The sequence below is a fragment of the Psammomys obesus genome, unplaced genomic scaffold, assembly GCF_907164565.1.
Source record: "Psammomys obesus unplaced genomic scaffold, mPsaObe1.curated_primary_1811, whole genome shotgun sequence".
NCBI classification, from domain to species: domain Eukaryota; kingdom Metazoa; phylum Chordata; class Mammalia; order Rodentia; family Muridae; genus Psammomys; species Psammomys obesus.
Window position 1 is genome coordinate 567579 of NW_026592710.1, and position 63113 is coordinate 630691.

The window sequence follows — 63113 nt, forward strand, 5'->3', positions numbered from 1 at the left end:
TCCTGAGTGTTGGGATTAAATGTGTAAACCACCACTGCCCAACAACAGATTATCATGTTGATATTCAAGAAATGATGACGATCAGAAAAAGGTTTTTTTGTTTGTTTGTTTTTTTAAAACGGTCTCAATAAGTAGCCCAAACTGGCCTTAAAATCACTATTTAGCCTAATGCCTCCAATGTACTAAGATTATAGGTAATTACCATCATGCTTCAATTTAAAAACAAACGAAAGGAGCTGGTGAGATGGCTCAGCTGTTAAGAGCACTGGCTGCTCTTCCAAAGGACCCAAATTCAATTCCCAGAACCCACATGGCAGCTTACAGCTGTCTAAAACTCCAGTAGCAGGGGATCCAACGCCTTCAAACAGACAGACATGCAGGCAAAACACCAATGCATATAAAATATGAATAAATTATTAAAAGCATAAAAAGACTTTTAGTAGTAGAAAATTTGAGGGTTTTACTGTCTCCCCTTCATCCTTCTATCCCACGTGTGCTGCCAGGGATCAGCTCAAGGGTCTCACAATGCATGGCAGTGATGAACCACAAAGGTATACTCCAAACCATGGAAGTCTTAAAATGTATTTATTTTTAAATTGTGTGTGTGTGTGTGTGCGCACATACATGGGCCCTGTTTGTGTACACCCAGAGAAGCCAGAGGCATCCAAATCTGTAAAGCTGTAGTTACATGCAGCTGTGAGACACCCTACATGAGTTCTAGGAACTGAACTTGGGTCCTTAGTGAGAGAACTAGTTCTTAACCACTAAGCCATCTCTAGAGCCCTTAGAAGTATTTTAGGTATAGTGAATTAGCAGGCAGCTGGCTCAGAAGGTCCATCCAGCGTTGTTTACAACAGCCCAGAGGATGACATGGGCTCAGGAGGAATTATCTCAGACAAGTAACAACACCTGGTGCCAGAGGTTCCACATGTACATTAGTAACCATCCACGAAGAACACTGTATTCTGTAAAAGTACTAACAAAGTTAATGTAAAAAATACTGTGATGGGATGGTCCTAACAAATGGCCAAGCAGGGCCATTCCAGGCCTGTCCTGGAAATGCTGGAGGAAGCAGCTGGGTGTGGCAATGATACAGAAGGAATGTAAAGCTGGCCAGGATCCTGGTGCTGGCCTGAGTTCAGACTGCAAGCCCTTCCCTCCTCTGATGAGGGCAAGTCTCAAAAGCAGCTTTACAGCAAAGTGTTTTAAGAAAATCTTTGTTTTCCTTTCTAATCCATAACCTTAGGAAATCAAAATGGGCTGTGAGGCTGGTGAAGTGGGGAATTGTGTCATCACAGTGGGCCATTTCCTAATTACACAGGCGATACAGGCAGAAATTCCCACTAAAAGTAAGCAGCCAGGCATCTGAGGCTCTGAGCACACGTAGACAAGTTCTGGGGGAAGGCCAGAGATCTTCCTACAGCACCCAAGCATGCGCTCCTCTGTCTGTGTCAGCAGCTCCACAGCCAGAGTGTGAGTAGACAGGCCTAGTGCACAGACTAATCCAGCAGCCACTATCTGCCCTCCACTGGATCTTTATTTTGGGGAGAGCAAAGAGGAAGGAACAAGAAAGCTGGGCAAAGTCAAATACAATGTCTTCGTAGTGGGGTGAGCTCACATACACAGTGAGGACGAACCTAGCCTGTGCCCAGCACTCAGCTCATCTTGTTTTAAAAGGCGGCCTGCAGACTAGAAGGCCTCATTTTGATCCATCATGGCAGATGACTTTTTCAAGTAAATAAAACTTACACATAATTATTGCTTTTTCACTTCAATCTATCTCTTCAAAGGGCTATTTTTGTGTTTCCCAGATAAGAAGAGAACCTGGAAACTAGCAAAGCACCAGGGCACTGAAGAAGTGCAGCGAGTAGAAGTGGGGCTTGGGACAGGAAGTGCTGGGGGCTACCATTCACAGGTCTCAGAGTTTGGCTTAATGGTGAGTCTTAAGAACCGGCTGGCCACAGGTTGCACCCCATACACAACTCACAAAATGATGACTAATGTAGAACCTCAGCATTTCATGCCCAAGGCTCCACTGTCATCTTCCCTCTGCCTTGAGCTGGCACTAGTGACCCTGGTGAGAAGGTACAGGCTCTGGGCACCTGGTGGCTCAGGACATGCCTCATATGATCCCGAGGAAGAGCCAGTTGTGTGTGTAAACTTCGATGCACCTTACCCGCAGGCACTCCAGGACCCTTGGCAGGTGCCTGCTTTGTTAAAAAGCAGTGTTACTTTAACTGCAGCAGAACCTTGTAAGCTCCAATGCTCTGCCAAACTTCCAGTTCGTCCATCCTGAAGGGAGCCTTTGCAGGGTAGTCAGCCCTGACATTCACAACAGCTTCACATTTATCATACCCAAGATGGAGAAGAACTCCAGGGCAGCTGTTCAAATCAGACATTTCTCCGACCTTCCCAGAGTGGGGCAACCATCACATGGGCAGCAGAAACGTGGGCCAGCAGCCCTGGAGCAGGGTAGCCCAGTGCAGCACAGGCCAAGAAGAGGAGACTTTCCCTTCACATAAACCCTGTCCCTCTGTGGCAGAAGACACTGGTCTCTGCTGTCTGCCACTCTGGTTTCTCAGGGTTTTGTGGCTCCATGCTGGAGTCATGGAACTGGCATCTGGAACTTCTGTTTCAGAGACTGTCAGGACCAGGAGGCTTCCATGCCTGCGATGGAGGTGGGCATATAAAAGTTGAGGTCTCCTGAATGGCATTAAGCAGAGAGCGACTCACGCTGGTACTGGGGCCTGTGCTTGTCTCACAGCTGGCCCCACTGAGGTACTGTCCCAGCTGCAGCCTGGGTAGTATGGCAGGATTGCTGCAGGTCGTTTGATTCCTCTGTCAGGCAGAGGCCAATTCTCAAGTTACCCATCTGATGTCCAGCGAGGAGCAAGATTGCTGCCCTGCTCAGTTTGCCTTTCTATCCCAGCATGCAGTGCCAGAGGATAGCCTAGGCTGGGATCCAGGGAACGCAGCCTCAGGAGCTCAGTGGTGCTGTCTAGAGTCCTGGGGAGCCAGCGGCTCTGTGTCATCCTCAGGGCCTCGGCTGGTGGCTGTGACCAGACTCCGCATGGTCTCCTGCTGATACTGCCTGGCCTTGTTGTAGAGGAAGACACCCACTATGACAAGGATGGTGCCAACGGCAGACAGGCTGGTGATCTTGTTGCCAAAAACGATGATGCTGAGCCAGATAGACAAGGCGTGTTTCACAGTGCTGGCAACGCTACGGCAACAGAGCAGAGGGAATGGTCAGGTTCTGGGCTCACACCCAAACTGGGCTGCTGCTGGCAGTGACTGCCAGATGTTACACGATGCATGACTGCTGTGCTGTCCAGCCAGGGTCTCGGCCCCAAGTGGGGCGTGGACGAGGTGTCCACCACAGAGGGGATGGGAACAATAGGGGGTTGCTTGCAACTTTGTTCTTTTACTTCTCATGTTTAGTTTTTTTAATGAAAAAATCTCAAAATAAGGGTGGAAGAAATGTCTCAGTGGGTAAGAGCAGTGGCTGCTCTTCCAGAGGACCTGATTTTGGTTCCCAGCATCCAGATGGTAGCTCAAAATCGTCTCTAACTCTGGTCCCAGGGAATCCGATGCCCTCTTCCGGCCTCCATGGGCACCAAGCACACACATGATGCTCACATATACATGGCAGACGACACCTGTAAAATGGCTGCCTCTTTTAGAACAATAACCAGTTCTTTTAAGTCTCTGCCAGGCCTCCTCCCAGCTTCCAGGCCAGCCCCTTCAAACTTTCCTCCCAATCGCTCCTCCCTCAGTTCCCCAACTGTGAGCTTAAGCCATCCCTTCTCCCAGTTTCCCCAGTCCTACCAGCTCCAAACTGTAACAACTGTTCTGCTCAGCTCAGCTTCCCCTGGCTCAACCGTCTAATGGTATCTTCTCCACCAACTGCCTTCTCTTCTCACTCTGCTAACTGCCCCCTTTCTCAGCCTCGGCTGACTTTTTATATCCTCTCCTGTTCCTAGAAATCCAAGAGGCAAACAACACTTAAGGTCATAGTGTCAAGCAGTTCTGACAGCTAAATTCTTAGAGGGCAGTTGGCCAGCAACTGGGGACCCTTCAAAGGGCCAGGCACACAAAATAAATCACCGCAACACCCATACAAATTAAATAAAGAGACTTAAAAGAGGAAAACTTCAATCAGAAAAGAAAAGGAACACTGTGACATAGCCTCACCACCAGGACTTGATGAACGGCATTTTGTCATATTTGCTTCAGCTTTTGTTCTTTTTTTCCTCCTTCCTTCCTTTGGAGCTCAAGCAAACATCCATTTCTCTAAATTGATGGGGCTTTGAATCCCATTCTGATTCCTAAATACTGTGATTATAAGTGCGCGTCTTCACACCCAGTTTGGCCTTAGCTTCTTTGTCTTTTTTTATTTTGTTTTTCAAGATAGAGTTTCTCTTTGTAGCACTGGTCTCATTAGACTGTTGCTGAGTAGGGATTTCAAGCTCACTGGGGCAAGTTTGATCTTCATCATCAGCGAGCAACCATCAATCCAGCAACCAGCAACAAACAAGAGCAGGGGGCAGAGGTGGCAGCAGGGGGAGCAGCAGCTGCCACAGTCCCTCTCTGGGCTCTAGCATTTATCAAGAGTCCCCAGCAGGCAAAACGATGCCCCTGCTGGAGCATGAGACAAATTATAGTCAGCTGCTGTGGACAATCTGAAGAAGCCCCATATTCTACACCTGAGATTGAAACAAAAAACGTATTTCCAACATAACTGGGTTTTTTAAGAAACCAAAATTCTCACTATTATTTCACTGTGTGTGTGAGTTTCCCTGCATGTCTGTATGTGTACCACATGCATGCTTGGTATTCACAGAAGTCAGAGGAGGGCATCAGGCATCCTGGGAATGGAGTCATGGATTGTTGTGAATCATCACTTGGGTGCTAGGAATCAGCCCAGGTCGTCTTCAAGAGCGACAAGTGCCCTTCACCTCTAAGCGAGCTCTCCAGTTCCTAGACTTAGTTTTTTGAGACATGGTCTTGCTTTCTACCCTAAGCTGGCTCTGAGCTTGCAGGGGTCCTCTTGCATTAGCCTTCTGAAGGCTGGAATTAAATAAGTGGCTTCAACACCAGTCTCATTATTTATTTGGAAAAAAAAAATGTTTATTTGATTCTGTGTGCGTGTGTATGTACCTGACTGTGTGTATATGCATGAGTATGCAGGGGCCCACGTAGGCCAGAGGGGGGTGTTAGATCCCTGGAACTGGAGTTACAGGTGGTTATTAGTTACCACTGGGTGCTGAGAATCGAACCTAGGTCCTCTGGAAGAGCAGCTAGTGTTCTTAACCACTAAGTCATCTCTTTCACACTTCTTTTTGAAAAATCAAGAACATTGAAAATGACATTTTAAGCTGGGCATGGTGGTGTATACCTTTATACCCAGCACTTGGGAGGCAGAGGCAGGTGGATTGCTTTGAGTTCGAGGCCAACTTGGTCTACAGAGTGAGTTCCAGGACAGCCAGTTACATAGAGAAATACACACACACTCACACAGACACACACGGAAAAAAGAAAAGGAAGGAAGGAAGGAAGGAAGGAAGGAAGGAAGGAAGGAAGGAAGGAAGGAAGGAAGGAAGGAAAGAAAAGAGGACGGTAACACTTCGGAACATCTCAGCCTGGTGGACATGGGAGAAGTTTCCCCCCCGTGTGCCCGTCCTGGTTAGCTTTAACCTGATTCAGCGCAGACTCATCTGAAAAACAAGCCTCAGGGGAGGGATCCCCAGATCAGGCCGGTCTGTGGGCATGTCTGTGCGAGATTGTTTTGTGTGTTAACTCATGCAAAAGGACCCGGCCCACTATGGACTATAGCATTACTTCAGCAAGCAGTCCCCAGCTGTGTGAGAAAGCCAGCCAGCATGAGGCAGTGAGCAAGCCAGCAGTGTCCCTCCATGGTTTTCGCTGTACTTCCTGAGTGAGTGCCCTGGCCAGAGGCACTGCTGTGTGAAATGGCAAGTAGCCGTCTTCTGCTTCCTAAAATAACTTCCCTTAATGATTGACCGTGGCCTGGAAGTGTAAGCCAAATAAACCCTCTGCTGTCCGTGCTACTTTTAGTCATAGTGTTTTATCACTGCAACAAAAAGGAAACTAAAAGAGCATTCCCTCAACTTCGCACCAAGCAGCAACAGATCTAAGTGGGCATGTGAGAATTCACTGCACCAACCTGGACTTAGTGGCGGCACAATCAGAGTATGTGCTCATCTGTCTTCCAACTAGGCACAGACCTGCGTCCCTAGTGCAGACCCAAGTTAGAGGAAAAGTTCTGCTGGCCTTTCAACAGTACAATATGGTCAGAGCTACCTGCAGCCGTGCTAGGGACAACAACAGTGGACCCCTTTTGGTTTGCTGCTAAAGTGTGTCCACCTCTAAGTTGCCCATTTGTCAAATCTGTCCAGGCATGAACTTGAAAAAAACGTGGACAGATTCTTTAGTTCCCCAAGTTTCCAGCAATGGAAACTGGCCACATATGTCTATCAAAAATGATAGCCAGAAGCCAAGTTTGGTGGCATATGCCTGTAATCCCAGCACATAGGGAGGCAGAGGAAGGTGGATTTCTGTGAGTTCGAAGGCAGCCTGGTCTACAAAGTGAGTCCAGGACAGCCAAGGCTATACAGAGAAACCCTGTCTCAAAAAACAAATGCACATGTATATATGTATACATTATATATACATATTTAATCAATATAAGTATATATTGATTAACATCAAATAAGGAAGTAACTCTCTGGTCACTGTACATCCACATGAAGTACTCAGGAACAACACGTGGCCACCAGCTCCTGTCTGGGACAATACAAACAAATAGAACATCCCATTATCCTGACAACTCTGCCAGCTCTGTTCTAGACAGAAAAGTACCCAGAGTCTCAGAAAAATTCCTGCAACCTGGGTGCCTAGAAAGAAGTTCCCTGCAAATCTATTTCATGCAGTGATGGCACAAAATACCCAATGAATCACATTGGCCACCAGGAGGAAACCTGGGTCTCATCACTGTGGAGGAGACCCGCAACTATCTTCCATGGCTCCTGGAAAATGGGTTCCACTCACCTGAAAGTCACAGGGGAGATCTTTCCCATGAGGGCATATGCAGTGACACTCTGAAGGTGAAACAAGGCTCCGTCCGTCAACAGCAGCAGCACAATGTCCTGGCTGTAGCTGAAGCTCTTCCCGCTCCTACCGATCACAGGGACATCCTATGGCCAAAACAAAAGGACACTGTTCTGGCCTGAGTCTCCCTGTCACCACCACTGCTGAGAAGACACGATCTCACTGGTGCCCAGAGCTGGAAAGCACTAACACGGAGCACTCTGAATGTCCTCGCGAGCAATTTGTCAAGACCATCAGAACAAGGGCCACAACATAAAATGTTTCAAGCAGCCATTCCAGTTCCAATATACTATATTCCAAAGACACACTATTTGAATAGGATGTAGATGTGAGGAGTTCCTTTACCATCTGTGGAACTGTGGGGGCAAAATAAAGCTCTGTTCCACAGCAGGATCTCTATAGAGTTCTCAGTACAACATTTTAAGGAAAAAGGTTTACACAGGCACACATTTCCACAAACTGACAGATGCCAGGAAATATGTCATGAGTATCTTTGTACCCACAAGCTCACTAGATGAAAATTTAGGGAAGGGGTTAAGGGTGGGGTATTCCTCCCAGTTTGGTTGACTTAGGTAGATTCAGGGACACATTCATTTAACACTAGCACTCAAGATCCTGAGGCATCTGTAAGTTTGAGGCCAACCTGGCCTACACAGCAAGTTTCAGGCCACCCAGAACTACATAATGAGACCCTGTCCTGTCTCAAAACAGCAACAAAAGCCTCTATTGACTATTTTTTCTTAATTTTTTGGTCTTTCGAGGCAGGGTTTTCCTGTGCAGCCTTGGTGGCCAACAAACTCACTCTGTAGTCCCTGCTGGCCTCAGACTACATTGAGATCATTGAGATCCACCTGCCTTTGCCTCTCAAGTGCTGGGATTAAAGGTGAGCACCACCACTGCCCAGCTCTACTGACTACTCAGCAGTGGGTAAATACCATTTCTATAACAGAAGATAAATTGGGCAAGCCTAAGAACCCTAACAAAACTGAGTATTAGCCACTCAGCCTTCTTCTCCTCAACTGTCGGAAGGAAGCAGCGGCCCCAGGGTGGTGGGTGCCAGGCTGGAAACCCACCATGAAGAAGGTCCATGCTGGAATCAGCAAGGCCACAGCAGCAGCGCTGGTGTAGAACTGCAGCTCCGGGGCCCTGAAGCGACAGAAGACACTTGGTCTTTCCCATGCTTGGGTCGAGGCTCCTACTATTTTCAGCAAAGACAACTCTAAAGAATCAACAATCTAGAAATGCGTCTCCCACAATGACAAGGACAGCCTTGGCTCTCTAGAAAGGGAAAGGGTCACCATAAACTGAACTAGCTGTTTGGTGGTCTGAGAAGGAAGCTGGGAAATAGGTGGTTTTCTTTCAGTTTTTCACAAAGAACTGTCAAAGCTACACAAACCAGGTGAGTTCAGGCTCCTGGGGTCAGCATTCAGAGCTGTGCAAAGATCGGAAGTCCTATAGGGCCTTATGAAGCTAGAGTCAATGCTGCCATAGTAGTGCATGGCTTTGATCCCAGCATTTGGGAGGCAGAGGTGGGAGGACCTTTGAGAATTAAAGGCCAACCTGGTCTGTCTGGTGAGTTCTAGGACAGCCAGGGCTACACAGAGGCACTGTCTTCCCCTCCACACCCCAACACTAGGGCTACCACCTCCGCCTCCAAAAATAAAACTAGAAGCCCTCTTCCTGGAAATACTTACGAGAACCTGTATTTGTCCCCACTGAGAAGCTTTTTTGAAAAAACATTCTGCAAACTAGAACAGAGAAAGGATGTTAAACATTTAAGTCAGTTAGTGAATAAGGAGATGATGACAACAGCTGCAAAGCTGAACAGCCACTGGCACTTACTTGCCTGAGGCCAGTCCAGTACCAGGTGTGTCCAGGCATCCTCTCACTGGGAAGCACAACTGTGCCTATTGTCCCTACAGACAGGTGAGTAGAACATGCAAGCCTGAGTGACCTGCCATCTCAGACATCACAGGACCACATGGGCTTGCTCTGTACACTTTGAAAAACCCAACAAGGGAAGTAGAGGCAAAAGGATTAGGAGGTCAAGGTCATCTTCAGATTCATAATGAGTTCAAAGCCAGCCTAGGCTACATAGGACCCTGTCACAGAAGCCCAAAAGAAGGGCTGGAGAGAAGGTGCAGTGATGAAGAGCACTTGTTATTCTTACAAAAGGCCACAGGCTTGGTTCCTAGAACTGACATGGTGGCTCACAACCTTCTATAGCTCAAGTTCCAGAGGATCCGGCATCCTCTTCTGGGCTCCATGGACCTCTGAGGGTATCAGGTACACATGTGATACACGCATATGCATGCAGGCAAAACACTCATACATATACAATAAAAATAAATCTAAGCCAGAAATGGTGGCACACTGGAACACAGCCTTGATCCCAGCACTCAGGAAGCAGAGGGTTCAAAGACAGGTCTAGTGAGTTTCAGCCAGCCAGGACTAAGTAGAGAGACCCTGTCTCCAACAAATGAACAAACAAACAAACAAACAAACAAACTGAAACCAACCATAATAAGCAAAGTAAGCATGCAAACAAACAAAACCAAAATAACTCACTTGGAATGATGTTCCCATAAATCAGTAACTTTAGAGCCCAGGCAAACAAGGACCCTAATTGAATAAAACTATTCATGCATACAAAACTCCAGTGGAAAAAAAAAATCACAGATTTTTAAGCCAGAACAGACACACCACAGGGAAAACTCGCAAATAGCCAATGGGAACATAAAACAATTCTGGCTTCAAAGATGACCTCAGAGTCATGAGATGGGGCACGGCTTCAATCCCAGCCCTCAGGAGGCAGAGGCAGGCAGATCTCTGAGTTCTAAGCCAGCCTGGTCTACAGAGTGAATCCAGGACAGCCAGGGCTATACAGAGAAACCCTGTCTCAAAAAACAAAAAACAAATAAAACAACAACAAAAATGACCTCAGAGACCAAAACTTGACACAGTGGGACACTGCTGTCCAGCCTCTCACTAGAGAGGGGTCTTAGTGTAGGAAAAGGTGACACCAATCCTCATGGACAGAGTAGTTTCCAAGGAGGCTGCCTCAAACAACAGAACAGCACAGATCAAGAGCATCTGCAGATGTTTAGGACTCATCTGCTAATTTTGCCTTTTAGAAGCTCAAGTAAGCTTAAGTAAGAAAATAGGCAAAGATTCATGTTCCCTGCAGATTGGCTACTGAATAGAATGTTTTGTATGTGTGTTCAATCGAGAGGAAATCACAAATACCAGGCTGCGGAAAATGTCTAGTGATGAACCCCTTCTCAAACAAGGGTTTCTGTGTGGTGTAACTCTATAGGTACCTAACAACCACAAACACGGCGCAGAACAGCCTGGAGGAAATGCCTCACTGAATAAAGGACCGGTTAAGAATGGTTTTTATTTTTATTCACGTGCATAATTGCAAGGTCAGCTGTTTTCTTCAGCAGTATCGCTGATAACAAACTTATATATACTTATGGTAGCTGTTTTTTTTCTCTTAAAAATAGAAAAGTTAGACATGCCTTTAATTCCAGCACCCAAGAGACAGAGGCAGGTGGAGTGAGTTCAAGCCCAGCCTGGTCTACATCATGAGTTTCAGGACAGTCAGAGCTAAAGAGAGAAACCCTCTTTCAAAAACAAAAAATGGGGGACATGTTAAACCGATTAGCAGTTTTGAAAGAACAGTTCTGGGGTGAACTTCAGTGATAGCATGGAGGAGAGGACATGTCAGATACACTGTATGTGCCTAATAGCTGTCATCTCAACACTCAGGAGGTTGAGGCAGGAGGACTGCAACCCAAAGTCAGCCTGGAAAGCCAGCGAGAGAAAGGAATCAAAGAGAGAAAAGAAACAGGACTCGAATATGACATCTGTCCTCAGCTGACTGTGTGCCCAGAACACTAACACCAACCCAACATTTTGCCTCAGGGCCTTTCTACATGGCTGGCATCTGCCCGAGAGTTAACTTTTTATCCTTAGCTTTGCAGCCCCAACTCCAAGACACAAATAGTCTCCCGACCAGGAAGAGACAGAATGATCCAGTTGCCTGGCTTTACAGCCTTCAGTCGGTCTCTGGCTTCTTCCTTGGTTTTACTTAGCTTGCTATGTGACATACAGGGTTAAGCTTATATTCTTCATCAGCCAATGATATGCTTAGAATTGTCATATTAATAACAAGGGTTATCCTACAGTATGACGCACACAGAGGATGTGTGTGGCTAGAGGTGTAGGTGTGCGCATGAATGCCAAGATACATGTGACGGTCAGAAGACAACCTCACTGTGGGCTTTTTGTTTGTTTTGCTGTTATTTAGAGTAGTATCTCACTGTATTTCCCTGGGCAGCCTGGAGCTCACAGCAATTCCACTTCTGCTGAGATTACAGGCAACTGTGCCACACCAGCCCAACTAACCTGACTATCACAACTACCCTGACTGTGTAGCACATCCCTCTAGTGAGCATGTAAGAATCAGGGTTACATATCACCAAATTCCAGCTGGCTTTGGGGAAAATGCGCCTGATCGAGCTTACTGTTGTTCTTCCTGAGAAATCACAGGACAGCGGAGCTGGCTGTCACAGGGGTGGGACTCAGCTAGCTTGGATGTGAACATCTGTGGACACACCGCACACAAGCCCTCCTCCATCGCTTCTTCTTGTGCTTTGTGACTCACCAATCCATAATGTTGGTGGACAGTGCGGCTGAGAACCCCAGAATGTTGAAGCTTCTCTCCGTGGCGGTGCACAGGGCTAGCCCTGCCATGACTGGAATGAGGGACAGGTTGACCAGCAGCCCTGACAAGAACAAAACAGGAGTATGCTTAAGTATGGGTGCACACAAATCACGGCACTTAGGTATAGGAGGGAGCCCTGTGGGAGACAGTTTCCTCCTTCCACCATCAGGCTGTCACACTGGCAGCGCAGCTAATCCTCCAGTTTATTTTTTGGGGAAGAAAAAACAAAACAAACAAAAAAGCAAAACAAGGCAGGTCTGATGGTGCACACATTTAATTCCAGCATTTGGGAGGCAGAAGCAGATGGATCTCTGAGTTGAGGCAAACCTGGTGTCCAGAGCTAGTTACAGGATAGGCAGGGCTACACAGAGAAACCCTGTCTTCAAAACAAAACAACAACAGCCACAAAAAGCTCACTATACAAGAGATTAAAATGCTCATTCAGGGACTGGAAGGATGGCTCAGCAACCGAGAGCATTTGCTGCTCTTCCGGAGGACTCCAGTGCGGTTCTCAGCACTTACTTGGGGCTTATCACTGGTGTGACTTAGTAACCGGGCATCTGACACTTTCTTTTTCTTTTCTTTTTTTTTTTTTTTTTTTTTTTTGGGGGGGGGGGAGGTTAGAAACAGGGTTTCTCTGTGTATCCTTGGCTGTTGTGGACTTGCTCTGTAGACCAGGCTGGCCTTGAACTCACATTGATCCACCTGCCTCTGCCTCCCCACCCCCCACCCCAGCCACCGAGGTCTGGGGTTACAGGGGTGTGCCACCATGCTGGACTTGATCTGACACTTTCTTCAGGCCTCTGCAGGCACACATATACACACACAAACACACACGCACGCACAGCATGCGCATACACATAAATAAATGTCTTATTTAAAAATTCATTCAGTGCAAATGCAAATCTCCTTTCCCACCTACATTAATTTGGGAAATGACATCAGGTACTATTCAGCACCTTTTCAATCTTACATACTGGACTTATTTCAATAGCCAAAGAAAACAAGGACATGTGCCCATTCTGGTTATCAAAAGTAACCATCACAGTTCTCAGTTCAGCCCAGCCTAACCTCAGAAGAAATGGTTCCTGTCCCGTGACAGGCTGGTGATGCCTAGCGCAGGGACTTGAACTTTCCATGGACCTCCCTGGGAAGTAATAAGAAACCAACAGATCCCTGAGCCTAGGAAAGGACACGAAGACCTCTTCTGACAAAAGATTACCAAACAAGCACCTCTTGGTTTTCTATGATTGATATTATCCTCCGTCTCCTTGGTAGTTTTCATTAAATGGTATGTATAAATATGTATAAATTTCCAGAGAGACAATATGTATAAAATTCCAGAGAGACCTACACATATGTTACCTTACCTGACTTTGCTTCTGGCCAACTGTGGCATAGACAACACCTCTGTCCAACTTGGGTTTCACAAGGGTCAGAATTCCAGGTCTAAGTCTGGCATTTTCCAGTCTGTCCTCTGGGTCCAACTTCCATCCCAGGCCAAGGAGCTTCTCAGCTACCACAATGATCACTGAGGCCAAGGAGCTTCTCAGCTACCACAGTGATCACTGAGGCCAAGGAGCTTCTCAGCTACCACAGTGATCAAACGCCTCTTGGGGAGATGGTAACACTACCAGGCTACTTCTCTCAGTAAACCTAAAGCCCCTTGAAAACCTAGCACCTCGCTGGGCTGTGATGATACGCACCTTTAATCTCAGCAAGGGAGGCAGAAGCAGATGGAACTCTGAGTTTGAGACCAGCCTGGTCTACAGAGTGAGTTCCAGGATAGCCAGGGCGACACAGAGAAACCCTGTCTCAAAACAAGCAACGACAACAAAACCCAGCAAAACAAAAGAAAAGACTAGTACCTCAGCCATTCTCCAATGTCTCCCTAACAGATTCCTTTTTGATAAATTCCACCAACTTTTATTTTTTATTTATTTGTGGTTTTTTGTTTTTTCTTTGAGGCAGGGTTTCTCTGTCCTGGACTTGTTTTATAGACCAGGATGGTCTTGAACTCAGAGCTCCACCTGCCTCTGTCTTCCCTGAGTACACTGCTGTATCTGGCTTTAAATAATACTTTTGTGTGGGTAACTTGATATGGCTCATTTGTCTCATATTGCTTGTGGTTGTTAGGAATTGCTCTTCACCATTTGATTCTAGTTGATTGATTCTGAGCCCTGATTCTGGTTTACAGTATTTTTTTAAAAATTGTGCAGTTCCAAAGGCACTCAGGAGAACAGTCTTGCAGGAGGTCTGGCTCTTCTCCCTCCTGCCACTGTAGGTGGCCACTTGCCTTCATTTCAAGGTACTGTCTTTGTGTGCACATGCGGTGCTGGAACCCATGATGGAACCCTAACCTCAGCACACTAGGGAAGAGCTCTGCCACTGATACATGCCCCCACCTCTGACCTCTTCTCTTATTTAACATAAGCAAATACAAACATAAATCAATACCTTTCTTACTTATAAAACATTTCTTTTTTGATGTACTATTATGTACCTTTTATTTCAGTTTTTCATTTTATTGTTATTTTGTGTGTTCTTCATGCATGTTATGTCTGTGTAGCACCTGCATGCAGTGCCCCTGGAGGCCAGAAGAGGGCATCACACAAGGCTCCCCAGGAACTGGAGTTACAGACATCTGTGGCTGCTGGGAATTGAACCAGGGTATGTTGGAAGATCAACCAGTGCTAAACCACTGAGACACTGCTCCATTAAATTTGAATATGATAATCTTGAATATGCCAATTTTTATTTTTAAAGACTTGTCTTTACTAATGTATGTGTGGCTGTATCTGTGAATTTGTGTCACTTGTGTGTGCAGGTGAACTCCACAGCCAGAAGAGAGTGTGGATTGCTGGAACTGGAGTAACAGTCAGTTGTGAGCCTTAAATGTGGATCCTGAGAACTAAATTCAGGTCCTCTAGAAGATCAGCAAGTGCTTTTAAGCACTGAGCCATCTTTCTAGCACAGAATATGCTGATTTTTAAAAGCTTCGTGGGTGGGAGGGGCGCCAGAGAGACAGTGGACCAGGGCACTGGCTGTTCTTGCCGAGATTGGGATAATTCCCTATGCCCATATAGTGGCTCCCTGCTCTGAGGCGCTCTGGAAAGCTGAACAAGACCCAGATCATGACAGGTAGACAGTGACCCTATAGGTGGACAACAAGGAGGAGGAGGCCCAGCCCAGGCAAAAGGACCAGGGTAGTCCTTACCTGTATACTCCCCCAGGATCATCCGAGACATGATAACGGTGAAAATGGGAGCCGAGCTCTTCACTGTCTCAGCAAAGGACACTGCCACATTCTTTAGGCTGACCAGCCCCAAAACCACTGTTGCAAACCTCAAAACAAGAAAACAACATCATAATTGCCAGGCACAGTGGCAGATGCCTGTAACCTCAGCACTCAGGAGGCAGAAGCAGGCACATCTCTGTGAGTTTGAGGCCAGCCTGGACTACAAAGTGAGTCCAGGACAGTCAAGGTTATACAGAAAAACCCTGTCTTAAAACAAACAAACAAACAAACAAACAAACAAACAAGGGAAAAGCATCATGAGAAGGACCTGTCTGTTTATAAAAGAGACTCCAGCTGCTCAGTCATGACCAGTGGGCACATCTGGTCCCTCTTCCCAATGAGGAGGTTGAGTCCTAGGTGAGAGTTACACCATTACACTCAAGGATAGCAAACACTTTCCAACCACTGTTGAATTACTTCATTTATTTTATTTTATTTTTTTAAAGTTCGGGTCTCACTTTGTAGCTCTGGCTGTCCTGGAACTCATTATTAGAGCAGACTGGCTTTGAATTCAAAGAGATCCACCTGCCACCATCTCCCAGGCTCTGGGATTAAAGGCATGTGCCATCACACCCAGCTGAATTACTTTTTATGGTTGCCTTACAAAAGAATTTGAGAAAGAATTCATGTAACATTAAAGACCTCAAAACCAAAATCTAACTGATGGGTATGCCACAACTAGATGCTCCTACAGTTGTATCCTGGGCCCTGAACACAGCACTAATTGCCAAGGTCTCCAATTAGGTTCCCACACTTAGTAAATAGAAAGGTATTTCATATCTATAATATAAATATATAAGACAATCAACACATTTTTACCTCATGAGGCCCACAAAGAGCATTGTCATGATGAAATTGGGTGGATAAGAGAGCCGGGTTTTGTGTTGATATAAACAGCAAGGAACAAATATCTTAACACATCCAATTAATGTCGTTGAGAGCATCTGCACAGCACCTGTGGAGGGAGGCATGAGGCCTGGCTGAGCACATCACCCTTCATCCCTCCCTCCTGGTGGTGTCTGGCTTCACAGTGCTGGGGCCGGCAGGAGTACACACTGGGCCAGGAACAGGCCAGGCGGCCTTACCTAGCATGCTGGGCTCTCCTTCCAACAGGGACAGGATGTACTTGTTGAGAAACAGTGTACAGAAGCTGAAGAAGAACCAGAGCGTGAGGTAGATGACGGCCCTTGAACTCCACACACCCAAGTCCGACTCAATGACAGTAGTCTCTGTGATGGTGACAGTGAGCAGACTCTCCTCTGGGCTGCCATCACCTTTGGTAAAGACAATCTTCTCACTCCGGTGGCCGAAAAGGGAGCCCCACGTGAGAAGTGTGTTTCCTTTCGGCTCTTCTTCGCAGCCAGGTCCCGTCTCTTCCGGTGATTGGGGCTTTGTGGATGATGGCATGCTGAGGAGCTGCTCTCAAGGATGGACCACATGCATCAAACCAGCTGCCCAGACAGCGGGACACAGCTGCAGGAGGAGGCAGCCGTCCCGGTCTGCACGAACATGGACCCCAGCATGCCTGCCTCCAGCAAAGCAAGAAAGCAAAGGTGAAAACGTTCAGAGACCACATTACTAATTGTGCACATCTCATGTTCTTTAGTGATCTTCTGTGTTAGACGCGCGTGTGCACCTGAGTGAGTGTGATATGTGAGCGCATGTGCAGGCACACACGTGGAGGTCACAGAGCAGCCTGGGGTCCTGCCTTTTACCTTGTTTGCCACTAAGTGAAGTGGCTGGTTACGAGCTTCTGAGGGTGTTCCTGTCTCTGTTTTCTTTCTTGCCTTCCAAACATTCTCCTGCTTTTGTTTTTCTATTTTGCCATTGAAGCACTGGGATTATAGTTGCCTGGGCCTGGAGTCGGCACTGAGCTTAGAAGGTTCCAAGCTGAGGCAGCCCTCTTCCTCTCCCCAGGCTGGTCCTCTCCTGATTGGCTCAGCCCAGGCCAGGCTCTGCCCCTGGTCTCTAATGAAACTGTTTGCATCTTCTCAGCCCTTTCAGGGACCAGGAAACACCCAAGAACAGAAGGAGCTCCCTGTTTCTCCTGGACTGCTATCCCTAATTTTTCATGCCTGCTTGTTTCGACACACCTTCCACAGATACCCTTTGACTTTTATCCAGAGCTTCTACCTGTTCCCAACTAGAAACCACACTTAAGTTTTTTTGTTTTGTTTTGTTTTTTTAAGATTCATTTATTTATACAGCATTCTGCCTGCATATGTGCCTGTGCAGCAGATCTTACTATAGATGGTTCTGAGCCACCATGTGGTTGCTGGGAATTGAACTCAGGGCCTTTGGAAGAATAGCCAGTGTTCCTAACCTCTGAGCCATCTCTCTGGCCCCACACTGAGTTTTTAGTTTATGAAAGTCCTACTTGTTTCCATTTGAAATTGGCCTGTTCTCATTTTGTTCTTTCAATTTCTCTTTTACATCTTTATGGTCCCTGCTTGTTTCCTACCATAGACCATTGCTCCCTAGGCCCACTTTTCCCCTGATGTACTGGACAGGTGAACGAGCATGTTGAAGTACACCTCCTTGCCTCTTGTCCTGGTTTGAGGTTTGCCCAGGTTTGCTGCTTTCTAGACACACACTATGCTTATGGCATCAGCCTGATTCTTGGCCTAAGGATGTTCTGACCTTGTGCTAGAATGCCTTCAACGAGATGTCAAAGGGTGTTCAGACCTTTGCTAGAATACCTACAACTCTACTGCTCTTAAGGCCTCATACAAAGCCTGTAGATACTGGTACTTTCCTAGTTCTGGCCTTGAGCAGGTTCTCATCTTTGACCTGCTCCATCTCATGAGGACCAGTGTCACCTCCTTCCCAAAGAAGATATCAAAAAATTGCTCCATGCTGAGGAAGTATGTCGTTGGGTAGAGTGCTTGCCTACCATGCACAAGGCCTGAGGTTTGAGCTCAGTACTGAAACAAACAATAAAAAGCAAGAACAACAAGAAACAAAACAATATCACCATCAAAGAAGCCTTAGAAGGCTGTCACTCGGGCTTCCTGGTCTCTGCTCCTATGGTTTGGAGTTCTGGCTGCTCTAGAACCTACTTCAATTCCTAGTAGTCACATGTAAGCTCACAACCACCTGTAACTCCAGTTCCGGAAAATCTAATACCCTCTTCTGGTCTCCACAGACACCGGCCTGTGTATATGATTCACATACATGCATAAAAACAAAACACCCATACACATAAAAAAATAAAATATAAATTAAAAAGGGCACCTCTTCCCCATCCCTTCTCTTCTTTTTATGTGTAAGAGTGCTTTGACTGAACGTGTATGAACCATGCGTGTACCTGGCGCCTCCGGAAGTCAGAAGAGAGTATATGATCACCTAGAACTGAATCAGAGGGTTGTAAGCCACCACGTGGTTCATGGGAACCAAACTCAGGACTTCTGCAAGAGCAACAAGTATTATTCTTTTAATTTAATTTTTACCTGTTTTGGTGTGAGGGTCTCAGATCCTCTGGACCTGGAGTTACAGACAGTGGTGATAGGGTGGGTACTGGGAATAGAACCTGGGTCCTCTGGAAGAGCAGGCAGTGCTCTTAACCATTGGGCCATCTCTCCAGCCGTGCAACAAGTATTCTTAACCACTAACCTCCAACTGTTTCTGAGGCACACTACAGACAATAGATCTGGATTGTGCATCTAGCCTCAGCCCTGCTGGGTATCAGGATTTCCAGCACTTTAGTTCACATCACACTTCCATGTCTGCACGTGTCTGAGTCATGGACCGCACCCTAGGTACTCTGCTCACCTGCCTGTAGTACAGAGGGCCTCACACTGGGCTGGGAGAGTTAACAGTCTGCTTTGTTCTTAGAGTCTACGTAGCCACCCTCTCCACCCATGGGTCTGCCGAGTCTCATCATTACCTTGGTGTCACCTGATCCTAGCAAGTATCATTCTTTCTCCCATTTTGACCCCTCAGGACATAGGGGAAGCCTGCAGGCCATTATGGGAACAGCAGCACTCCTTTAGTCTTTCATTCACTGTTGTTTTCTTCTTCTTTATCACTGGCAATGCAACTATTTGGCTCTAGTGACAACCAGCTAGTAGCTGAACCCCCTAGACTCTAGGAATGGCTAGGCCCTGTACCTTCATGAAAAAAATTCATGTTCCACTATATCCCTTTTCCCTTTCCTGCCCTAAAGAGCAGTCTTGACTGAAGATGGAGTGGCCAATTTTACTATCTGGAAGAAAAAGTACAGAAACAAAAGCCACTGAGAAGGTGACAAAGCAACGTCGGCACTTAGGACATCCGTGGCCCTATACCACCCCTCCTAGGCTTCTCATTGCAGGAGCTAAATAACCCATGAGAGTCCCTCAAACAGATGTTTTAAACAGCCAGACTTTGTCCCATGCTCTAGCCCTCCAAACCCTGTTATCTGGGTTCTGCACCTCTGGCCTCATCTACTGCTCATTCATGGGCTCTATTCTCCCAGCAATCCAGGGACTATCCTAACAAACAGGATATAAACAGTACAGATATTCTTTAGCCACCACTGAGCTTCAACACTATACCAATCTGCATGGCAAGAGTGACATTCAACACTCAAGATGGCTCAGCTGCAGTCCTCCAACTCTGGGATTCCCCACAATGGAACAAAGTGAACTGACTTTTGCAAGCTGTCTTCTGATCTCCGCACCTACCCCATGGCACACATTCCGCCACCAACACACCAACACATACAAATAGGTCAAATACAAATAGGTAAAATCTAATTTTTTAAATTTATGAAATGACACTCAACAAACATCCATCAGGTCAATGAGCACAGATTTGAGTGAAGCTCTGTGTTCTCAGCAGTAGCAGATCATGCAAGCAGGTTACACACATTACAAAACAAAGCTTGAGTTTAAATGTGTACGTTCCTCTACTCACACCTACACAACCATCTCTTTCTCCAGGACAGTCCTTTCACTCAGCTTTCCTCTGGAATGCATAACATTTTAGGCAAATTTTTAAACAGTAACTGGTCCTTGTCCTCTGGTGAGGCAGTGTGCCCACCAAGGAGCCCTATGAAGCCAAGGGTCATTACAAGGCCCCACATCTCAGCCCTCAATACGCATGCCTGATTAAGAATTGAGGGAGCCAGGAGCTGGTTTCCTGTAGCAGTAACTTAAGCAAGAAGATAATGTTAAGCAGATTCATTCACATCCACACAGCAGAACATTCCATCATGTCATTACTGTGCAACAGTTTACAGACCAGTGTGTGCATCCTCTAACCAGCACTCAGGCTGAGGTGCTCAGAGCATCCATTCCTCCTCTCCAGAGCTTTTGCTGGCTTGCCCTCGGGAGTGGAGACAGTCATCACGGCATGTGCACACATTCATCATCGTAAGACTTCACACCTACTTTCTCCTGGACTGTCTAAGACCTTCCAGCCATGTCTGTTTTTCTGCCCACAGAGTTCTCCCTGTCTCCTTCCTCACTACACAACATTAGTACCATAAAACATCTAAACTCCCCATGTGCACATTGTCACAGCCAATGTCACAGGAGCCTAATCTCCCCTTGAAGGCATCTCTCACTGAACCAAGCAGTACAAGTTTCTACCACCAATTCTGGACTCAGATGAAGACCAAGGATCTACAAACAGCAGGCAAAAAGAAGAGGCCTAATATTCCCAGCAGTGAAGTCACAGAACCTCAAAGAAACTTCAAGTTTCAGGTCCTTTGATCATCCAAGGGCAGCCAAGAAAGGAGAAACTAAGAGAAGCCCCACCCCGCACCACTGAGACACAGAGGAGGTTTTGTTCACTCCACTAGTCAGAAGTACCTGACAGTGCAAACGCAAAGAGATCCATCTGTCAGTTGTTTAGACCTGACCTTTCAAGGGTCAGTGTAAGTAGGGACAGTGGCGCAGTTCTGTAGGCTAAGGTCGTAGGAACCTAAATTTGAGGCCAGCTTGGGAAACGTAGAACTGCTTCAACTCTCCCACCACCATCCAAGAAAGAAAGGAAGGAAGGAAGGGAGGGAAGAGGGAAGGAAGAAAGTACTGATGTATGTATATTTATCAATATATGTACCTATCAACATCCATCCATCCATCCATCTATCTATCTATCTATCTATCTATCTATCTATCTATCTATCTATCTACACTGAACATGTTACAAAAAAATCTACCACTGATATATATCACCATATCACCACCCTAGGTCTTTTTTTTTTTTTTTTTTAGGATCTTATGTAGCCCAAGCTGGCTTTTGAACTCACTTATGCAGCAAAGGATGACCTGAACTAATCCTCCTTCCACAGGAGTGCATCATGAGCCCTAGCCAATACGCTCCCTTTGCCCAGGAAATTCTAAGATTTTGAGAACTGTGAAAGGAACAAGGGACAAAGGCCAAATATATTCCATACTGTAAGCAAATGCATCATTTCCCAGAGCGCTGGGACAAGAGGGACACAGCAAGGAGAGGCTGGCCCCACTCTCCTGTATATGTCCTGGCCCACCTGTAATAATGCTTGATTAGGTTGTGGCTAGTGCTGGGGTGCCTTTTAGAAGATTCAAGCAGGGGCTAGAGAAATTGCCTTGGGCATGTCTCTCTTTACAGCAATAGAAAACTAAGACACATACCCACACATAACTTAAAAATAATAAAAATAAAATAAAGAAAAAGTTTCTAGCCATAGTAGTTATGCACCTTTAATCCTAACACTTGGGAGGCAGAAGGAGATAGATCTGTGAGTTCAAGGTTAGCCTATTCTGCATAATGAGTTTCAAGCTAGACAGGGCTATCCTGTTAGAGCCAGGATCAGTGGCACATGCCTGTAATCCCAGCACTCGGGATTTAAGAAGGCAAGAAAGACAAGTGGCCTAGGTGATCCAGCCTCACAGACTGTTCCAGCTCAGACTTCAGTGAACCCTGCACTTTCCCATCAGCAAATGGAACACTAGCGTTCTTAGGACTTGATCATTATCCCAGTTTTATTGGGGCCTCCAAAAGATGCCCCTAATGAGCAGGAAGTAGTTTTAAGAGAACAACATTCCCAAGAGGGGCTGGGTGGGTGATTTTGGTCATTCTATAGGTTATGAATGTTTGTAGTTGGTTACTGTGGTCGGTCACAAGCTGTTAATGGTCTTGGTCAGGGAGGAAACAAAGTAAAGGAGGTTAGATTAAGGGATTTCTCTCTTTCTTTTCCTTTCCTCTATCCTCTTTTCTCTCCTACCTAGTGCTAGGGAGAACAAGGTAGAGAAGGGATGAAAAGAGAAGGAGGTGTTAACGAGAATGATAGGGTAAAAGGTAGATTATTGAATCTACTTTTAAACTAATAACTACTAATCTCAAATAATTTACATTGGTATACATTTTTGTATATTGATACAAATTTAAGGTTATAGTTTGCTTTGACATAATTATATATATACACACACAAATATATATGTTTCAACTCTTGTTTAAGGTATCATACCTATGCAACTCATTTAAAAACGTAATGGAAAGGTCTAGTTTTTGAAAGCTACTATTACAAACTGTTTAAGGTAAGTAAGAAACACAGGTTAGTAATAAGTCAACTTGTGGCCTTGTTAGGTACTACTTTAGTTAATTACAGAAATAACCTTTATTTAGTTTCCTGCAAATATTTTCAAAGTTAAACAGATCATAGTAAACAGCTAGAAACAAGCAGTGCTTGCCTATTCAGATATACTATAGATGGTCTTCAAAATCTTCAGAGATCTACAGAATATGGCATTTAAAGATGTTTTATTAATAAAAGGCTTTTTTTTTTTTTTTTTTTTTTACAGTGAGTCATGGCAACTCCTGGCAGCTCCCCCATTCTACTTCAAGGATGGGCATGGTGTTTGCTCCAAGTGTGGCAAACTGCCACCAGGCAAAATACTGCCCTTGCCTCAACTGCAGAGAAGCAAGATATCCAAGCCATGTACAAGCAGGACACAGAAGAAGTCAACTGCCAAGCTTTGCCAAGACAAGGCAGGCAGTCCTTCACAATTCCTGCTCAAGTCTGTCATATGCTGAGCCAGAAGGCCAAGTATGATGCCCCAGTGTTGCCGAGGAACTTGGGTCACTGTCCAGCCAGCCACTGTCCCTGTCATTTCTGCAGTTGTGGAAGCTACTTGCTCTACGCCTCCTGTCTACCCAGGTAGTAGTTACCCTTCTCAGGTCTCTGACTGGGCTGAAGACTACACAGTTACAGTCTCACAACTAAACGGAAAGTTGTTTAGGGTTTCAGAAAATGTTTTAAGGTCTGAAAAGATAGTTAATTTAGGTACAGAACTTTGGACTCACCAAGGCAAAACAGATAGTAGAGTACTTTCTCCAAGGTTGCCAAATACAAATGGGCTAGACACTGTGAATGTATTTTTTTTTTTTAAGATTTATTTATTTATTATGTGTACAATATTCTGTGTGCATGTATGGCTTCACACCATAAGAGGGCACCAGATCTCATCCTAGGTGGTTGAGAGCCACCACGTGGTTGCAGGGAATTGAACTCAGGAGCTCTGGAAGAGCAGTCAGAGCTCTTATCCTCCAAGCCATCTCTCCAGCCCGTGAATGTAATTCTTACTTAATGGTTTTCATAATTGTTCTTACTGTATATAGTTTATTGGTATTGGAGAAAGAGTCTTTTATTGAACTAAAAGAGGGAGATGCTGGAGAGATATTTTGTGAACCGTGTAAAGATTGTCTTCGTATATTCAAATGCTGATTTCTGTGCCAGTGCAGATCTGAATACAAGCCAGACTTTGGCACTGTCATTAGCATATATATAAATGCTGCTTGGACTCACTTTGTAGACCAGGCTGGCCTCAAACTCACAGAGGTCCAGCTGTCTCTGCCTCCCGAGTGCTGGGATTACAGGCATGAACCACTGCATCCCACAGCACTGTCATTTTCATGAAGCGTCTCCTGTCTCAATGTTTTATAAGCATTGTTCTCCATCACCTTCTGATTGGTCAAATAAAGAGCTGAACAGCCAATAGCTGGGCAGGAGAGGATAAGGTGGGACTTCCAAGCCCAGGGAAGGGATTCCAGGTGGGGACCAAGGAGAGAGGCAAAGTGGCCACCTGGACAAGCAAGGGGCTCACAGCTGGGAAGGAGGGCAGGCCACTATTGGGAAGGTGGGTTAGAACCTTGAGTACCTGCCCAGCTACAGCGCCTGAAGCTTTTAATAAATTCAACAGGTCTCCATGTCATCATTCGGAGCAAGGGCAGGCACGGAAACCAGCATTTGAATAAGGGTGTTCTTTGCACAGTGCACAAAAACATCACTGCAATGGGTAAGAACACTGGCTATTCTTCCAGAAGACCCAGGTTCAATTCCAAGCAATCACACAGCAGCTCAGAGCCTGTAATTCAGGAGATTCAGTTTCAGTATCCTCCTCTGGCCCTAGGCACTCAAATAGTGCACAGATATATATGCAGAAAAACACCTATACATTATTAAAAATGATGATGATGATGAGCACATGATCATACTAATAGAAGAAACCTCTGAGCAGTTACCTGTTTCAGGGCGAAAGCTGGAAGGGCTCTCACACTAAGCACAAAGTACAGCCGTGTTGGTCTTGTAGAATCAGGGCTCAGGAACTGCAGACTGAACAGTAAATAATGTGGATAATGGCAGCCAGATTCAGTAGTGAAGACAGTATCAGATGTAGGCAGCACTCAGGCTACAGCCCAGCTCCCACTCCCATGCAAGGTTCTCAATAAACGAGTCTTCCCTCACCCTGCAAAGGCACAGAAGACAGTTACCAATCCAGAGGGAATGGGGACAGAACAAGTGTCAGTAGAATAAAAATATAAAGTTAGTTATGGGCTCTGTGTAGGATCAGAGTATCATTTGGAACTACAGATGGCTCAGTAGTTAAGAGCACTAGCTGATTTTCCAGAGGTTTGATTCCCAGCACCCACAGTGTGGCTCACAACAATCTGTAGCTCCAGTTCCAGGGGATCCAATGTTCTCGTCTTGTCTCAGAGGGCTCCAGGCATGCACAGAGTGCAAACACTCATCCACATAAAATTAAAGATTACTTGATGGCTATCAAAATAATCACATGGATAAGCTCCTGAAGCTCTAAGCCTGGCGGAGTGTGACTCATCCAGTCCTGGGCCGCCTCACAGTTCATAGCCCACACTTCATATCAATTACAGAGATAAGAAGTCTTAGCCTCCACAAAGCTGAAGGTCAGCAGAGATCTGGCATTTAAGAACCCACAGATGATCTGACCTACATGGGCCTGGAGGCCAGTTAGAACTGCTGAACTTGAACTTGTGTTTCCAGCAACAGCCGCCCTACCCTGTCGCTGGCTGTAAAGGTCTGGATCACCATGTCCCTCTCAGATTATAAAGTACATCCAGAAGAAAAGGTTAAAAATTAAGCTAAATTTCCCTTCAACTGGCCTAATAAGACTCCTTTGGTGGCCAGGCAGTGGTGGCACCTTTAATCCTAGTACTCAAGACCCAGAGACAGGGGGATCTCTGAATTGGAGGCCAGCCTGGTCTACAAAACAAGTTCCAGGACAGCCACAGCCACACAGAGAAACCTTGTCTTAAGATGAAAATAAACAAAAGATTCCCTTGCTGGGCAGGCTTAGCTCATGAGCTTCTACTCTAGCCTCTGTCATAAACGGTACAGAGCTGAAAGCAAAACAAACCACACAGCACTCTAGGCCAGCAGCAAAGATGTGAAGTCAACACTACAAGAACCAACAGTCCCTCATCTCAGCCAAAACGCTAGTGAGATGATGAGGAGGGACATGATGATGATTTTGAGGCAGGATCTTAAAGGATCGCTAGGCTGGCCTTGAATGTGTGTTTTCCTGTATCAGCGTCCAGGATGCTAGAATCAAGGCATACACCACCGTGCCTGGTTCACGATGTCATTTTTATCCCACTCAACGTTAAATTTTTCCATATTTTAGTTCCATAAACCCCTAGTTTAACAATGTCTGTTCCTGGGCTGGTGTGACGGCTCATGCGGTAAAGGAACTTTCTGACAATCCACCTCCACATATATGCCATGACATATATGCTCATCCATAACTTGATTAGAAAGCTTGTCCTTAGTGGAGGATGTAGCCCACTCATAGAGGGCCAGCCTAGCATCAAAGCCCTAGGTTCAGGGGCTGGAGAGATGGCTCAGAGGTTAAGAGCACTGTCAGCCCTTCCAGAGGTCCTGAGTTCAATTTCCAGGAACATGGTGCCTCACAGCCATCTATAATGAGATCTGGTGCCCTCTTCTGTCATGCAGGTGTATACGCAGATGGCACACTCCTATACGTAAAATAAATAAATAAAATCTTTTTTTTTTTTTTTTTTTTTTTAAAGAAAAGCCTAGGTTCAATCTCCAACACAAAATGGAGGGACAAAAAAGGGGAGACTAGGAGTAGAAGGAATGGAATATCCTTTCTGAAAAAGAGGACTGTGGATGTCCTCAAATAACATGGCCAAGACATCTGGATTGGTAGTGGTGATTTAGAGAAAACATATCAAGCCTACAAACGCTATGCACGTCTGAGAGTTAATTTCAGGGAAATAACCCAGAAAGGGGCCTTCTAGGACTCACAATCTGTCCACCCCATTTTGCTTCTCTTTTTGAAATGTATTTATTTTTTATTTTATATGCATTGGTGTTTTCCTTGCATATCTCTCTGTGTGAAGGCCTTGGAGCTCCTGGAACTGGAGCTACAGACAGTTGTGAGCTGCCATGTAGGTGCGGGAATTGAATTTGGGTTCTCTGGAAGAGCAGCCAGTGAGTGCTCTTAACCACTGAGACATCTCTCCAGCCCCCTTCCATCTTGCTTCTAACACTGACGCTAGAAGCCCTGGACCACGCAGTAAGGAAGAATTTGTATTGAGGGCAAGTCACTCCTGACTGAAGTGACACAGTGCAGCTCTGTGGCTGTAAGACAGTATTTATCCCTTTTGAAGAATGGATACTTTGAGGACTTTTTGTGTGGCATGCTCAGATTAAAGGCGTAAATAGTTGAGGCCGTCCACCATTCCAGCCACAGCACCTCCACATGGTGGACATATGTTCTCCAGCTCTCCATCATCTGTCTACACTGGCAAAGAACCACTTTAATGAAAAGCCTTCCTCTCTCTTCATTCAATGGGTCTTCCCTTGCTATTTAAAACTCTTTCATTCTCCTTTCAAATGTGCCTTGCAGCCTGGGATACTGGTAGCGCAGTCCCGTAATCCCAGTGCTGACAGGCTGAGGGAGGGTCACAAGTTTAAGGCCAGCCTGGGCAACCCTGTAAGACCTTGTCTCAGAAAGAATGCTTAATAGAATATGTTCATCCCATGGGAGATAGGGGGGCTCAACAACAACAAAAAACGGCCATTGAACAAGGAACCCACCTCTAAACTGTGTTTTGCTTTTTTGTTTTACTCTTTTCCACGTTTCAAGGACTCCAACCATCAATGTTGCAGCGAAACTGTTTTATGCCAGAAAAGAACCGCTTGAGGAAAAGACGACCAGCTGGCCAAAGTGAAGTTGCGGCGTGGGAGCTGGCTGAGCCGTCCACTGCCCAGCACAGACTAACATGCTAAGGGAGCCGGGGTCAGGCACCGCCAGCTGACAGGGCGCCTGCACCTGCCACGGGGGGCGGCGCCTCCTTCCCGGCACCTAGCGCGGTCACAGCCCGCCCGCGATCGCGCCGCTGCCCATCGCTCTGTCTGCACCACCCTACCTGCGCGTCCAGCCCCGGGAAGTCGGCCACCTGAGCGCCGGTGCCAACCCCGGGCTGCCTGCAGGGCGAGGCGATCCAGTCCCCGACCCGCCTCAGCTGCGGGCTGCAACGGAGTTTACTCAGTGCGGGCCGCCCACGCCCACGGACGGCACGGCCAGGTGCCCCGCCGCTGACCCGGGCGGAGCGGCCTCAGCGAGCGGTCCGCAGCACGGGGGAGCGCTGCCAGCCTCTGGCGGCCCGCCAGCAGCGAAGCTCAGGCTCTCCGAGCTCGGACACCCGGGGGCGGGCGGGAGCCGGACGTGACGCACAGGAAGTGCCTACGCGCCTCTGCGGAAGCTCATCTGCGGTGACTGCGCGCCGCCGAGGACTCGCCTAAGCAGCGCCCCCCGCGGGCACACGCGGCCTCCTCCCAGGCCCTTGTCCACCGGCCCGGCGGGGCGACCGCACCGTCTGCAGTGCAGTTTCGCCACAAACCGCGGGGGACGGGCGAGCGGGGGACGGGCGAGCGGGGCCTCAGCACCGGCCGGTGGCCTCCCGTTGTCGCCTGTTGGTCCATCCTGGAGCCTTCCACTGACATCTAGAGGGGAGGGCCCACGAAGGTGCCGACCTCTAAGTGAAACTGCTGTACCCAAGTCTTGGAAAGCAAAGACGATCAAGGAGCAGATTCCGATGCCAACGCAGTCGGGTCTTTATTACAAGCTCGAGCTCCGGCCCACACCATCCCCAACACTGACAGAGCGGTTCTCCAGCGTTGAGCCCCAAGCTCAGGGAGACAGGGATTTTTATTTAGGGTTACAGCACAGTTCAGGAAATGCCAGTTTAGTTACAGGATTGGGTGACATTCAGCAAGGGCAAGCTTGTTACACAGTGATTGAGGCTAACCAACACTGAGCAAACTATCTATAGACCTCAGGAATGTTAGGTGTTTCCGTGCCAGGAAAGTACTACTACAAGGCCTGTGGGCTGCCCAGCACAGATGCCCCTCCCTAAGATAAGACACCTCCCCAATTCCTGTGGTTACCCCCAGGCTATTCCGTGGGTAGGGGAATTTTATGGATTTGTTTGTGGAATTGGTGACCTGTGGCCTAGTTCCTGGGGCTGGTAACGTGAGGTGGTGGTGGGGTCAGTCCTGGTTTTCCCAATACCAGGGTTTTGATTTCACCCTAAAGTCTAACTAGAAAGTCAAATTCAGAGGAGGCAGAAACTTACACTGTGGGACGATGCCAGCTAATAGCATTTGATGCGGAACACGGCCAAGACCACAGGAGCAGCCTCAGAGGTCCTGCCTTCAGGCCGCAGGCTACTCTAGTGCTTGGGTGCCCCTTGTAGCCACTAGCTGCCTGAGCCTGCCTAGCTGCTTTTACCCCTGAAGGTCATTTTGTGGGAAGGTTTGAAGCTGTGCCTTGCCTCAGCTGCTGATCCACCCGCAAAGCTTTACCATTTGTCAAACCTTCAGTTGTTTTCTTGCTTCTGTGAAAGCCAGAAAAGTTTCCAATCTCCACCAGGAATGAGTTTTTAAAAAAGGAAATGAGTTAATATGGAGCTTTTTGGGCTGGAGAGATGGCTCAAAGGTTAAGAGCACTGGCTGTTTCCCCTAAAGGTCCTGAGTTCAATTTCCAGGCAACCACGTGGTAGCTCATAACAATCTATAAGATCTGGTGCCCTCTTCAGACATGCGGTGTACATGCAGATAGAATACTGTATGTGAAGCTTCTTAAATCTTTTCCGCTGGAAAATACTTCATATGCAAATCAAGCATTTACTGATATTCAACCTAAAGTTAAAATGATTCTTTGTTGGGAGGGCAGAAGTCAAACTGCTCTACTTCTAGGACAACCAAGCCTATGTAGAGTCAATAAACAAATAAAAACAATTCTTTGATATACATGCAATTTTACCACTTAAAAAATGAAAGCAAACTGGCTTATGAGTGTGCTTGTTTATTTTTACAAAAATCAATAATCTTGGCTGAATATTTGTTACTGCCAAACATATAGTATCTTTAGCATTTTTCAGAGTTGATATTTTGATTTTATTAAAATCAAAGTATATTTGATTTTAATTCAAATATGTTTAGAACCATATCAGTTGGAAATTTTGACCTAATCACAAGTCAAATGTAATGATTTTTTTAAACATTTATCATGTATACAGTGTTCTGCTATAAGACCTGGGGTCTCACAGCTCAGGAATTCAAGATTGCACCCTTCCCAGAAACCCCACAGACCACGACTCGTTGCAAAAGCAAGAGGTTTATTAACCATTGCTCAATGGGGTCACCCCTGCCGGTCAGCAAAGAGTGGCACTGGGAGACAAAGGCCTTTAGGTTTTTAAAAGAAAAATTGCGGGAGATTTGAAGTTGTAGTCTTGGCAATTTAGGATTGGATGAGGAAGCTATAAAGTAAGATAATTGGTTAGTCTTAGGTGCTCAAGCTTGGCCAGTCCTGCCAAGTGCAGATGCAGCTGCAATTGAAGGTGGGGGTGGTTAGCTCATCCTTGAAGATTAGGGGCTGCGGACTTTTGGCTGGACGTCTGGAGCTACTCAGAAGAAGGAATGAGGCCATCTGGGTTGGTTGCTAAGAAACACTATCTCAAAGACAAGGGTCTGGTCCTTCTTTTTGCTGAGTGAAGGTCATTGCTTGCTCACTTTTTTTTTTTTTTTCTATCTGTCCTCATAGATAGGGTCACATTCCTCCGTTCTCTGGAAAGGCACTAAGAGGCTTTAGCTTAACCTGGACCTAAAACTCAAAACTATAGGCTTTAGAAGACATACAGGTTGCAAAGTTAGTCTAACCCTTTCACTGCCTGCATGTGCACCTGCACACCAGAAGAGGGCACCAGATCTCATTATAGATGATTGTGAGCCACCATCTGGTTGCTGGGAATTGAACTCAGGACCTTTGGAAGTGCAGCCAGTGCTCTTGACCTCTGAGTCATCTTTCTATGCCTGTAATGATTGTTTTTTTTTTAATGAAACTCAAGTCATCAACTTACACGATTTTTTTTTTTTCAACATAGTATCTCAGTATGTAGCCCTGGCTGGCCTGGAACTCAGAGAACTCCACCTGTCTCTACTTCCCACATTCTAGGATTATGCAACATTTTTGTTTAGTTTTGTTTTGTTTTGAGACTGGGCTCATGTATCCCTGGCTGGCTTTGAATTTGATGTTCTGCCATGACTGACCTTGACCTTGAACTCCTGATCCTCCTGCCTCTTTCTGCCCTCCCAAGTGCTGGGATTACAAGCACTTGCTACCTTGCCTGGATCAACTAGCAGTTTTTTAAATGATCATGACGATACAGTCCTTTAGGCTTTAGCTTACTAATTTGACAATGTAGGAAAATATTAAGTGTCCTGGCTTTCTGTAATTAAAAGCAGAAACCTGTATGTACACTACGAACACTGCAGCTCATAGAATCCACTGTTCTCATCTCTGAGCTGGGGTGTTCTAGGCAGTGCCAGCTCGTGGTGTCACTTGGTATGATGGCATGCACAGTGTAAAGTGTGCCTGTGGTGGAACCCGGGCTTCTGGGACTTGCACAATGCAGCCTAAGTGAGCTCTGCACTCGTTAGTCATTGCCTGTTTATGAACCTCTTACTACTGTTAGACTTTTCACTCCTCCATTTTCAGTTACATGACCTCTTGTGGGGACCCACAGTTTAAGAAGCTTTGAATTAAAGGGCAGCTTCCCTTTTATTTCCCCAGATCAAGCAACTGGAGGAGCTGGAGAGTTGAGACAGCTGTCTTTCGTTTTTATTTTTCTCTTTCTTCCTTTCTTTCTTTCCCTTCCTTCCTTCCTTCCTTCCTTCCTTACTTCCTTCCTTTCTTTCTTTTTTTCTTTCTTCTTTTTTTTTCTTTTTCTTTGAGACAGGGTTTCTCAGTATAGCCTTGGCTGTCCTGACTCTCTTTGTAGACCGGGATGACCTTGAACTCACAGAGATCCACTTGCCTCTGCCTCCCCAGTACTGGGAGGGATTACAGGCCTGTGTCACTGCGCCTGGCTGAGACAGTGCCTTTTAACCATCCTCATGAGGGCCTTTGGATAATTGCTAGGAGATGATTCAGGACATGGTCCTAAAAATTGAGGAAATGCTGCTTGTAAATTGAACCACCCAGGGCAAGGCACAGGCTGAAAATCACTACTTAAACAATATGGAGTGTGCTGTGTGGTAAGAGTGGCCCCATAGGTTCACCTATTTAAATGTTTAGTCCCTAGTTAATGAACTGTAAAGGGAGGGTTAGGAAGTGTAGCCTGGCTAAAGGAAGTGTGTAACGGAGGGTGGGCTTTGAGGTTTCGGAAGCCCTGCCTAGTCTCTCTACTCTGCCTTGTGGATGAGGACGGAAGCTCTCAGCTATTGCTCCAGCACAGAGCCTGCTGCCATTCTTCCCTTTGTCATGGTCACAGATTAATTCTCTGCAACTGTAAGTGAGCTCCTAATTAAATGATTCCTTTGATAAGTTTTCTTGGTCATGGTTCTTCTTTATAGCAATAGAATAGAAACTAAGACAAAGAATAACAGGCATATTCAGATCTCGGAAAAAAGGCTAAGGGCTGCGCTTGGTGATACCTACCTTTAATACCACCCAGTACTGGTAAGCAGGCCCCAGACCTTAGCACAGCTGTCTCCATGATCAAAGTTGTAATGGAAGTTTTGGTTTCTTTTTATGCTATGGAAATTATACTTTTGCTTTAACCATGTGTGGGATTTTAGTTGGGATATAATTTGTCCACACCTGTTAATTGTCACATGTGGAGCATGGCTTTTGGCAGCTGTGAACCGCCTTCCGCATGCAACATGGAGAGGGGTGTGGTCTAGGACTCTGAGATTGTAAATATGAGGCTGAGAAAGAGACCAGGAGATGTTCTGTGTGCTGTTTGGTGTTGGCGTGTGGCGGTTTGGAGCAGACAGACGCTTCGGGGCCCAGTGGTGTGGAGGAGCCTGCTGGCTGCGTCTGCAGTTGATGGAGATTGGTACAGAGCCCTTGAAGAACACCGTGACCCTAACTAGCAGGGAGAAGTAAAGGGGCCTGGGCCCCCTCTCCCCACTAACCTTTCTTTCTCCTATTTAAGGTTGGGGAGTTTGTGAAAGGGAGGTAGAGGCCTAAACACCCCAAACAAAGCAGAGTTTTAAAAAGAGCAATACAGCTGGCTTTCCACTACAGGAAGTACCACTCAGTACATAAAACTGTTTTTGTTAACTGAAGTGTGTCAGTTAACAAAAAAAAAATCATATTATGGGTAGAATATGATTTTTGTGCTTAAAAGCTTACCCTGAGAAAGGCTTAGTTGCACACTAGGATCCCAAGCACCCAGTGTGGTTGCACCTAATAAATGCTTTCTATGACCTAAGTCCATGTCTGAACAGTCCTCTCTGTGGGTATCACACAACACACTCAGGAGGCAGAAGTAGAGTTCTGTGGCTTTGACTTCAGTTTGGTCTACAGAATAATTTTCAGGGCTATGAAGAGATTCTGTCTCAAAAAAAAAAAAAAAAAAAAAAAGATAAAACGTGTAGTTTTGTACTTTTATACTTCAGTTAACAAAAATAACCAGAAGTGGAACCACAGAAGCCAAAAGGCCAGATTAGTACATTTAGAGACTTTCCAGAACTCTGGACTTTAGTGGATTAGGTCTTTCTATTTATTTTGGCAGGTGGTGCTATCTAACAGGCTGAGGTTTATGTACTGAGTGGTACTTCCTGTAGTGAAGAGCCAGCTGTAGCACTTTTTTAAAACTCAACTTTATTTGGGGTGCTTAGGCCTCTATCTCCCTTCCACAAACCCCCCAACCTTAACTAGGAGAGAGAAAAGGTTAGTGGGGAGAGGGGGCCCAGGCCCTTTTATTTCTCCTGGCCAGTTAGGGTCACAGGGTTCTTTTAGGGCTCTCCACCAAGTTCCTTCAATGGCAGATGCAGCCAGCAGGCTGTGAAATGACACACATTTGTAATCTCAGTACTCAGGAAAACAAAGGCAGGAGGATCTCCAGTTCTACGCCAGCCTTGGCTACACAGCAAACACTTGTCTCTAGGTAAATGGTAGAGTAGTAGTTGGTGAGATGGTTCAGTAGGTAAAGACACTGCCAGGCCTGCCAACCAGAGTTTGATCCCTGAAACTGACAGGATAATCTATGTGTGGATTCTTAGCTGTCAACCCCAGTGTTAGGAGCTTTACGTGAACCCCTTTGTTAAGATTTCAGAGTTTAATCATACCCAGTGTGCTTACCAACCTTGAGGTAAGATTTACCTTTAGCAAAAGTTTTAGAGAGCTAAATCAGAATGGGAGGGGTCTGAGAGGAGTGGCAGTAGCCGCTCCCCACTGGAGTGCTCTGTCCCTTTGTTTTGTTTTTCTCTCCTTCCTGTGTCACATAGTCAGGTGCTCACCTGATATGGGACAGAGGTTTTGGAGGACACCTTTACCCAAGCATGTTTGGGTCCAGAGGAAGGGGACTGTGCCCCAGTTCCCAAGCTTGTAGCTGACATGGGACAGCACCACACCACTCGATACAGTCTGATAGCACTCATACCTAAGACCCCCGAATCCCGACAGCTGAGAACACAGGCGCAGAGATAGGGAATTCCTGGCCTGGCTGTACACAGAGGAAGCTGCAGGAGGGAAAGACCAGCCGGGCAACCAAGAGGGTGTGCAGGGAGGGCTGGGGTGGGTGGCGCCCGCTGAGGACGGCCTGCACCTTTGCTTTTTCCCTTTCCTGCCAGCTCAGGCTCTGGGCTCCCACTCTGTAGCAAACTTACAGATCCATCAATGGCAACTTCAAAAACATTTACACCATTTGTGTGTAGACGGATGGACAGACAGACTGACACTACCACAAAAAAGCAGTCTCAGCCCCTGTGGTTTGTGCTGGACAGGTGGTGCTGTGTGCACAAGATGCAGAGTCATGCTGCATCAGCCTGTGTACTCAGAGTGCAGTCGCTCAGAGCAAAGCAAGGCTGAAGGCCACTATTTTACACAGGGCAGAAGCAGAGCTCGGCCTGATGGCAACATCTGTCCCAGGTATAGTGTGGTAGTGTAGGGAAGGGTAGGCAGGTCACAGGATCCAGCTGGCCTGTTTTCTTCAGTTTGCATGCTTGTCCATTCCTGAGCTTTTGACTGTAGAGTTGACAGAGACTTGATCTGGCCCAAGACAAAGCAGGGCCTTCCTAATCTTCCTAAATGTCCCTGTTCAGCCTTGCTGACACCTGAGTGGCAGCTTTAACTAGCATGGCCTGCAGTGGCTTCTTACTGTCCTTGGTTCCTGTGAGAGATGAGCTTTCCATTATGATGGCCATGCTCTCTCAGGGGAGAGGACAGCCTTCTGCCTTTATTGGGGCCACCCCCCTGTGATGCAGCTCCTGCATCTCAGCCCCGCCAGAAATGAGAGCGTCAGCTACTGCCTATGGTTTGACTTTATAAACAGATGGGTAAACTGAAGCTGGTACCGAGTGTGTTCTTGTTCCAGTGCCGGTAATGTACCTCAGCCCTTGAGCAGATGTCCTCTTGGGCCCTTGGGAAGGGCGGCACCTTTCCTTGTTACGTGTGTGCGCGCATGTGTTGTGGCCAGCGCTCCGCTGTGCACACGCAAGGTAGAAAGTGTAGCAAAGGTGGAAAGGAAACCATTTGCTTAGGCTCATAGTTAAGGGGCCAAATGAAAAATATCTGAAGCACTTTGGGGAGAGAGGGGAAGGGGGGCAGAGGAGAGATCCCAACCTCTTCTCTGAGACTGGGTCTCTATACGTACTCCTGGTTGTCCTGGAGTTCCCTGTATAGATCAGGCTAGTTTCAAACTCCCAGAGGTCCTCCTGCCTCTGCCCGAGTACTGAGATTTAAGGCATGCACGTGCCACCATGCCTGGCAAGGTGCTACTTCTGAACTTAGGATCAGCATGTTTGTACCCTCCTCATCCGCCACAAAGGAGTTAACTGTCAACCACAACGCTCGGGGTGACATTCAACAACATTCACACCCACAGTCTCCATCTCCCTCCATGTGTCTCTTCACACACTGCCCTGTTTGTGTCTTCACATCTTTTCTGTAACTTTGTGTCTCTGAGTCTGTCTTCCTATCTCTTGGTCTCTGTCTGAACCTTCCCCTGTCACCATTTATCTCTATGTATCTGTCTTTATTTCTCTGAATTCTCCATATCTTTGTGTGTGTGTGTGTGTGTGTGTGTGTGTGTGTTTTGTGACTGGATTCTTTGTGTAATAGTCCTGGCTCTCCTGGAATTCACTTTGTAGACCAGGCAAGGTTAACAGCCTTTGCCAAGAGTATGGATGGCCTGGGAGCAGGTTCTATTACTCCCAGGGAGCCACCCTCTCTGGCGGAGCCTTTGGGCAGTGAGGGGTCTGACTCCCAGCCTTAAAATGTCCTTTAGGCCATGGAAGGGATGAAGGCTCTGAACAAGGAGGCAGAGTTACTGGTTCCGGGTGGGGCTGTCACACAGGAGCAGCTTTGGGCTCAGCAATGCTGGCACCTGGCTAGGAGCCCCAGGTACTGGGCATGACCCAGCAAACAGCCATTCTTGCTATGGCAGTGGCTTCCTGAATCCTTCGGAGTTAATCTGTGATTAGCACCCTAAGGGTATGCACTCAACAGAGTGACATGCAGGTGAAAGGTACATGGATCTCCCCAGTAGTGAGTCTGTGAGTCTTGACACTGCCATGGTCCTAACAAGCAACGTGGGCCTGGGCTGACCTACATGGTGGGTGTCCAAGGGCCACCAGCTGGCTCTTGGCGAAGCCCAGGGCCGTGTTTGCCTTAAATACTGTGCTGGTACCCAGGCAGGGCCAGGGTCCTGCTGCCCTTTCTAGTTTGTGTACATATGTAGCAGGCTCTTGACACAGGCAGCACAGGTGTGCCAGTGGCAGCTGCCAGGCTGCTCGAGATTTGCCTGACTCACAGCTACTTACGACCTGGACCAGGTACTTGGATGGATGGTAGGTGAGGCGCTGGTGGCTTTCCTCACCCCCTCGCAGCACTGGGACTCTGGGACTCACTTCCACTTTGGTCTCAAAGCTTTTTCTGATGACAGTAGAGTCTGACTGAGGACACTACCCCTGGGAGGGAGCTGCATGGCCATGGTCTTTTTGCCTTGGTCGTTGCCTTTCTATCCCAGCTTTGGGCACTACATGTGACATCTTGGCAGAGGTGCCTGTGTCCTCAAATTTTTTTTTTTTTTTTTTTTTTTTTGGCTTTTTGAGACAGGGTTTCTCTGTGTATCCCTGGCTGTCCTCGAACTCACTCCGTAGACCACGCTGCCCACAAACTCACAGAGATCTGCCTGCCTGTCTCCCGCGTGTTGGGATCAAAGGCGTGCATCACCACTGCCTGGCTTCCCGACGACTCTTAAGGTAGCATGGTGCTATCAGAGAGGGCAAGGGTCTCTCCTGCAGATTAGGGTGAGCTCTGGACACCATGCTGGACACCCTGGACTTCAGCCAAAAGAAAGCTGCTTCTTAACTCAGTTTTTAAAAACAAGTTTATTTATGGAAAGAATCTGAAAATAGTAATAAGGCCTTCATTAACAATTAACAAATTTTTAAGATATTAACAATAAGAAACATTAAGAATTTACGTGAAAACTCCATGTGTTCTACATCAATCTGGTGGCAGCTGCTTCTAGACTTGTCAACACTTGCTTTGTGATGTGTGACCCATGCTCCAGAGCCTGCTCTCCTCTGGACCACTTCTGCTGTGGTCGTCACAGGTGAACAGCCTAGCCTTGGGGATGAGCCACCATGGCTTAACAGCACGTGACGCCATTAGGACCATTAGGACGCCACCAATGCTGAGGTGTGTCAACAAGGGCCCAGTGCTGGCTTTAACAGGTAGAAAGAAAGCTCAGTGTGGCCAGCTCTATAGCAGCCAGCAAACCTTCTATAGCAGCATGAGACAGAAGCAGTGAAAGGCTGGGCAGTCCCCCCTTCCTACTCCGGCCGCAGTAAGAGGTGAAGATAAAACTGAAAGCGGGTAATCTAACTGAGGTGCCTTGTCTGACCACTGACTCCACAAAGGCTCCGGGCCCTGCGTGGCACCCATGTGTTACACACATACATGGCACACAGGGCTCCACATGGCTGCTGCTCTGTTGCAAACCTAAGACTCTTGTGGAAGGAGAGCAGGACCGTAGGCCTGATGTCAATGGTGAGATGGTCTCAAATCCCCTGTGGCCACTGTGTATATAAGGGAAGAGTGGAAGCACAGAGCCCTGTCCTGCATTTTCTGCACGGGCTGGACACAATGTAAACACTGAACAACAGGCAGTCCCCTCCAAATCTTCACAAAGTGTGTACAAGAAAATATGTACATAATCACTTCAGAAAGTTTAAAATAACCTCTAAGAAGTGTACACAGGGTTCAGAATGTCCCAGGAGCTGCTGCCCTGCTGTGTGAGGAATGTCAGGTTGCTGGATGGCTGTGCCAGGTGTTGCCTCTGCCTGCTCCGGAAGAGTCAGAGGTGTTGGGCCACACTCAGAGGCACCTAGCCATCTCCAGAAACACAAGAAGCAAGCTTGCCTTGCCAACCCATAGCAAAGCTGCCAGGTGACCCCAAGAGTTACAGGGGCAAAGGTACAGGCCTTGGGGAAAAGCACTGCAGTTAAAGGAAGATTTCTGGCTGAGACATTTATTTCAATATCAAAAGGAAGATCAATTCATTCTGACCCCTTCAGAATTTCAACAGACTGATTTATGGGAATTTCTGACCTGGGGTCTCCGGGGGCCCGTGGGAGAGATGAAGGACACCCTGCCCAGTTCTCATTTTGCTTCTTTAGAAATGTAAAAGGTTTAAAAACATTAAAAAGCTGATCTGTTCTGCAAAAGGCAGACCCAAGCTCTCCCAGGAAGGCAGGCAGGACATAGATGCCTGGACAGCCACGTGGTATGTCAAGGCCAGGTCAGCCAGAAGGCCAGCAGGAGAGCAAGAGAAAGAAGGCCCCCAACGGCTTGAGGGCCTGGTCCGTTTGGAAGCTGGGAAGTGTGGTCTAGCTGTCCTCCTCATCCTGGTCCTCATCCTCTGGGAAGTGAGCTTGCTTCTTTCGAACATTCCAGTGCAGACACTGGGCAAGGCTCTCAAACCAGTCACTCACAGGGTCACACACACAGATGGAGGGCAGCGGGTAGCAGGAGGTCGTGATGCTGATGCTTTGATGGGAAAGAGAAATATATCTGGGTAAGCTAGGTGCCTTTCAAGTAACAAACTGATCTCCCTAGGCCCAAGCACTTCTCCCGAGGCCTCACTGTGTCCAAATGCAAGCAGCCACTTTGCACCTGGATCCTGAGAGACGCACACAGACAGACACAGGCTCTGACTCCCAGGGGTCTGGGCAATTTCTCCCGAGGTGAGGCAGAGTGGGCAATTGTGAATGACCAGGCAAAAACATAAGCAGCTCTGCGGGCCCATCCAAGGTCCTGGGGTATGCCACACTTAGCGGCTGGGCAGCACACCTCATGCAGCTGGCAGTGGACCTTGCTTTCACCTTTAGGTACTGCAGGTCATAGGCAGCACCACAGCATTGCTGGAAAGTGACTCACCCCAGACCTAGGCTGAGACCAGTCGTGTGTCTGTGTGCATCTGTACATGACTATGCTTTTTAGTAGGCCACCCACTAGTGATTAATTCCACTTGATGGAAGACAAGGTCAGCCCACGCCCCAGCCTTGCAGCCCCACACCTGTCTCCATGGCGGATTTCCTGCCTCTTCCGTCCATCAAAAGATACCCAAGCAGTATTCCTGGCTTCCGGTGACAGCATAATCTAAAGGGGTGGAGCAAGAACAAAAGTGGGCTCCAGGCAGGAAGGGTGTGTCCCAGGCCCCTGTGGGCCCTCCAGAATTCCCGCACGACACAGCTTCAGCCTGATTTTGCTGTTCTAAGAACAGTGACTACCTCCCACTGATATGGTCACTACAGCTTATACTTAATACCAGTCTAGCCTGAGTGGCCCGTGATGGAGGTTAGAGAAAAATGAGGCTGAGGCTGGGCCCTAGGAAGTCAGCCAGACCAGGTCAGAGGCTTTGTGGAAGACACCAACCAGGGGTCTTTTCTCACATGCAGACCCTTATACCATCCCCTCTCAAAGGGACCATCCCCACCTCTTGCAACTGAGAGCCCTGCATGGAGGACTGGCCCACTCTCTGTGCCATTAGAGACCATGGACAGTTGCAAAGCCCTTCTGTCCTTCTGTCTCTGGGCTCTTTCACCACCCTGACCTCAGCTGGCTCCTGACAGGTAGGGCTCACATGTAAGAGGACTGGAAGAGTAGACCTGTGGAGGTGGCCAGTGCTAAGTAGCGACAACTGCTTTCTGCTGGCCTAGGGTCAAAAGACTCACAGACCAGAGGAGATAGAGGGACTGCTCTGACCTTCAGCTCGACCCCTGCAGGGACCACGATGGGCCGGAATGACAGCGAGTGGGGGCAGATGGGTGTAACCATGATGGCCGGCACGTTGGGGTGGACCATGGAGGCCCCAGCTGCAGCTGCATATGCTGTGCTGCCCGTCGGGGTGGACACGATCACTCCTGGCAGGGACAGGGTGTAGGCGTCACTCTTGGGCCCTTGTGGGGTTCCTGGGTCCCCAGGTGCAATGTGGGCCTTACCGTCACCCTGCACAGTGGTGATTAGGTGCCCATCCAGGTAGACATCCACGTTGGACAGATACGAGGAGGGGCCTCTGTCGATCACTACTTCATTTAAGACCTGGAAGAGATGGCAAGGCCATGGCTCTGCACTCAGCGGGTAAGGTCATGGCTAGTGTTGCTACCATAAGTCCTGAACGCTCACCAGAAGTTTCTCATCCTGGTGTCAGGGATTCCAGCCCAAGTTCACCCTACCCTGGTCCCCTTCTTGGGAGGTGAAGTTAGGTAGCTGAGGACTTCTCCACAGACCTGGTACTGCATGGCCTGCTTTCCGCCCTCTGTGTCCAGGCCATTTTCGCTGAGGCCGTTGTGGACGGCTGTCTTCTTGTCTCTGGGCTCTTTCACCACCCTGACCTTCAGCCGGCTCCTCAGGATAACAGCGGCATTCCCTGGGGTCAGTAGGATCCAGCTCAGGGAGGCGGGAGCCACCTCTAAGGAAGCTGGGACCCTTCCCTTTCTGCCCTTAGTTGGTGACCTTCAGTCACCCTCAGCAGCCAAAGCACTGCAGGACTTCCCACTTTTATAAGGAGTGTTTGAAACATTTGAAATTTAGAAATCCCCAAATCTTGAAACTGCATCATTAAATAAAAAATATAAACAAACAAACCCAAGGGAGCTGGAATCATGGCTTTGTGATTAAGAGCATTGGCTGCTTTTAAATAAGACCTAGTCTCAATTCCTAGTTTCCGTATGATGGGTAACAAGCTTCTGCAACCCCAGCCCCAGCGGATTCCACTCCTCCGTGGGCACCAGGTATACATGAGGTACATAGACATACTTGCATAAAATTGAAGAACAAGAATACTCCTCAGTAGTAACAAAACCCTGATCAGGTAGGAGAGAAACTCTGAGCTGTTTTGTGAGACTGACAACATTCTAACTTACCCTCTATCACCTGATTCACTTGGGACTGGAAGTTCTCGAAGTTGAAGGGGGTCAGGAAGCCCAAGGATCCGAGGTGGAAGGCCATAACAGGAGGCACACTGCCCTGTGGGTGAGGAGACCAGGTGGCATCGCCGGGCTACCCAGGAACCACCAAAGTGTCAATAGCTGCAGATCTTGGGGCTGGGTGGGTGGGCGTGCGTGAGCCAGGCAAGAGGTGGCAGAGCCAGAGCAGGGCAGGGTGGTGCCATCTCCCAGAGCAGTGAGAAATGGGTGGGAAGGGCCAAACGAAACAAAAACAGGACCAGACAGTTCACTGGCCACCCAGGAAAGATCTGGCCAGCACCAGATACAGGGCTATGACTGTGGAGGCCATGCCGTAAGACTAGAAGATAGGCAGACTTGGCAGAGACCTGGGGGATGGAAGAGGAAAGGTGGAGATGGTTTAGGCCCCATCTAAATACAAGTGGGAGTGAACAAAAACCAAGGTTCAAAGTAAATCCTTGGACAGAAATCTCTGCAGCAAAGTGGGGATGACATCTTGCCAGGAGAAGCCCAGCCTCCCGCCCCCAGCTTCACACAGCTAGATGAGCTCTACCCCGGCATCCTACCAGCCCACTCCCTGCAGGCTGCCACACCTACTCTTTCTAGCACACCACGAGCTTGGTTCTACCTTGCTGAGGGTGCGACCAGAAAGGCTCCAGTGTCCCCTTGCTGCCCTTACCTGCCTGGGGCTTTGGCTTCTAGCCTAGTTCTGCAGTGCCAGGTCTCTCCCAGATCGTGTGGTGTGTGGCCACCTTCAGGGAGTCTCCCCGCACTCCTCTCCCTCCTCAGCCAGCCCTGATACTGACAGTGTGACCAATCACCTCTTCTTACCTTACCCCAGGAGACCAGTCACTTGCATTATCTGCAAACCTGCTCTATTGCTAACAGCTGACAAAAAAGTTGCCGTCTCTTGGGCGCTGGCTCTCAACCTTCCTCACACTGCAGACCTTTAACACAGTTCCTCATGTTGTGGTGACCTCCAACCATCAAACCATTTCGTTGCTACTTCATAACTGTAATTCTGTTCCTGTTATAAGTTGTAATGTAAATATCTGTGCTTTGTGATGGTCCCCCTGACTCCTGTTTGCGGCCCACAGGCTGAGATATACTGCTTTAAGTCGGGACATTAAGGGCCTGTGGCCTTCAGGGTGGAGCTGTGTGATGAAGAGCTGGGGACTTGCACTCCTCACATTGTACGGATAACACCTCAGCACCCCAAAACATAGCCTCACCTGGAAAAGTGAGGAGGCATACAGCAGGGTGCCATCTCCTCCAAGGCATATGATGAAGTCTATCTGGTTAGAAATGTCATCATAATCTAGAAGACAGACACAAAGCTTGAGAACTGCTGTCACACAAAGCCCAAGTGTGCAGATACCAACAAGAGCAGAGTGCTGATGCCAGCTGAGAGAGCTCACGACAGCACACCTTCACGGAAAGTGCAGAACTTCTTCTTCACTGGTCCAAAGTTTTCATCACCCACTATAGCAGGGTCTTCCAGCACTTTCTTTTCCACATACACGATCATGTTGTTTTCCTGGAAGCAAAGAATGCATGGGAGGCCCCACACAGCCCATTAGGCCCTCGCCAGTCCAGTCCAGTCCAGGTCATACTGGCTTTTCCAGCATGGGAAAACTTCGGGACAGGGGTGAAAAGATGTCTTCTTGGCTAGCAAGTCATTTCTATCCTCCTAACTTCGTCACTAAGCAGCCAGAAACTCTGTGGCTCAGGGCATCATAGAGGCCTCTTTTCAAACGGTGGCTCCAGAATCAGACCATGGTTCAGATGTGATTTGAGGGAGTCCCCAAAGTCAGGTCCTGAAGGGTAGCATGATTTTGAGGTGTCAAGAGGAAGGCAACTTAAGTCTTTATGTCCACAGGTGGAACCTCGGGGTGTGGGGGTTGAGTAGGAGGAAAGCCACCGAGGAGAGCCACACCACTGTGTTCGTATGGCTTTACAGGATGTTTGCACAGATATTTAAGGTCACACTATCTCCCGCCATATGCTGTCCTATGCCGGTGGCTCTGTAGGGGAGATGGCCACCATCAGATATGGCACCTGGGCTTTGCACCTCCAGAATCACTAGCTAAAACAAATCTCTTTTTTCTTGGAACTTACCCAAACTGGGGAGCTGTGTTACTGGCAACATGAAAGGGCCTTGGGTGAGGGCTAACTGCTGCAACAGGACTTAGGAGGTAGCATATTTGGAGGGTGTGAGGTCAGGAGAGCTAGCACTGCTGCTATCTTCGAAGTGGGGCACCGCCATGGGGCAGGCTCCTCATGACCGTGAGACACAGCGCAGGGCTCTCGCCAGCTGCAGTTCCTCCAGCACAGTAGGCCAGTGAGTGCTTTTGTAGAATAATTCAGACACTTTGGTTCTGCTACCCTGGACGAGTCTCTTCCCAACTCCTGAGTAGGGCTGCATCACCCCAGAGCACAGGCCAGGCCCTGCTTGCCTTACCTCCATGAGGTACATGCAGAGCTCTTTGAAGGGCTGTAGGAGGCTGGTGTCTCGGATCTTCTTGATGACGAGCACACTCTTGGGAGACTTGTTCCATGTCAACCGCTGGCTTGCAGGGTCCTGGATGTGCCTTTGGAAAGAGGAGAGAGCGCATACCAGCAGTCATCTTTTTCTTGTGGAATTTGGAAAAATATAAACAGCCATAAACCAGAAACAAATAAAAATGCATCGCCAGCTTGTGTACATGGAGTACACAACAGTCCCTGCCAGGGATGGTCGCCATCTATCCTGCAGCCAAGAACCAGAACACAACAGCTGGTAGACCCTGAAGACCCACCCTGCCCAGCCACTGTCCACACAGCTGTGGCCATAGCTCCTTCAGCACCCTGCTTTGCTGTACTTGTAATCACCGTCATGGGCCAGATCACATACATGTTTATTTCCTTACTTACACTTCCTGGTGGGAACAGAGATGGCATGGAGCAAAAGAGGGAAAGCTTAGGCTATCTATCAGCCCACACAGGCTACCTGCTCCTCACAGAACCCAGAAAAGCCAGTTTGAGGACTCTGCCCAGTCTCAGGACCCTTCAGGACTTGTGTTTCCTTTGATGTACATAAAGTGTGTGGCCTCACTCTCTATGCCACTGGATAAACTTAGCTGACTCTCATTTATTATTATTAGTTTTTTGAGGTAGGTTCTCATTATGTGGCCTTGGATGGCTTAGAACTTTATGTAGACCAGGCCTCAAATAGAGACTTACCTCCTGAGTGCTAAGTTTAAAGGCATGACCTGTTCTCTACTTGACCCAGCGACTCTTAAGTTTCTGAAGTACCATTTTCCCTGCTCAACACAATTTTCCCAATTACGTAATAGCTCAATGTTCTGGCAGTCTATGAGAACCCACGACCAACCTTCAAAATTATGACAGAAACTACTACAAACAGAGGTCACAAAATGACCATGGAACCCTGGTCAAAGCACTCACCTGTTCCTGGGATTTCTGGGAGGGAAGGGGCTGCTCATAGCTGCCTGTCTGAGCCTCGCCGCCTGCCTGTAGCACTCACTACTCCTGAGGCGGTGTCCACCTTCTAGGGGCCTGCAGACATCTCCCCAGCATCCCAGTGCTACCTCACTAGCTGACACACACAGCCCTGCCTGGCCACCATGTTCCTAGCTGCATATTACACTGTGATTCTGTTTTTGTGTCCTCAAAACTAGAAGCAAAATATAAAAGACTTGTCAAGGTTCTTTAAAGTGTTCTCTAAACTATGAAAATCAAATAAACAAAATGTAGACTCCCTTCTGACTACACCACCCTTCTGCCTAATCATCTACCTTAAAAATGAAAACAAAATAAAACAAAACAAAAAACAAACAAACAAAAACATGAGCAAAATGGGCCAGGACCACCTGACTCGCAGGCCCTCAGCAGGCCTCAGTGTCCAGGCCGAGTGGAGAGCTTCGAGCTTGGCAGTGGCAGAGCCCGCCCACGGGAAGGAGGTTTCAGCCACCTGCAGGTGAAAGGGCTACAGGTGAAAGCTCACCCCCTGCACTTGCCAGGTTCTGGGCTCCAGAGAATACGGGTGGATCACGGAGCTCGGCTCCACCAGAGTTCCAAGCCCCACCCTCCGCCCTGTAGCCTACCCTGGCCAAGTGTGTGTCATGGTTGTTCCAGGCAGACCCAGCCCATGATTCTTTCAGCCCCAAAGCTCAGCAGGGCTAAGCATGTGCCACTAGTGTTATTATATAAAGGCCAAGATGCCAAGCCCTCCCTGTGACCACAAACCAGTTCAACTTCCTGTTGTGTCATCTAAAGGGGAATGCTGGCCATCCCAAGCAGTCTGGGCTTCGGGTGCCATGTGGAGCTGACAGGCCCATGGCCTGCCAGAACCAGCTCTGAGTGATCTGCTATGCCAGCCAGGGATGAATGTCCACTGTACCATATAACTAACAGAGGCTGACAGCCTCATAGATCCCTGTAAGAAAAATACAGCCTCAAAGAAAAGTCTCAGACTAATAAGGAAATGAAAATTCCTCATGGTAAGTCCTCTATGCCAGCTTCAGAATATCTGGGAACTGTATGAAGCCCTCATTCTTGTAACATGGGTACTACGTGTTCCTACACTGACATGTAGAGCTATCCAGTGACACCGGGGACAGAACTCTATACTCCAGAGCCCAGAGCAAATGGTCCCAGGCAGAGCAGAAAAAGCTAGAAACTAACCCCAGCCCTAAGGCCCCCTACTTGGACTTCCCAACACCAAAGAATGGCTTGGAGGCCAGTTTGTGTCCTGGCCTAAATAGCTGATATCTAAGTAAAACTGGCTGTGGGGGCTAGAGAGATAGCCCAGCAGTTAAGAGTGCATACTGCTCCCCCAGTGTGGGGTCCATGCTTTTAATCCAGCACTGGGGGACAGAGACAGCTGAATCTGAGTTTGAGGCTAGACTGATCTACAAAGTGAGGTCTAGGACAGCTAGGGCTACATAGAGAAACAGTGTCTTGGAAGGAAAAAACAGCAACAAAAGGGGGGTGCATACTGCTCCTAGAGAGCACCCATATCTGGGAGTACAGCTGCCCGTAACTCCAGTTCCAGAGGCTCCAAAACCCTCTTCTGTCCTCCACAAGAAGCTGCATACATACGATAAAAGTAAACACAAGGCACATATATAAATTATACACACAAGCAAAAACTGGCTGTTGAAGAGGCTTTAAGTAAGTGGCAAGGGTTAGAGTGTGCAGGAAGGGGCTGCAAGGAGCTGGTGGTTGGGCAAACAGGAGTCCACTAGGACACTGGGAGGTGGTAAGCAAACATGGGCACCAGACCATGGGCAGGAAGCAAGGGAGTGCCAAGAACTCTGGGTGTTGGGGAGCCTGGGTGGGCCACATGGAAGACAGACCCTGAGGCCACAATGGACGTCAGGAGACTCCTTGGTGTTGCTGTAATTATAATTGCTGGATGTATGGAAAGGTGAGGACACAACAAGTAGGAACCGGCCTCCAGGGACATACGTGTAACAGCAGCAGTGACTCACTGTTCTGCTCTGTGAACACACAGCACTAATACCAGCACCCCCGGCACTAAGGGTGTAAGAACAGGGTCATGCCTGGGATTTACACCAACCCTGCAGCTAGCAGGCTCAAGTTTCAAAGCAGTTCCTTGGATGGCCTGGAGGTGGCAGAACAAGCAATGATACCTTCATCTCTAAGACAAAGCTTAAGAGCGATGGTTCAATCTCTAGGTTGCAAATGCTTTGGGGGTTGCATATCAGATACCCTGCGTATCACATATTTCCACTATAGTTTATAACATTGGCAGTTATGAAGCAGCAATAAACTAATCTTATGTCTGGGAGTCACCACAACATGACCAACTGTATCAAGGACTACAACATTCAGAAATGGGGCACAGCTTTGGCCCAGGTCACTATTGCAGACCAGAAGGGAGAGGTGCACTGCACAGGCACATGTGTTGTGAGGCTGAAATCAGGGCCATCCTGGCCCCACCCCACTGTATCTACAGCACTTGTCTAAGAGCGAGCAGAAGCGAGGTGTCTCCATATTACGCACTCAGGCTAATCTTTTTACTAACCAGTCCAAGCACACTTCCCAGACGGCCACAGTTATGTTGGCCTTTCACACAACTGACTTTGAAGAAAAGGGAGAACTTGGAACAGATTCTGGATGCACAAATAACAAAGGTCTCTGGAGGGGGTCAGTGAGAGCCAAAGAAAAGCAAAAAAACAAAACAAACGAAGGGGATGAAATGAAATTCTCATAAAATTCCAAGCACTTACTTACTCAGTGCATGCGCACGTGTGCGTCTATCACGGTGAGAGCGTGGAAGTCAAAGGACAATGTTTCCCTTTAACAAGTGAGCTTTAGAGCTTGAACTCAGGTTGTCAGGCTTGGCAGCAAGCACCTTTACTTACTGAGCCATCACTGGCCCTCACATCCTAATTTTGATTTTTTTTTTTTTTGAGACAGGGTTTCTCTGGCTATCCTGGAACTTGCTCTGTAGACCAGGCTGACCTGAAATTCAGAGATCCCCCTGCCTCTGCCTCCCAAGTGCTGGGATTAAAAGCATAAGCCACTACCACCTGGCTAAGATTCTAATTTTTTAAAACACAAAGCACTTGAGGGATCCCCCCCTCCCCGTAACAAAACAGCTGGACACTATGCAGAACACAGTGCAATACATTTGCTCTTGGCCAGGCATGGTGGCACATGCATCCCAGTGCTTGGGAGGCAGTGAGTTCGAGGCCAGCCTGGTCTACAAAGTGAGTCCAGGACAGCCAAGCTATACAGAGAAACCCTGCCTGAAATACCAAAAACCTCCCCCCACCAAAAAAAAAAATTGCTCTTTTGTGAGGCTCGGAGCTTCCAGTCCAGGGCACTGTCCTGGCCAGGCACAGGGTTGGAAAGAGCTCACTGGACAGATCTGGTTCAGTGGAAGCGTGCACGCCCACCATGTGCAAGGCCTGGGTCCACCTCTAGCATGGCAAACCCATCCTTCAGACATACACACAAACAAGAAAAAGCATCTTTTAAGCAACTAAAATCAGGTTGAAAAACAAAGAATTCATGTTTCTACTCCTGTAACAATTAAAAGAGAAGCCACTGTTAGACTGGAATTCTCACCATTAGAAACAGAAAACTAGGGCTGGAGAGATGGGTCAGTGGTTAGGAGCACTGGCTGCTTGTCCAGAGGTCCTGAGTTCAACTCCCAGCAACTACATGGTGGCTCCCAACCATCTATAATGAGACCTGGTGCCCAATTCTGCCTGATGTTCTCTTCTGTCATACAGGCATACATACATACAGAGCTCACATACATAAATCTTTAAAAAAAGAAACAGAAAACTGAACAACCACACCGATCCCATTCAACCAGTGCAAAATGGACACAGTCAAGAAACCTGGCAGCCATGTGGCTACAGTCCTCAGCTCTCCATTGCTTTTCTCTTTCTCCCTGGTTTGCTTATTTGTTTCTGCTTTTCAGACAGGGTCTGACTCTGGCGTAGGCTGACATCTTACTAACAGCTCAAGCTGGCTCAGAACTGGAGATCCTCCTGCCTCAAACTGAGTGCCAGACTACCAACATGGAAAGTTGCCCTCTGCCTGTGCATGCCATAGGAGAGAGGAGCAGCTGAGCATCTTCACAGTCTACTATGCATAGAAGGGTTCTCAAAGACACCTGCCCGACTTGCTTTAAACAACTCCGAACCCTGCACAGAGCAACCCCATAACATTCCCAAGGAACACTCTTCCCCCCAACTCTGGTAAACTCACATGATGGTCTGGGGGTTCTGGAGCACGCAGGCCTTTGGTCCAAATGTGGTCACTGGGCACGGCCCATGGAGAGAGCGGGTCCTCCTGTGGAGCACAGTGGGAATTGGCGTTAAAGTAGGAGAGGACAGGCTGCAAAACAGACATGGCCCTGTCAGACACCAAGGAACCCAAATGGCATTTGCTCCATCATCCATAACATGGCAGGTCCAGAAGATCATGCCCTGGCCTGGGATGCTATGCCAGAGCTCACTGCTGCCCAGGTCCCCTGTGGCAGGAAGGAGGCACGAAAGCTGACCTGAGCAGGCTCCCGTGGACACTGATCCCAAGTCAGAGGAGGCACAAGCCTAGTAGGAGCCAGCAAAACACTGGGCTGGCATGAACCCAGGACCCAAGGCAGCACCTCTCAGCAGGTCTGTGGGCTATAATCGGGAGTCAGAACTTGGCACCACCCTAAATAATCTAGATGAACATTCTAGCAGAAATATTTGCTCTGGAGCACATGTGTCTGTAACATAATTGAGCAACCCAGCCTGCCCCCTGAAGTGACTCAGCCAGCTGGAGATCCACACCCTGGCCAGGGACAGCAGCAGTCAGGGCTCTCTGCCTATGCTTCTGAGCGTTGAGGTCAAAGACCAAGACAGCATGTGTTCACTCTGGGGCATACACTCAGGTCTCGAGGAGTTTCACTATCCCTTCTTAGCCCAAAGAGAACGACACTGAGTTGGCAAGAGTAGCCTTTTGAAGTTGCTTTCCGCCTCAGCTGCCTGTCTCCAAATCCACAACTTCTTCCAAATCTGATGACGCAGATGAAAGACTGCCCTGCCTCTGGGGAGCAGGGGTGTCCAGGGTCATGGAACCTGGCCAGCTGACCACTGAAGAGAAGTCCTCTGGTTGTTGCAGGCCTTTCTGGACTAAACAAGTACTAGAGTTTTACATAAAACTTTTCTCCTTTTCTTTCTTTAAAACAGAGCCTCCCTACATGGTCCAGACTGGCTTTAAACTTGTGATCTTTCTGTTTCTGCCTTTTAGGTGCTACGGTTACACCAAACCTGGGTTATTTGCAAGCCTTTAAAAGTTATACAGAACACCACAAACAGCAACTTCTAGAGTAACTTAAAGGCTACTAGGCAAGGAATTCAGGGCTTGCAGAAGACAAGACAGCAAGCACTGGCACGCCCTCTGTCCTCGTTGAAGGGTGGGTTGCACGGGCAAACTTGCTTGTTACCCACACTGCCCCAAGACATCAGCCACCAGCTACAGAAGCTGCTCTGACCCATGGCCACTCTCAAAGGTCCAATATCCCGGCAGAAACCAGAAACTAAAGCAATTCTGTCCAAAGTTGGTGGGGCACAGAAGCCACGCTGTGATCAGCTGTGTACCCAGGGCAAAGGTGCTGGCCACCTGGCTTCTGCTGAAGCCATCTCTCACAGAGAGAACTTTCTACGAACCTGCAGCAGCCCTGAGCTCTCTACTGCCAAGTGGTAGCAATGTGAGCTCTCTCTAGCTCATGGAGAAGACTGGGTACTTTTAAGGTGGCTCCTTATTGGAGAGCCCGCTCACCAGAGAGCCTGCTTTCACATTTCACAGGCGTCACCTTGTTCTGGAGCCAGTGCCAGTCTCTGGCAAGCTTCCATCTAAAACTTAACATAGTTATTGTCACCAGGAGGTAGAACACCTCCTGATGTCACATGACCTTCCCTCGAGGCTTTGTGAAGCAGCAGAGGAAGGCGGTGCCTTACAGCCTGCACATGAAACCCTACGTCCAGTGTGCGTATGAGGAGCAGAGAGCCCTAGGTTACAGCAGCACCTGTGCACCACTAAGCACAACCATGCTTTCCTTTCAGCTTAACCTCAATTCATCATGGCTCCCGCTGGGTGATTCCGTGCTGAGGCAGAAAGGAAAACATGGTGTGGCCTATATATACATGCCAGTTAGTAACAAGTGTCCAGTACAAGTCTCGTGGACAGTGTCTAATCCCTCTGCTACGGTCAGCACCACTTGGTCAGTGCCCAGCCCCACCCTATGGGCAAACCTCACACTAAGCAATGGTGATCTACACTGATACAGGCTGTGTCTTCTATAAGGATCTTAACATGGCTGACCATGGAATGAGAGGAAAGGGGAGCATTCCTGTCCTACCTGAACTCCTTGGTGCTGCCCAGGGCAGGTGAGGCTGACAGGCTCCGAGACTTGGCCCGGCCCCGGATGGGGTGGCTGTAGCTCCAGGTCTCATCCCCATGGCATGCTGAGCAGTGGTATGAGGCTGAGTCAGGACTCAGCTCTTTACTCACGTTCATCTTTTCTTGTTCCATTTCCAGAGTTGAATGAGAAAAACACCAATGCCTTAATTTGATAAGATAGAGAAAATCAACATACATGAGTGGCAACAGCAAGCATTCAGTGCACAAGGGGAATGGTGAAGATGACTGATTATCTGAACCATGGTCATCTACACAAAGCTCTCACAGGACCCTCATGACAGGCCCTGCGGAAGGATGAGCAAGATTCTTGAGGCCTCTCCCTTCCCAGGAAGACTCCAGGGACATGGCTGCCTGAGGCACCCAGGCTGCTGTAAGTAACTCAATAAACTCACTGCTGGACTTGGCTGGGATCCTTTGTCACTGCTGTTTCCATCTGGATGAAGTAAAAACAGACTCTCTAAGAAAAGTCACATGCAACAGGAAAAAAACTGCCAGGTTTTCATTTTCCAGAGTTCTTTAAAAAAAAAAAAAAAAAAGGCTACTTTCACCCTAGAGATATTTAAGAACTCAGAATCCTTCCTGCTGTTGTTTTCTTCAGTGCTACAGACTGAACCCAGGGCCTAGCATATTCTAGCTATAACCTAGATTCACCCTCACTCCTCTCTGGTGTTTCTGAACTAATCTAAAGATGGGAGAGGAAGGACAGAATAACCAACACAGAGTTGCAGCATTTCCATCGTAAGCCAGATAAAAGGGTCCCTGGAAGGGTTTACAGAGAGCCCCACAAAGCATGGCCAAAGTGTAAAGTTGTGGTGTGGACAACAGTACCATATGGTAATCCCCTAACAGTTGAAGAAAGACAGGTATACATTGGGGTGTATACCCACAAAGTATATGAGCTCAGTCTAGTACCAACGAAAGCCATCAGAATTGAATTGTAATAATCCTCAAGACAAACTTCAGATCCCAAATGAAGATACACAGTTCTGACCATGGCTCAATAACATGAGATCAAAGCCCAAAGCTAACATGGGAAGTACCCAGGTAGTGAAATGAGGTAAACAATTTATCTAGTTCCCTAGAACTGAGCTGGTGTTTTTGAAGATCAATAGTAGTGAACTAATAAAGCCGGAAATGGAATAAAATGAGCAGAAGTCTTGGAATTGGTATATGAAGAAACAAAGAAGTCAGGTGAGGGAACACAAGTCTTTAATACCATCTCTTGGGAGATAGTGACAATCAGATCTGTTAGTTCCAGGCCATCCAGGGCTACAGTTAGACTCCTGTCTTTAAAACAAAATAACAAAGAAGGCTAGGCACGGTGATGAAAGCCCATGATCCCAGGAGGCAGGTGGATCACTGAGTTTGAGGTCACCTTGGTCTACACAGAGAATCCAGAACAGCCAGAACTTCAAAATGGAGATCCTGTCTCAATAAAAACAAACAAACAAACAAATGAACAAGAATAGCAGAGACATGGAGATCTCCGTGAACTGCAGTTCAGCTAGGGCTACATTTTATTTGTCTCAAAAACAAAACAAATCAAAAAACAAAGGAAAAAATACAAAAGGAGCAGAGTCTGAAGAGAAACTATAATAAACTAGTTTCTTGTCTGCTGCTATGATAAAACACTGATCAAAAGCAAGTTGAGAGGAACAGATTTACTTGACCACCCAGGTCACAGTCCATCACTGAAGGCAGTCATGGTAAGAACCTGTAGAAACCATGGCGGAAAGATGCTCACTGGCTTGCTCTAGTGCTCAGCTGGCTCCTTAACCACCTAGTGGTACCTATGGATCACCCACAATGGACTGGTCCCTCCTACATCTGAAACTGGGCTGAGTCAAGTTGATGCTAACCAGGACACACTAGTAACACTTTATTTTTTTGGGGGGGGGAAGGGGTTTTTTTCTGAGGTAGGTCTCAGGCTGTCCCAGCTGATGACCCTAAGACTCCCCTGTGCACTAGGGTTGTAAGTGTCCCCCCATGCTGCTGCACTGAGAACCTATCCAGGTGTTCTTAAAATGCCTTTTTTCTTTATGACTTATTTTATGCGTATATGTTTTGCCTCTATGTATGTATACCATGTGTGTGCCTAAGACTCACCGAAGTCAGAAACAGGGCATTGAATCCCCTGGAACTGGAGTTATAGATGGTTGTGAGCCACCGTGTGGGTGCCAGGAATCAAACCTGGGTCCTCTGCAAGAGCAATGAGCACTCTTGACCCCTTTTTCTCTTTTGAGACAAGGTCTTCATTCTATAGTTCAGGCTGTCCTAGAACTCACTTTTGTCAGTTCCCAAAGAAACCTGAGTCAAGTCTTAGTACCTATGCCTCCTCTCAGCACTACTCACCCCACCCCCTACACTAAACTCTCTAGCTCCTTCCCTTTCCCCACCTACTAATTTGAATACCTTTGATCCAGTGCTAGGGAAGGGGGGTGGGGAGAGATAAGAAAATCTCTTGAGTTAGAGGCCAGCCTGGTCTACATAGAGAAATCCTGTCTGCAGGGTTGGGGAGGGGAAGTAAGTTAGTGTAAATCCCAGATGAAATAGTGCTGTGGTCGAAACGGCCCCCAAACTCCCTAGCAGTCATGGGACTGAACCAAGGCCTCAATCATGCTAAGCAAGTACTCTATGTTGGGAGTACGGCATCCACAGAACTCCAGAGAAACCAGGAATGGTAAGCACACAAAATTCTCCTTCCAATAGGAAAGATGAAAAACCTGTTATTCTATCCAGAAGGCTGAGAATTGGAAGTGATTAACAGCTGGTGATGTTTTATCTGCTAGGCCAGGCTATATCGAGTTCCTACAAACAGGACCAGCGATGGCTAATAGCACAAATGGCCTCCACACTATCTGTATGGCCAGATCCTCAGGCCCTTAAGCTAGTTATAGGCAGGCTATCTTTAGAACCCATATTCTGGGAAGAAATGACACTATCCTGAGTTGAGTTTGATATAATTCTGCTTCCTTGTGCACTGGGGGATTGTACCACACCAGGAAACTATTTCCAAATTATATTGGGCTTAAATAACATTTGGGAATAAACCACCTGTTTGTAGACTCCCTGAAGGACGTCAATCTGTGTCAGGTTTTCATTTTTAACTCTTCACGTGGTTTGCTTCCCTGTATGACACCCCTCACTTTACCACTGAGCTATATAACCAAGCTGTTTTATTTTTTGAGACAGTTACCCACACAGGCCTTGAACTTGTGATCTTTCTGCCTCAGCCTCCAAAGTAGATTGGGTAACAGTCCTGCACTTCCAGGCCAATCAACATGCTTGAGCTTATCATGAAGCTTTAACTACCACTGTGACTGTATCTGGAGAAGGGCCTCGGAGGATTTGAGTCACAGGGTGGGGCCCTGAGGTTCATTAGTGCCTCCCTGCTGCCAACACAGGGTTTCTCCCCGTAATAGCCCTGGCTGTCCTAGAACTCTGCCCTTTTCTGCCCACCGGCCAGCTCATTAGTGCCCTTTGAAGAGCTATCAGAGAGCTCCCTCCACCTTCAGACCTGCCCAGTTTGAGTAGCACAGGGTGCTAGGGAAGAGTTCTCCATCAGTGAGTTGATTTCAGTCTCCAGTAAATCACTTCAAACCACCCAGTCTGTGATGCTGTTACAGTAGCACAAATAACTAAGACATGTGTGACCATGGCAAGGAAAGCAGAAGAAAAATCTACTATGGGTAAGCCTATGGAGCCCATTCTAAGGCCCGTGAGGAAATAAGCTATGATTCTTACCCTGACTACAGTTTATAATCACCAGAGGAGCTTTAATTAGCTATTTACTTTTTTTTTTTTAAAACAAGACAATTTCTATGTCCCACTTACTTAAATCAAATAAATCAGAATAAGGATTTGAGAGGCAGAGGCAGAGGCAGAAGAAGGCCACTGCAAATTTGAGGCCAGCTAGGTCTATACAGCAATGAAACCAAAGACATAGACAGCTGGGGCTGGTGGCATAGATCTGGAGTCCTAGCTGCTTGAGAGACAGAAGGAGGACAATGACAGGTTCAAGTACTACCCGAGCAACAAAAACTGTCTCAAAGTCTAAAAAGGCTGAGGCCCAGCAGCAGCTCTATGCTCAACTCCAGTATCAAACAACAGAACAAATTGTCCAGAAACATCTTTGTGTGTTGTTTTGAGTGCATGCTACCCTCTGAGCTACACCCTAGCCTAGCCACAGGGTCTTGACAAAGGTGCTGAGGTGGTTCAACAAAGAGAGAACCTTCAAGTAGTGTTAAACAGATGGATAGCCAGTGAAAAAAGTCTGAAAACTGAACTATTTCCTCTTATCACAAATATTAACTCAAAATAGATTACAAATGTGTAGGATCAAACTATGTTTTAGAACTGTTAGGAAAGCTGGGTGAGGAGGCACACACCTTTTATCCCAGTGCTCAGGAGGCAGAGGCAAGTGGATCTCTGTAAGTTCAAGGCCAGCCTGGTCTACAGAGTGAGATTCAGGACAGCCGGGGCTACACAGAGAAACCCTGTCTCAAAACAAAACAAAAAGTGTTAGAAAAATAAATCATGACCTTTAAGATCTTCTGATCTGTGTTGTTAGGGATTAAACCTAGGGCCTTACACTTGCTATGGAAGTACTCTACCACTGAACTGTACTCCCAACCTATCGAGTGTGTTTGTGTTTGTGTGTGTATTCTTTTTTGGAGACAAGTTTTCTCTGTGTAACCCTGTCTGTTCTGCCTGGCCTGCCTCTGGAGTCCAGGGATCAACCCTGGCAGTCTTTCTCTTGTCCTCCTGAGTAACGAGGACAACAGGCTTACATGGCCACACTCACTTTACCTTTTATATGACACTGCTAAGAAAATGAAAACACATACATATACTAACAGTTTTTCTTCTTTTGAGACAGGGCCTCACTATATAGCTCATTTTCTCTCCATTCCCAGATGCCTCCATGGGTTTAACCCACTCTCGAACATCCACATTCAAGTGTGAGGGTCTGGGCTCCATCCCTCGAACCCACACTATGGAAGAGAAAATCAACTCCTTTGACCTCCACAGACATAATATGTACATCTGAACCCATCCCTATACAAAAAAAAAAAAAAAAAAAAAAAAAAAACAACAACAGGTAAACAAATTTTAAAAACTAGAAGAGTAGCTGCCTGGTCCTGACCATGGCCTGTGGGAGTTTCTGTGCCCTGTGCTGGCCTTCCATACAGTGCCTTGTTAGGTCATTACTGAACAGAGTGGGCGGTTTGTCAAAATGCCAATTATCACCAAAAAACTATGTGTTGGGAGCAAGTGTCCACACTGGCATTTGAAGGTTTCCTGGGCTCTGCTCTGGATGTGGTAGGCAGCAGCACAGATCTGCTCTGCTCTAGTGTGAAAGCCCAAATTCACCTCATCACCACAGGGCAGATGACTAGGACAAGGTGGGGATGAAAGCACACCACATATCACATGCCATAGGCACCTCTGAAGTTAGTGACTGAGGGCATCACTAACAGAGTGTGGCCAGGGCCTTGTCCTGGCCATTAGATTACACAGACCCTGGTACATTCTACAGTTGACCTTTGTCCCAGAAGCTGGACTACACAGACTGTTTGGTCTCCCAGACTCTGGCTTTGTGTTTGCTGGAGACAGATGTGAACAAAACATATAGGAGGCAGAGTTCAAGACCATCCTGCCAAGCAAACAGATTCTGTGGGTTTTAGAACTATGGTGCTATTTCACAGGGGAGGAAACGAAGACCCTGTATCACGGCCAGAATGAAAGTGCAGAGGATCAAGAACATGGACATCACCCGACTTTGTGCCCATTAAGATTGGATTGCTAATTAGTTTCTCAAGGCGAGACAGAGTGGCTACCATCCGGCTCTCAGGTTCCAATTCACTGTTGTAGTCTTTAAGAAAACAGACAGGGCTGGAGAGATGGCTCAGCTGGTAAAAGCACTGTCTGCTCTTCTAGAGGTCCTGAGTTCAATTCCCAGCAACCACATTGTGGCTCACAGCCTATATACTGAAATCTGATGTCCTCTTCTGGTGGGTAGACGTACATGCAGATAGAGCACTCAATGCATAAATAAAATCTTAAAAAAGAAAGAAAACAAACAGACTAAAATTTACTTATTTATTATGGGCATACAGTTCCCACAGAGATCTGAAGAGGGTGTTGGCTCCTCTGGAACTGGGGTTTCCAACTGTAGGTGCTCAAGGAAACAAACCCATTTCCTCTAAAAGAGCAACAGTATATTAACCCTACCTCATTTCTACACATAAATGATGCCCAGGCTAGCAGAGGCATAGGGAAGTGTGCTGATTCTGGAAAGTTCTAAGGAATGGGTTCACAGAACCCATCTGGTGGGGGAACAGTTCCCCAGACCTGGAGGAGGCTCTACCAACTCAGTGCAGACAGGAAGACAGGTCTCCAGAACTAAGTGGTCAGGCAGCGCCACCCCTCTCCACTCCACAGTGGAGGCACTGGCATGTGTTGCTGGTACCCCGTCTTAACCCAAACATCTGTTTTCATGAATTTACTTCTTCCCATGCAGCAGGAGTACAGCAGCCACAGACCAGAATATATGGAAAACGATAAACAACTATCACAAACAATAGCATGTTTTCCTGGGGTTGAAAAGTGGCATCTCCTTCAGGAGGGAAAGAGCCATGTGGTAACTGTTAACAGATCTAACAAGGCCGAGAAAGTGGAGCCTGCAGCAACAGCCCTTTTCCTGGTAGGCTCCTCCTGGCAGTGCTAAGCTTTTGAACATATCTCTTTCTCTCTCTCTGCTGTACCAGGAAACAAGCAAATCTGAGGTAATAAATGCAGATGAACCCATTCCCACTCAGCAGCTAAAAGACACTTGCTCCTCTTCCAGAGTACCTGAATTCCCTTCTCAGGACCCACATTAGACAGCTTACAAACACCCATAACTCCAGCTCCAAAGCACCTGTACTCATGTGCACATAACCACACCCATACACAGACAAATACAAAATAAAATTAAGTCTTTAAAAACAAAGAGCTGGGTGAAGGCAGCAAACCCCTTTAATTCCAGCACTTGGGAGGCCCAGGCAGGAGGATCTCTGAATTTGAGGCTAGCCTGGTCTACAGCTGCTTTCCAAGACAACCAGGAATACAGAGAAACCCTGTCTCAAACCCTCCCCGACAACAAACACAAAAGAGTAAAACCACTTGAGGCCTGGAAATGTAGCTCAGTTGGTAGCATGCTTGCACACACAAAGCCTTGGGCTTCGTGCCCCAAGTCACACTAACACGACAGGAGAAAGCCCAACTAGAGATGGTCGGTACATGCCTGTACAACCAACATGCAGAGTTACACAAAGGAGGACAAGAAGTTTGGAGTTATCCTGGGCTACACAGGGAACTAGAAATCAGCTTGGGATATATGAGGTTTTGTCTAAAACCAAATGAAGGCTCAGAGATGGCTCAGGAGATAAAGCCACTTACTGCCGAGCATGAGGTCCTGAGTTTCAGCTGTGGAACCCACTTCTGAAAGCTCCTCCACACATGAGCAGTAGCATGTACATGCGTACTTCCATTAAAAAAGTAAAAGAAAGCCACTTTGCTCCTCTCCATTCTCCAAGAGCAGCCTAGAGTGCTAAACTAGTAACTTAATCTGAGCACTGATGTTTTATGTTAGCTACTTCTACCCAAAAGGAGGGGTGTTGGGTGAATTGTGGCTCAGTGGACAGTACTTGTGTGAGGACCTGGGCTGGATCTGCAAACAAGACACACTAGAAAAAAAACGGGTAGGAGGGAAGCAGCCCTGTCAACTGCTTTAGGATATAAAGCCACCCAGGAAGAAAAAGCAGAAACATTTTGAAATGCCACCGTAAAAGAAGCTACCTGGTCAGACTGTATATTGGCACCTGTCGCTGTCCCAGAGCCTGAGATGGGGCTATGAAACTCATAGTGAAGTTACTGCTGAGGACAAATATGCTACAAGAAATCCCAAGGAACAGGAGGTCACTAAACGCTCAGGAGAGCAATGCTGCGGGGGAAAAGTGAGGTGCTTGTAGTGTCGTCCAAGCTTGTGAAAACCAGCAGTGAAACATGAAATAAATGGACATAAATTTGAAAAACATTCTTCTCAAGAGCCAAGCCAAATGAATAAGTTTTGAGCTGAAACAAAGACTGTTCCCAAACAAGAAAGGAAAAATAATTTGCTATTTAGAATCAAAGCCAGGAGAAAGCCATTGCTTGGGAGGAGAACTGGGAAGGAAGAACCTGGAACTGCACTGGGCACCCCTATTCCCACAGTTGAGAAACCTGTGTGCCAGAGCGCAAGTCCAGTGGTCTGTCTAGGAAAACTTCCGTGGCCTCTTCAGGACTTTGGAACTTTTTGGCAACTACTGGATACCAAATTTAGAAATGGTATTTTTAAAAACTCCACACCCCGTTTGCCTCACAAAACGCTAGATTCTCTACTTTGCATTAGCTTTGGCCTCTAAGTTTCACATGCCAAGGCTTCTCCTGCTTACTCAGGTACCAGGAGGACCAATGAAGCCGGGTCGGCTGAACAAGCCAGGGCCAGGAACACAGCAGCGGCCTACCTGGCTTCTCCCGCGACCCGAACTTCACACTCGTCCTCCAGACCCGTTCCCGGGCCGGATCCTCAGACCTGTCCCCTAGGCTCGTTCCCGAGACCACGCGTCATCCCGGTCGCAGCCCACACCACATTCGGACGTAGGGAGGCGCGTCAGAGCCACCAGCGTCCGGCCTCGGGCAGGTGGGCAGGGCCGGCACGGTGACCCGGCCTCCACGGGTTCCCGGCGGCAAGTGCCGCCGGGCGGAGGGAGACCCCGGATCCCGCACTCACCGTCGGCTGCCGCGCGCCCGCGTGGACGTCTACATGCTGGGCCGAGCCAGCGGTCCCTGCTGCCCTACTGCTACCTGGCCCTCAGCGACCCAGCCGCCCGCCACCCCATGGCCGCTCAGTCCGGAGGCCGGCAGCACCGAGCAGCGCTGCGCCGCGGCTGGCAATGCGCAAGCGCAGGCCGCACGCATGCGTCGCAGAGCACGTGGCGAAGGCGCGCAGCCGCAGCCAGGCCGGCGGTCAAACCAGCTTGCTCTAGAGCCTTTTGTAGGCCGGGACTCGAGGCTGCGGGATGGGCGTGGCAGAGGGAGGGAGCCAGCCAAGAGGAAGTGTGCAGGGCAGAGAGGAGGGGCAAACGCAGAGCCGGGAAGGTCGGCGCCAAGGAGCCGAAGAAGGGAGTAGTGATTGGGCCGGGGACAAGGGGCCGGAAGCGACACAGCGCGGGGGCGGGGCTAAGCGGAGGGGCGGGGCCGCAGACAGGAAGCGGGGCTGGCAGGGGGCAGGGGAAGAGGGCGGAGCCAGGGGCTGGAAAGGGACCGAACTGAGACCGAGTAGGAGGGACGAAGCCCGAAGAGTGGACCGTCGCAAAGCGGAGAAGGCGGAGAAGGGGAGCCGGCGTGGAGAGAGCCGGAGCAAAAAGAAAAGAGGGAAGCGTAGCGGAGGCGGGAGGAGGGGCGGAAGGCTGTTTCAACCGCTGCATAGAAGAGCACCGTCACCTCCCTTCCCGCTTGTTCCTCCTCGCCTTGTGGTTTGATTTTTATCGCTGGCCTAGGTCTCGCCCTTCTTTTCGCAAGCGAGGTCTCCAGGACCTTGAGGGTCTACGCGGGCCAGCTTGGTGGGAACGTGGGCTTCGCGAGAGGTTCCTGCTGCACCGTTGTTTTTAATGACCTGGTAGCTGTCAGAAGAACTCAGGTGGCAGCTGTGCCTGGGGCATGCACTCACATGGGTCTCAGGCCCACCAGCAGTGGCCGACACCCTTTCGCAATTGGCAAAGCCTTTAGGATTTGGGACTGTGATCTTAACCCTGCCAGAAAAGAACCTGACATAATGGTTCACTACTTTATTCCCGGCACTCAGTGCCCTGGGTCTCTAGGAATTCAAGGCCAGCCAAGGGTACAGACCCTGCCTCAAAAACAAACAAACAAACAAGCAAATAAATTGAAAGGTGACTGTGTAAACAGTGCGCCCCACCCACAGCTTTAAGAGCAAGGAAGGAAGCAGAGCATGGTGGTGCATGTCTAATTCAAACGGATCGCTGTTAGTTCGAGGCCAGCCCGGTCTGCAAAGCCAGGGTCACACAGAGAAACCCGGTATGGAAAAGAGGGAGATACTGAATGGATGGATACCCAGTTCGTACATCAGGTCTTAGCTGTCCAGCCGTGTGGATAGGGTGTTTTGTGGTCTCCTGGCTCCCAACACTATGGTTTCCAGATGTTTACTCTATGCTGCATTTGGCAAGACTTGGCTCCCCTGGCATTGCCCTTCCTGTACAGCCCAATCTCCAGGTGCGCCCGCAGTCCCCATACCTGCTGCGGTCAGGATGTCCTCTGGTGGGCACTCCGGAGGCCTATGCCCTGTCCTTCCAAAAAGAACAGATTGGTGCACAGTGGGGACAGAACTGGGGGTAGGGAGGATGACAGGAATTTGAGGGGATTTCGTAAGTTTTGTAACTTCCTCATGGGTTTTTCTTCCCCCAGAGTAAACACCAGCCACACCCACAGGTTTCAATTGTGCTTTTGGGTGTTCATTGTATTATAATAATAATACTTGATTGGTATCTAGTGGTATGTGGTAGGCACGGGCCTACCACCGGCCAGGTAGGGAGACTTTAAGAGAGGCAGTAGTCATATCCTTCTGCAAAGGCACCCAGCCTACGGCCTGCAGTCTAAAGTCCCACAGCAAGCAGCCTGTGTACTCTTTTAAGTAGCAGGCGTCCTGTGCTGCTGGGGAAACCCTTTTTCTACAGTGGGGCTGAGGGCTGTGCAGGTGGCGTCCCCATTTGAGAGGAAGAAACAAAGCTGACACTGGGGGCCAGCTCTGAGCCCCACCAGACAGGACTCACGAAACAAGTGCTCTTTCCCACCACAGGGAATGACAGGGCCCAATGCCAGTAACCAGGCCCAGTGTTTTGTTTTTTAAGATTTATTTATCTTATGTATGAGTGAGTACCCTATCAGAAGGGGGCATCAGACCTCATTATAGAGGGTTGTGAGCCACCATGTGGCTGCTGGGATTTGAACTCAGGACCTCTGAAGAACACAGTGCTCTTAACCACTGAGCCATCTTTCCAGCCGCAACTCCCAGTGTTTAATTTCAAAGGTCACATAGGGTGAGGTACTGGGAAGAGATCAAGGCAATCGTACACATTTTTGCTTCAGGCCTCCAATACCTGGATTTCAAGGGCTAAATAAGGGAATGTTAGAATGGAAAGGGGCAGGATGGGCTTGTGCCCAGAGCCAGGTTGTCTAGGTAAGGCAAGTTCTCAGGCACACATATAAGGGGGAACTTGTACCTCTTTGGGTGCTGCTTTAACACATGAACTTTAACTTATGAGAAGTGGGTTTCATCTGACCAGGGTGGGACAAAGAGCTGAGCGAAGGCTGTTAAGTGACAGGTAGCCAGAAGAGTCTATCACGGAGGAGAGTTTACCACAGTTATCTTGTCCACCCTCCAACAGTGCACACTTGGCACAGGCAAAGGTCAATGCTGATGTCACCATCAGGGGCTAGTGTCCACAACAGCCCATCTGACAGTCTCCTTTCTGGGTTGAAGGTCAACACTATCCCTTCTTCATCCAGGTCAGTGAGTGAAAGAAAGGGACAGCTGCCAGGCACTCACTTCCTGGTGCAGCAGGCAGAGGGGCTGGGTAGAATAGGACCCAGCCTTGCGTAGGGTACTTAGAACAGATGTCTCAGGCTAAGTGAATAGTGGGTTTGGGAGTCTGGGCTACAGA

General features: G+C 47.9%; 2 protein-coding genes across 5 annotated transcripts; both read right to left on the minus strand.

Moving 5' to 3' along the window:
• Positions 1-566: 566 nt before the first annotated feature.
• Positions 567-28170, minus strand: Slc35e2b (solute carrier family 35 member E2B). Of its 4 annotated transcripts, none has more exons than XM_055615110.1 (10): positions 27837-28167; positions 24648-24871; positions 16244-16683; positions 15978-16113; positions 15078-15205; positions 11801-11921; positions 8826-8879; positions 8205-8277; positions 7072-7217; positions 567-3223 (listed from the first exon to the last, which is right to left on the minus strand). In XM_055615110.1, the coding sequence occupies exons 3-10, from the start codon at positions 16563-16565 to the stop codon at positions 2986-2988; spliced, it is 1218 nt and encodes a 405-aa protein (XP_055471085.1). In that variant the 5' UTR covers positions 16566-16683; positions 24648-24871; positions 27837-28167; the 3' UTR covers positions 567-2985. The 4 variants fall into 4 exon arrangements, with proteins under 4 accessions (XP_055471085.1, XP_055471088.1, XP_055471087.1 ...); XM_055615113.1 differs by having other exon boundaries at positions 16244-16687; XM_055615112.1 differs by lacking the exon at positions 27837-28167 and adding an exon at positions 27505-27806.
• Positions 28171-37292: 9122 nt separating this feature from the next.
• On the minus strand, positions 37293-60405 carry Nadk (NAD kinase). The gene is made up of 13 exons (XM_055615115.1): positions 60164-60405; positions 51741-51862; positions 51287-51490; positions 49147-49230; positions 43856-43985; positions 42823-42931; positions 42627-42712; positions 41353-41455; positions 40717-40856; positions 40429-40528; positions 40193-40350; positions 39504-39586; positions 37293-38974 (listed from the first exon to the last, which is right to left on the minus strand). Exons 2-13 carry the CDS (start codon positions 51779-51781, stop codon positions 38815-38817), a joined length of 1398 nt encoding a protein of 465 aa, XP_055471090.1. The 5' UTR covers positions 51782-51862; positions 60164-60405; the 3' UTR covers positions 37293-38814.
• Between the last annotated feature and the right edge of the window lie 2708 nt (positions 60406-63113).

Coding starts and splice junctions, on each gene's coding strand:
- Slc35e2b (XM_055615110.1), bottom strand. CDS start 16,565: ATGCCATCATCCACAAAGCCCCAATCACCGGAAGAGACGGGACCTGGC. Junction 15,206..15,977: donor CTCTTTGTGGGCCTCATGAG/GTAAAAATGTGT, acceptor TCTTGTTTTGAG/GTTTGCAACAGTGGTTTTGG. Junction 3,224..7,071: donor ATCTCCCCTGTGACTTTCAG/GTGAGTGGAACC, acceptor CTGTTGCCGTAG/CGTTGCCAGCACTGTGAAAC.
- Nadk (XM_055615115.1), bottom strand. CDS start 51,781: ATGGAAACAGCAGTGACAAAGGATCCCAGCCAAGTCCAGCA. Junction 40,857..41,352: donor AGTGAATCAGGTGATAGAGG/GTAAGTTAGAAT, acceptor TACTGACCCCAG/GGAATGCCGCTGTTATCCTG. Junction 40,351..40,428: donor CACCACTGTGCAGGGTGACG/GTAAGGCCCACA, acceptor TGTCCCTGCCAG/GAGTGATCGTGTCCACCCCG.